The 60,948-nt window shown below is 35.6% G+C and overlaps 2 protein-coding genes across 2 annotated transcripts; one reads left to right on the forward strand and one right to left on the reverse strand.

Moving 5' to 3' along the window:
* Positions 1 to 16,878: 16,878 nt before the first annotated feature.
* Positions 16,879 to 54,473, reverse strand: LOC113113002 (myomesin-2-like). Its single transcript, XM_026279084.1, has 36 exons — positions 54,356 to 54,473; positions 53,256 to 53,364; positions 51,966 to 52,023; positions 51,641 to 51,795; positions 51,394 to 51,480; positions 49,786 to 49,874; positions 49,608 to 49,658; positions 49,348 to 49,512; positions 47,995 to 48,156; positions 47,691 to 47,832; positions 45,710 to 45,909; positions 45,572 to 45,625; positions 44,552 to 44,679; positions 43,485 to 43,668; positions 43,071 to 43,245; positions 39,473 to 39,594; positions 37,781 to 37,968; positions 37,549 to 37,675; positions 35,550 to 35,728; positions 35,307 to 35,421; positions 31,280 to 31,442; positions 31,005 to 31,111; positions 30,639 to 30,683; positions 29,990 to 30,126; positions 28,801 to 28,945; positions 28,623 to 28,685; positions 27,467 to 27,534; positions 27,263 to 27,376; positions 25,719 to 25,806; positions 25,576 to 25,614; positions 24,468 to 24,573; positions 23,574 to 23,737; positions 21,982 to 22,018; positions 21,809 to 21,831; positions 21,657 to 21,712; positions 16,879 to 18,739 (listed from the first exon to the last, which is right to left on the reverse strand). Exons 2-36 carry the CDS (start codon positions 53,339 to 53,341, stop codon positions 18,326 to 18,328), a joined length of 4,236 nt encoding a protein of 1,411 aa, XP_026134869.1. The 5' UTR covers positions 53,342 to 53,364; positions 54,356 to 54,473; the 3' UTR covers positions 16,879 to 18,325.
* Positions 54,474 to 55,466: 993 nt separating this feature from the next.
* Positions 55,467 to 59,911, forward strand: LOC113113003 (ribonuclease T2). The gene is made up of 10 exons (XM_026279086.1): positions 55,467 to 55,685; positions 55,936 to 56,033; positions 56,536 to 56,590; positions 56,702 to 56,751; positions 56,996 to 57,053; positions 57,145 to 57,209; positions 57,306 to 57,419; positions 58,169 to 58,214; positions 58,711 to 58,785; positions 59,004 to 59,911. Exons 2-10 carry the CDS (start codon positions 55,963 to 55,965, stop codon positions 59,187 to 59,189), a joined length of 720 nt encoding a protein of 239 aa, XP_026134871.1. The 5' UTR covers positions 55,467 to 55,685; positions 55,936 to 55,962; the 3' UTR covers positions 59,190 to 59,911.
* The last annotated feature ends 1,037 nt before the right edge of the window (positions 59,912 to 60,948 follow it).

The raw sequence follows: 60,948 nt of genomic DNA on the forward strand, positions 1-60,948 counted from the left end.
GGCCAGTTTTCTTCTCGACAGGTAAGTCAGTGTTACAATCTATATTACAATTTTTTTTTTATATCTAACAATGCACATTATTCAGAAAATATAACGAATAAAGAAGACATAACTACTAATTACAATAATGTTTTCCACAGTCAGTAATTCATACTGTAACATTCGTTTGTTTATGGTCATGTTGCAGTTTGTTTGAAATAACACACCTGTTCACCTGAAGGAAAACTCGACAAAGTGCTATTAGAAGACATCCCGTCAAAGCTTTTTGGTACATATCGCCTACCGTAGATGCAACGCGCATTTGAAAAAGCGAGGCGCTGGAGAGCAAAATTAGTTTGAATGCAAAATACAATTTCACCACTAGATGGGAGTAATTCCTACTTAGTGTCCCTTTAACTACAACCCTAAAATAAAGTGTGGTACTAAAATGCAACTACACATAATTTTAGCAAAATAAATAGATTTATCAGCTCACAAAAGAAGGAGAAAAATCTATGGTATTTTGTAAAATTATAAAAAATCATCTAATGTAAACTATGATATGATATTTACAAAAACAAATTGTCAGCTTTCCTATCCAGTTAGTTTTCCTATTTCTGTGTCACGCAAAAAAATTGGTGTTGTTCGGCCTATGCAGTTTATGTTAATATTTACATATTTAATTCTGAATCGAATTTAAGCATATATTTTTCCTACAATAAACAGTTGTGGCACTGTGTAGGACCACCACTTGATTTTGATGTAAAATCTCGATTCTGAAGCAAAGCCACTTGCTGCTCCAAAGCTCATTCCACAAACATGACAGTTTACCCCAGTGGCTTATGCATAGGTTTCAAACCAAGACAGCACGAACATGCCAAAATAGCTGCAACTACAGCTAACAGAAATTTTACCAAAATCTCAAAGGAGGTGTCCAGCATCATGCTGAATCCGTTATATTTTCAGTTCTATGACAGCTATGTGTTATGCAAAATTAAGGATGGTCCACCTACTCTACATAGAAAATATCATCAGCAGGCTGAGAGAGTCGGCGCATATTACAAATGTCACCCTGAAAAGAAAGCAGTTACATTGAAAGCAGTCACTTTTTACTTCAGCACAAATGTTGTCAGATTATTGACAGCAGACATATCGTGTCCTCAGTACTACAGAGTTCTGAATCTCTAAAAGGAAATTAAGTTTGCATTGATTAGAAGTGACAGTAAAGCCACTTCAGGCTAGGCCACCAGAGACTGCTTGACCTGAAAACAGAATACAGCTGAGTTCTCTCTGAATCTGTCACTGTCCTTGCTTTCACATCTTGATAATGATATGAAGACCTTCGGAGGAAAAAAGAAAGAACGAAAATGTTTCAGTGGGAGAAATAAACAGTCATTCTGGTTTGTGCCTAAGGGAGATCTTCAAACCTTTTAAAAATGCTACTTTTAATCTCTTTGTAATGATCTTTAATAAATAATTAAACGAAGAACTCCAACAGAGCAAAACAGTAGGGTTCCAGAGGTAAAAATCATATTCAAGTTCTCCACAGAGAAATTAATTTTTGACGATAACCTCTTAAAGAAGGTGCTTTGAGAGTAAATTTGGATATACACTTGGGCAGAAGACAAATCAGTGTGATGAGTTAACTTCAATTTAACAACCAAATCACAGGTAAGCAGCTACACTAATCCTATTAGAGATTTGCCAGTCAGAAAACACATTCGGTAGCACTTTAGAATAGGGAAAACACATTCACTATTAACTAAGAGTTTTCCCTGAACAAATGTTGCCGCTTCTTAATAGTTAGTAAGGCAGTTGTTAAGTTTAGGTATGGGGGGATTTAGGGGTCTTAAATACGTTCATGAAGAATACGGCATTGGTATGTGCTTTATAAGTACTTATAAGTACAGCCAAAATGCTAGTTATATGCATGATAATAAGCAACTAATTAAAAGCTGAAATTTGATCCTTAAAATTAAGTGTTACCAAATATTCTTATAATGGAAATGGAAAATATCTTATTTGAGCAAATCTCCCTAGTGTCTTTGCTCTCAAACAACTTAAATATTTGAATATATGTAAATATTTTGCAATAAACATGTTATTGTTATGCTGTAAAATACTACACAGTCTTGCACAACATTCCACAGTTCATTCCACTGTAGTAATATCATATTATAATACTATATAATGTAATTAAATATTAATAATGTATTATGTAACATACATTGGCTTAATCAAAAATGTTTATAGAATATTATTTCAAGGTGATTTCTTTCATTTAGAAAAATAACAAATACTGTATTTAACAACATTAGAACCATTGCAATTTACTGCGAATTGGGATTTGAAGTGAAAATGGGATACAATTACATTGTAAAGCTTCTGTGTGAAAACAAACCTGAAGGAAGGTAAATACGGTAGTTCATTCTGTCAAACTGCACTATTTGTAATGCAACCTTATGATGTGAAATAATTAGTTTCAGTCTTTTTGAGTGGAACTTCCTCCAACCAGAAACGTCTTTCATAATTTAATGTGCAGCAGACTTATAGGTACATATGATTTACATTTTAGATGCTGTCTGTATGCCCATATTGTACATTGCAGCAACTACTCAGACATAAAGTATAAGAGTATGTACTTTGTTAATGTTACTTATACCAGGCTGAAATGCAATGGTCTCTGGTCTTGCCAGGTCTTAAATATGCTCAGTCAGGTTTTATTTAGCCATGTTTCCTGTTTCATCACTGCAGAATCATTTGCAAACGGTTAGCTTGTGCTCTGGAGTCTGTGCTGGGAGTTGGGAGCACATGGCATATTATAACTCACAGAAGGTCTGTCTGCTCTCTGATAAAGCCATTGTCTGTTTATCTTTTGGAATTTGTTCCAAAACAGGGCTGGCTGAGGTGACCAGCATATATTCACAACACAAACTTCACAGTGAGCCTGCAAGCTTTCAGTCAGAAATCCTACAGAGACTGCAAAGATAGTTTCAGCACACAATGTAACATGAATAACATGAATTGTGATGCTGCCTCTGCTCAAAGCCATTGGACAGAACAGCTAATAAGTGAAAGCGTGAGAGAGAAGCCTCTCAGATGAAGATTGAAGTACAGTACAAAGTAGACGTTTCCTGCATCAAGATGCTTCAAAATATTTCCGGAGAATATGTAAAGATTGTACAATTATCATGTGTTCAGATGAACATACAGTATGCTGTATGCTGATGTGATTAGCAAACGAACAAAAAAAAAAAGACAGAAAAAGTATACTATAATTTAAATTTCTATATGAAATGTAATTATTTAATTAGCTGAGTGCATTTTTGACACACTTAAGTAGGACTTTAGTGCATGTAAATTATTGATTGCTATATATATATATATATATATATATATATATATATATATATAAGCGGTGTAACGATACGCGTATTCGTATTGAACCGTTCGGTACGAGGCTTTCGGTTCGGTACGCGGTACACATTATTATGAACCGAACGGTTCGTTGGACTAATTAATTATATTTGGAAAAAAAAAATTGTGAAATATAATGATATGCGTTCAACAAGGTTGCTCAATAACCCAAATGACGTAACAGGCAACCCCCCGACACCCACGAAGAAGAAAAAAAAACACCAACTTATATGCTTATGTTAGGCTACTCAGTCAGGCGCTCGCTCACTCAGTACACGCTGAAGGCTCATTGCAAAATGGCCAATGCGTTTAACAGACCAGAAATAGAAGATCCTCCAATAACCAACAGGTCTAGTGTTTGGGTGCACTTTACCAATCGATCGGGCATCCAAACAAGCACGGAAATCAAAATGGACTAGTACTGTACTGTGTCTGAATTTCCTGAGCAGTACGATACAATTAACAGGCCTGCACGTTATTAGATAGAAGAACTGTTATAAATAGAACGTATGCACGGGCAGTTTTGAAAACTCCACCTACTTTGCTCTTGGCATAGTGCAGCGCAAATCGCATTGTATCTGAAGGGCAATGCTAAGCCCAGGGTCCAGCGCCGCGCGTACCACGTCCTGTGTGAAAGATCCTTTAGCCATTTTGCAACTAGCCTTCAGCGCGTACTGAGTGAGTAGTTATTTGTTCATAACTACTACAACAATATAACATTTTCATTTTTTTTATAAGGAGCTGTTTTTGTTTTATACAGTATGCTGCTAAGGAAACACCATAGAAGTTGGGTAAAGAATAGCCCCATCATAGTTCAATGTAAAAAAAAAAAGTAAGTTTAATAAATGAAAAATTTTTTAAAAATCAAGGAAATTTATCTGCCAATTTTTTTCTTTTTGCTCTATCTAAAACGTACCGAACCGTACCGAACCGAACCGTGACATCAGTGAATCAAGGATGACACATAAAACTAATCATAACCTTAATTAATGTGAATGCATGAAAATCATAAAACATACATAGAAAATAGTGTTATAAATATGATTTAAATGAAAACTCTAAGTATGTATATATATATATGTATATATATATATATATATATATATATATATATATATATATATATATATATATATATATATATATATATATGTGTATATATATATATATATATATATATATATATGTATATATATATATATATATATATATATATATATATATATACATATATATATATACATACTTAGAGTTTTCATTTAAATCATATTTATAACACTATTTTCTATGTATGTTTTATGATTTTCATGCATTCACATTAATTAAGGTTATGATTAGTTTTATGTGTCATCCTTGAACTTAAAGCACATTCTAATTGCATTACACATAACGTTTACTTATGTTTTATGTTTTATCTTTTTATCACCCTGTAGCCCAAGTTACCCACTGAAGCTAAGCAGGGTTGATACTGGTCAGTACTGTACCTGGATGGGTGACCTCCTGGGAAAACTAGGTTGCTGCTGGAAGAGGTATTAGTGAGGCCAGCAGGGAGTGCTCACCCTGTGGCCTGTGTGGGTCCTAACGTCCCAGTATAGTGGTAAGCACACTATACTGTAAAAACCACCATGCATGAGATGTTAAACCCAGTTCTTAACTCTCTGTGGTCATTAGAAATGCCCATGGCACTTCTCGTAAAGAATAGGGGTGTATATTTTAAAGCACATGGGGTGTATAGTAATACACAAATAATTAATTCATTCAGTGTTTTTTTTTTCTTATGTCATTTGTGTTATTAATCTTTATTTTATTTTATTTTTTTTATTTTTTATTTTTTTCTGCTCTAATGCTCTCTCTTTCCCTTTTCTCCACTGTGTTCATTATTTTGAAAATATGTACATACATGTGTTAAGAAATAGTCATGAATGTGTACTCTAAGTACACATATGTATCCTATATTAAAAAAACTCTATGGTATCTCCTACATATATGTTTCTGTGTATAACATGGATTATAAATGAGACTGGACTGATTTAAGGTACTGTGTTCCTTTTCTCTTATTCTCCTGATTCAAAGGAACAAGAAGAGCAAGGTTACCCTGGTGAGATTTCAATACTGTAGCATTTTTTCCTTCATCGATAATACAGGAAAGGCCTGCATATCGAAATAGTGCTGACTTTGAACCCAAAGAAATCTTCTTTAGTATCTGAGAACAATGGCTAGCCTGTGACTGAATTTCCACAGTGAACCTGAACAACCTGAACTGGTTCACTGCCGATTTATTCCTGAACAATTCTGTCTGCATCTTCCCAAAACACATAATTTGTGTGTGATGTATTTTTATGGCAGCCCACTCCATGAGCTCAGGAACAATGTGCACACTGATCGGTGTTATATAACGCAACCTTTGTATCCTTTTTTAGTTCGGGCTTTGTTTTGGATTTCTAACTGCAGATTTCACTGTCTATACCACTTTCCCACTCTCTGTGTCTCTGGAGCTGTCTCTCTCTCACTCTCTGAGGGCTCCGCAGTGCAGTCTAACTGATGGAGACGACCCACATTCCCTAATCCTCTGTATTGTTCCACTGTGCTGCAGAATTATGGCAGGCACCGGGATAAAACAATGGAGAACCAAATGTCTCATATCCACGGGCCCAAACAACTCCGCATTTTATCTCCGTGCTGACAGAAAACCTGCCCCAGATGACGTGACATAGCTCACAGGAGAACTCATTATGCATTACTACATACAGCTCAAAAATTCCCTGTCAAAAACTTCCCTTGCAGTAGTGCAAACATAACCCCATGTTTCAATTTCAGTTAGATTTAATTGTTTTAACCGTCTGGTATTCATATTCTACGTCTTTTACCTTTCTGGGCGGCTGATCTGAACATTATTTCTGATAAGTGTATGAGATGCACTAATCAAAAGCAGATGTGTTCACAATACAAAACATTTCTTTATACATCACGAGGGAAATGAGCTTAATGAAAGTTATAAAGCGCTCAGAGTAATAATGCAATTATTGTCTCGGGGAGGAAAATCGGTGTATGGTGTTGCCATCATATAATGTTGATGTCAATTTTTCAGGCCATGAACATGCGTCCCCTAATTAATTTTGGAAGCATGCAAGCTTGCACAAAACAAATGATCAGAATATCCATTCATTATTATGCTGCTGCATATAGTACATAGTATTATAAGCATGTAGTATTATATAGTATTGTTTTCTATAACAGTTAGATAAATAAATATCTTCCTTATTATAAGGGGTTAGAATAATCAATAAACATCATCTTCAATAAAAAAAGATAATGGACAATTAATTGGATTTACATCAAAATAATGACACTTTTCCTCTGCCATTATTGTTTGACCAAGCTTTGATATATATATATATTGAAATTAGTTATTCTTTAATTTAAGTAATTGGGGTTAGATAAGTATAATATTCTTAAAATATAATTCCAAGTCCAAAGACACTTAAGCTGCAGTTAAAATGTATAAATGTCACTGCATAATGTATCCAATATGCTGCCATATGTGCTTTGCATTGCATTTTGGCCTTCAGTTACTGAGTCACAATCATTTTTGATAAATCAGTCATCCATACTATCATTTATAATTAGAAGCCTAAGAGTAATGCACAGTTTAAGAACTCCATTTCAAAACAAGACCTTTAATGTATTGTCATAATTGGCACTAGTGGGGGTAGAACTAATCTACAATGTAGCACATTTCCCGGTAACTCCATTTATCACTGACAAAATAAGAGCTTTAATGTTAGGGAGTAGAGAGACTGGTGATGCAATATTACTACAAATTATATTAAAAAGTAACCAGATTCAATATAAGCAAGGCTAAAAGAACAATTCATTCCAAAATGGACACCTACGCTTATATAACAATCTGCTGTTTAGAAAGTTTTCAAAGTTGTCTTGCAGACAGCAGTGTCATTAGCATTTGTAAAGTTAGAAAGTTAATGAAAAGCTCAAAAACAGCAGTCCCTGATGCATCTTAATGCATCCAAAGCAACCCAAGGTCTCAAAAAGACAGATGGGGAGAGAAATAGAAAGTTTGAGAGTTCAGGGATTTTTATAGAGATACCTTATTCCATAGCAGCAGGGTAAAAACATTATGTTTAGATCAAACTAGGGGAATGTAACTTCTTTTTATGCTGTGATTTCAAGACAATATATAGAGAAAGCACCTGACACTGTACCTTTGGGTGACCTAAGGCAATTACAGAAGATGATATATAGCCTGTACTTCTTTGTAGCTTTAGAAATCATGTTTAAAATATATCTATTTAGACATCTACACTTCAGCAACCACTTATAACCACACAATGCCTTAGAAATAGCCTAGCAGACACTCAGAATAACTTAGCAACTGCGTAGCAAGTGCCTAGCAACCACTCAAAACACCTTAGCCTTAACTGCTTACAGCATTAATAGCAACCACCTTAAAAACTGCTTACCGACCAGTCTTTGAATATAGCCTGAATATGTGAAACATAATAGCAAGTAGCTGTTTAGCAAACAGATGCCTAGAAACCACTTACAATAAATTAGCAACCACATAGCAAATCATACAGCTGCTTTTAAACTTTGCAAAGGCTTAAACTTTGCAAAGGCTTATACAACTTTTGGGCAAGGCTTTGTCAAGCCAACATCAAGTTTTTTTTTGTTTGTTTTTTTTTTTCTAGTTCTACACTTCCATTTCAACTGAGCTATTGACGTCTTCTCAAACCAAATATCCAGAATAATCAAATAATACTTATTCATTTTTGCAGGGATCATGCAAATTCTTGAAAAAGCACTAGCTGGTTTGCAAACAACTGGCTTAAAATAATTAAGCTGTCTGCTTAATATCATTGATGTTGCTGCATCATTGTAAGCCAGTAAAGTAAACGGCAACTCATAAGGGAAAAGCTTCAGTAAGTTATCTGAGCATTGTCTATGATCAATTTCAGACAAGCACTGCATGCGCTAGTGAAGTCCAACTAAACTGTCACATTCACATGAAGCACAAAAATTCTTTGCTAGTTGATCGAAGCCTGACATAACAGTCTGACTGACACCATCAGCCAAACAAACCTGTCAAAAATCACTGAGAAAGACATTTTTGATATGCCCATCTTTTATAAATTGACAAGCTAACATTTTAGCATTGTGAAGAAAAATAAAAAATAAAATAAAAGAAGAAGAAGAAGAAGAAGAAGAAGAAGAAGAAGAAGAAGAAGAAGAAGAAGAAATCTGGCAATGCCTATCGGTTATAATCGATCTCAAAAATCCATAGTTTAATCCATTTAGTATATTTTTAGTGTCTAGTACAGCTAGATTATGTTTTTTTTTTTTTTTCGTAAAAGTGTTTTTTATTTATTTATTTTTTATTATAGGCTATTCAAGTTAATATGACAACTGTAAAGCTGGATACACAATTATTGAGATTGTGGACAAAAGCCCAAAATCTGAGTTGCATTTGAATGGTCCAACATGTCAACTTCCGCTTTCATAACTTCTTATGAAATGTAAATAGAGACTGTTATATTATGCTTAAAGTCCAAAATGTAATTTATATGAAAATGAGTTTGTGAGGGATAGATTACAGTCTACTATGGCTTCCACTGTTTAAAGATCCTCGAATATGTCATTTTAACAACACTATCTTTCTTCCTGTTTGATGAGGTTTTGGTTTTCTGAAAGTCTTTAGAAAGATTTTGTCAGCTGAACATGCTGTTAAACAGCAGTACAATCCATTGAACACACTGTACTTCTACCCTTCAAAGCCTCATTTTCTTTCCTGTCCAAAATTAAATATGGCACTAACTTAAAGCCATGAACATTTTTTAATAAAGTAAATAGAGTCATTTTTGGTTTATTTTTCACTGTAACACTTTAAAACTAAGATAGGACTGTGTGATTTTCTGTCACCTTCAATTCGTATTTCATGGGCAGACCAAACACCAGTGATCAACTCAAGAAAGGCGGTCATTAGGTGTAGCTCTGCAGATGGTGAGCTCTGAGCACCTGGTGTGGAGGACCTTTGTTCCTGGAGCTGGAGTGCTGTCAGATCGGAGAGGCCTTAACCATGGGAGACTGGTCATAATGGGCACCTAGCCAGGCCAGACATGAAGACGGCTTTTCAACAGGCAGGTGCTGTTAGAGCTCACCCAATGTGGCCTCTCTGAGTGTGGCTGGGCTGATTGGCACACCACGGAAGGCACTGCTGTTATTTCGCTCCACTGGGTGTGGTGGGCTCTCTCTGGCAATGAGACCCGCTATGAGCAGTAGCAGCCTACTTTCAAGCATCCTCTGAGAATAACTTTGGTGCATTTCTCAAATCAGAAATTAAATTCTCAAAACTACTTGTACATCATGTTTTTTTTTTTTTTATTCTTTTGAACAAGTTGCGATTGCTTTTGTACATGCATGCAATTGATTACACACATTTATCGGCGTTTTCCTACATGATCATTTGCTAATTTCATGTCGCTCAAAATGTATAATATACTTTTCTGTGCAAATAGTCTTACAGCTCAAAACATCTAGTCTTTAGTTCATCGCATAAGTAATTAAATGCACTTTTTATTTATTTTTATAACACATTATAATTAGACTTTTTGTCAATTTGGCATGAATTGTGCAAGTGAATCTTGACTAATGAGGAGAATGTAGATGATAAACCAATGATAAACCATTTCTCTGAAAAAGCTCAAAGGTTCATCTCATGAGTCTTCAGTTGGAAAGCTTATACTGTGTAGACAGAGGACAACACAAGAGTTACAAATTCTGACAATGGACTTATTTTCATCTTTGTGCCCGTATTTATTTTTCCTTTTCTATATCACAATGCCATTGTAAAGGTTTAAATATATATATATATATATATATATATATATATATATATATATATATATTTTTTTTTTTTTTTTTTTTGGTCAGACCACTAGTAAAAGTGTAACTGTGAATTCTATCTAGTCTCTTTCAATCAATATCCCACATAATGTGTAAATGTGTACTTTTCAAATGGATATATGGCATACATAAGCATATGGCTTACTGTTCAATACAGTAACTATCATCCAAAATGCTGCCATAGTTTACATCAGAACATCCCTCCAGAGTACACTGTTATATTGACAACATGACTAAGCAATTTGACTGTCTCATCCGTAAACTATAACACAAGGACTTGTCATTCTGATGGCACTGACATGTTCATTGACACAGATATTTAGTTTTGAGAGATTAACTAAGGATATTGAGCTAGCAAGAGATTGGCTTTTGCAGGTGATCCATGGTGTTTTGCTATTTGTATGAGTTGTTTTGAGAAATGCACTTACTGTTTTGCAAATCTCTAGAATGATTCAAGAAATGTTCCAAAGCGACTGAGAAAAACTGTAATAAAGCATCAGCTCAGCAACTCAAAGCAGCTACTTTTAGATTGCTTTTTGGAATAACTTATTGTACACATAGTTTTGGGAAATGTATGCTTTAAATAATTATTATTATCTTCACCATCACCAACACACATACTCCAAAAAATGCACTCTCTCATGTGAAAAATTTGATCATATTCCTTTTAGTTTGATCTGAATAAAACATGTCAAACGATTCACTATTTATTCTAAATTAATTTTGCAATGTCATGGGATAAATTTTTACCATGCACTATTGCTTACTAGCATGCATATAACTAGCATATTGGGTGTTTATTAATACTTATAAAGCAAATATTAATGCCTTATTCTGCATGACCATATTTTATATCCCATAATCCTACTCCATACTGAAACTTAACAACTACCTAACTTTCACAAGCAGCAAATTGGAAGTTTATAAAGACAAAAGTTGTAAATAGTTAGTTAATAATAGTGTGAATTGGTCCTTAAACTCAAGTGTGACCAATATGATATCCTGATATCTATAATATCTATAATAAAATGCAATATTTAGTCACATGCTGAACACGTCTTTGTTCTTTATTAGTTATATACTGTAAATGATCGTCTTTTATAGTCTTACTGGTGGCATTTATGTAAAAATATATAAATTATATGCATAATACCCAAGCGTATATGAATAGAGATGTAGAAAAGGGAGAACAACATTAAGGAGTTTTCATACCAGGGGAAATTATACCTGTGTTATATTTGGCAACCATATGGGCAATCAATTAGGAAATGCAAATTATCTGTACAAGATGCAACGTGAACATTTCCTTGGCATCTTACACAGCGAGTACAACATCTAAACACGGTATAGCTTATTGAAACCATCTTGTATGATAAGCTTTTAAATAAAGACAATTGAAAACAATGGAAAACATGTTTGCATGATTAAGTGCTCATGTAGCTTCTTTAGATTGTTTACCTTTAAATGGTTTTCATCTGATGAATTCGCTTTTTTCTGCAGTAATATGATTACTCATGGGATTTTTTTCTCAGTTTTTATTTTCAGATACAATTACTGAGTGAGTTGCTATATAGATTTTTTTTTTCTCCTTCAGTGTGCCTCATTCCATTGAGGAACCTAAATAATATGTTCATGTCATGTCATGTTACTGTCTCATGGGTGAATCTCCACAAGCCTGTCAAGAAAATTTCATTCAAAAAAGTATATTGTGCATTATGTAAATGAATGAAACATTGTCTCTGTAAATTTTATTTTTTTAACTTCCATTGTCTTTTCAGGCATAACTATATTTACAGTAATAGTTATTTTAATTAAATTTTAAAATGTTTTATTTCAGTAAATATATGGGAGGTTCTAAAAACAGGTTTCATTGACAGTATATATTATTTCTTATTCATTTTTTTTTTCTTTTGAAATTCGAATGACACATTTCCAGCGGTAATAATTCATTATTTTATACACCCTGACATTAATTGAGCATTTGAATTGTCTGAGCAGTGCTGCTGATGTAATGACCTTCCTTTCTGAAATAACATTCATATACATGCAGCTAAAATGCTAAATGGGGTCCTTTTAAAAACCTGTTTAATTCGCTGAGGTGCTGGTCTATTGTCTGTTTATTTGTTGGCTTATCAGTCGGCCATTTATTGGCACAGAAGGCTTTTCTTCCTCTGTCCTGAGTGGATGTTTTATTTTTCAAGTGTTAATTGTGTTGTGGCATTGCTTCTAGGTAAAAACGGAATAAATAGCTAATAAGCAAAAAGCAGTCATGGTGTAGACTTCTGTGTTACAAATGGAAAGGTTCACTGAACCTGAAACTGTTATTTGCATATTACCGTGAGTCCAAACGGAAATAATTATTTTAAATGCTAAATGCCTATTCACTGCTCAGCTTACCCTCCTGGTTATTCTAATCAATGCTTCACAGACATGAACTTTTTTCCCTGCATTTTTTTGCAGAATAAATAATGAATCCATCTGCTGTGTTATGGTATACGTGAATAGCCACTCTATGGAGCTCAACATGTATGCAAATATATTTACTCTGATAAAAAGACAGTACTCAAGCTTGTGAAATTCAGCTTAAATAATTAATACACCTTCCAAGACTATCAGTTGTTCTAAAACAAGGGGACAGAAGGAGAGGAATCTTTACTCTTGTATGTTGTTTTAGTATCCCCCGATGTTATTAACGCTGAAAGCATTCTCTGAAGCGCTGAGCAGGAGTTTCGCTTTGGGGGAACCAGAAACCAGAGGCGTGTAAGTGGAACTCAGTTTCTGGCATATTTCCAATAGCATTCTGGGATCAAATCCTCTGGATGGCATCAGTAGTGTGCACCATTGAACTACTGTTGATTCATTTCAATTGGTTTGAAATGCAGTTTGAAAGCTACTTGCACTGCTCTCAAAATACATTTGTGGACTAGACCAAAACTGTGCAAAGAAAGGTACTGATAATTTATGAATTTAAAAGTCCCGGCCCAGTCAACATTACCATATGAGTATATGGAGGACTGGGGTTGCTTATCTAATGCTGCAACTGCAACAATTCTGTCATCATTTACTCAAAAAAGAACTAAAATAATGATAATCGAAAATAAAGTGTTTAAACCTAGATTGAAAACTAGTTTGCACTTCTGCTCGTGGGATAGAGACACATTTTACCTTTAAGAATTTCTAACATGCCGTAATAATTTTGCAAATCAATTTGTTAAATGTGATTTCGAGCTATATTCTTTTCAATATCCGTTCACAATTCTCATCATTATCTTCTCATTTTCTAAGATTGCTTGATGGCGAGCATTGCTTGGGGCAAGACAGGACCTTTCGAAATCAGTTCTCTTTATGTAGTTAAGAAGGAAAAGTCTGTCATTTGGTGATTTGATGCAATTCATAAAAGTTTAATAGTGTGCCGCGATAGTAGCTGAGATGTAGAGACAGTTGATTGTCATGGAGTCTGGAAAAGGTCTGGGTGATTCACAACCAGTTTTGTGAAAATAAATAAATAAGAAAAATTCCCAGTAAGTAGTAGCCATTCTCATTTGGGAATCTAATGCATTTCATTAATTTGTTCAAGGACAACGAGTTACAAATAAGAAAATGTCATTATATTTCAAATGTGCTGGGGGAGCGTAAAACCTGAATGCTACATAACTCTACGAAGTCAGTCATTTGTCATGCTATGCGGTCGTTATGTGTCATTCTCTTTCACAGTGGGTGAATCTCAACCTAATTTCCTTATTCCTTTAACACAGTTTTGAAAACCACTCAAAATAGAGGACACATTTATATTCAACATGTGTTTAGTGCTGAAAGGCAAATAATCACTATAGTGAGAAGATCTAGTCCTTTCATATACATATGTGCACATAGAGACCTTAAATCAGCATATCAAAAACTCCTTAGAAGACACGCTTGCAGTGTTTATTTTCTTATGATTATTAGTATAATCGCTAAGGTGATTAGTTAAAAGCAAACTTGTATCTATAAGTGAGTTCCCATGAGAAAAGATAAAATAATTTGAGATGAATGGGAATGCTAACAAATGGCTTTTTCCAGGTATAACATACCTCCACGATCAACACTGAAGAAGACGAAGAAACACTTTCCTTTACGAATCAATTCATGGGCTTTTCTGTGCTAATTCTCTTACAGCAAGCTAAAAAAGAAATGAGAAAAACTGTAGTCTTTATCTTCATCTCCATGAACGTGTGAATTTAGGCTGTAAAAGAAAGTGTGAGAGGAACTTTCTTCGAGAACTTTTTTTGTTAATGAAACGTGGTGTAGTGTGAATGGCTGACGAGCCTCACAGTGCTTCCACTCTTATTTTAGGCAGCCGTTCGTGTTTATAAGAATCTCAACATGTTTTGTTAGCATGGCTTTCTTTTTTGCTCAGTGCAGTGGAAGCTAGCACATCTTCAAAGCACGCTCACCCACACTCAGATTATCTGCCAGTGAAAATGCTGTGTGCACTCAGCAGTGATAACAATAGCAAAGTTTCTTTACTTCAAAGTAGTCTCAGATTCTATTATGTTTTATGTATATTTGTGTTGTGGGATACCCAAGGGGCTCTTCAATGAAATGCTAGAGTCATAACTTTCTCAATTTACTTGCTGGGTATTCAGAATCCATTAAGAAGGAAGTAGAATTGTTTAAAACATCCTCTTGTGTGTATAAATACATACGAGTGACCAACTGATAAATAATAAAATAAAATAAAATAATGAAATAAAATGAAAAGATCAAAAGATGTAATTTACTCTGCACTATCATTTACTCTGCTCGTATTATTATTGATAAATTCAAAATACGTTTTAGTAGCTTTGATTTAGTGCACCTACACAGTAAAGAAAAAAGGAAAGATCACTTTGAAAAAAAGTGGAAATACAATTAATCGAATTTCCGAAAGCATAACAGAACTGCAATAAAATATTAATTTTGATGGGTTTTAGTTCTTACAAAATACATTTTAAATTTACATTAATAGCTGTTTGATTAAAATTAAAGTTCCTTGATGCTGCATTTGCTTACACACACATACACACACACCTTGACACATTACATACTTTTTTTCATTTGCTTCTTCACTGGAAATCAAAGTATAAAACCAGGCCCAGTAATCTGGTATTGTGTCTTTTTTTCTTCCGTTGGGTGAAAGCAGGTTGCAGAGAATTCGTACTGGGACACCAGTGCCACCATGTGGTGTTCAGTCTTACGGATTTGTGTTTGGTGGTCAGTCTGCCGTGCAAGCACTGGTCAGCAACAGAGCTACAACAATGACTCCATTAGAATTCACTGCGGATCATCTGTAATGCAGGAGTGGCATTTTCAGCCTGCGTGTGATATTGCCAATGCTCTGTGTTGCATAAAATTTGGAAATGATACTCCTCATGTCTTGAAAGTGATTTGTTGAGATTGTCAGTTGCCTTAGAAATCTGTAAGTTCAAAGCAAAAAATAAATAAAAAATAAAAATCCACTGATTAAATTACATATTATAATTAAATTCATTTCAAAATCAAAACAATTTCCTACTTTTTAATTATTCCAATCAAATTTCTATTGAAGTGAACTGATTACTAAAGTCATTTAATCAGAAAAAAAAAAAAAAAAAAAACATTAAACAGTGCCACTGCTTGTTAGCATTAAAAATACGAACTCATTACTTAAACATTTAAATTATGAAAAGCATTATCGGGAGCATAGATACAGCGGCCCCTGGTTTGCATGGTTATACCATAGTTTAAATAGTTTTTTAAAATTATATGTATATATATATATTTTTTAAAGTTACATAATAAAACTAGCCGGAGTAGTAGTATTACTATTAGTAGTAATATTTCCCATTTTAATGTGTTACTGCCTTTTCTTTGTAATTATTTGTGAAATTTACTTGCAATTTTCTAGCACAAGCACACTCTTCATGCAAACATTTAACAAAAAAGGTTTGTTGGGCTTTTAGATAATAAAACAGTAGATGGATTGTTCAAAATGATGACAAAAGTACCACTTTGTAGTTTTGAAACTGATGGATCATGTTCTTATTTACTGTAATAAATTAACAGTACACTTCTGTGCACTTGAGGAGTACTGACTTTCACTAAAATCATCAGCTTGCCAGTTAATTAAAAGTCAATGAAGAAAAGTGAAGAGAAATGATCTAGCAGCATTTGTGTCACCTTGGTTCATTTGTGTATTATCTAATGCAACAAAGAGTGGTTTTCAGAGTAGTCTAAGTTCCACTTTGTGGCCACTGTAAACCAAAGGCATTTATTTCAAAATAGGTAAAAGTAATTCTGATAAATATCTGGAGATATGCCAGGCAATCCAAATTGCCAAGTCATCCATCGTGAATTAGGAAGTAGTAGTGCATTCTTGGCAGCAAAGCACCTCAAGCTAGGTGTTTCATATACATGAAATGATTTGTGAAGTACAACTGGCCCAAGAGCCGAAGAGAAGTGCTGATGCGTTTCAGATTGGTCGGTAGCTTCTGTAATCACATTCATATTTTAATATCATTGTGTGTGTGTTTGTGTACGATGTAAAGGCAGGGATGACACAGGTAGTGACTTCCAACTCTTTTATTAACACAAAGCCAGGAGAAAATTGTGAGGAAGTGAGACGAGGTTGAGAGAGGTACTGATGGTCTCGTGGCTGCAGCTGGGAGCTAAGTGGAGGTCCTGCACTCTCAGGACATCCATCCACTGGAGAAAGCAAATGCCTCTGGATTCCAGTGGCAAACTGAAAGAGCAGCTTTTAAACAGAGATTTAATAAACTAACATCAAAGCTTTCCCTCCAAGCACCTCAGGGGAGAGGGAGCCAAATTCATTAGAGGCCCGCTCAGCTTAGGAAGCCCAGATGACAAACTGTTTCACACATTTTTTTTTCTTTTCGCGGCACTAAATATAACTTGCCCCACCCTCCCTCACACATACTTCCTACTCTCTCTTCATACTTCATGGTTGCTCATTTTATGATACGATGATGCATTTTGGGTGAAAAATACTACCTACAATTCTAGTTTCTTTATTCACTGATTTACGCACTACAGTTCAATCACAGTGTTTGCAAGACAGCATAATATTGATTTTCCTCATTTATTCTGGTTAGAGTTTGAATGAATTTGTGCACAATTACCTCTTACTCTTACTATCTTTAGATTAAATGTGCCATCTTCTAATGCTCACTTAACGTTAAACTCAGAACATTGGTTGTGCAAAAGATGTGTCGAGCTGGTCTGAATGCTTAAACAACAATGAATTTAAATATATGCCTACTTCCATGTTAGTGGAATACTACTACTTCCATAGTATGCTAAAACCAGTACAGCAAAAGAGTAGTATGCCAAATTCACAGTATTTGGAAAAAGGACTCAGATTACCTACTTTATCTACCAAGAATCTAGAACCCCCTTCCTCAAATCTTGCCTTTGAGGTCCAATGCACTGCAGAGTTTTAGCTTCAACCCTGATCAAAGTCACCTGCCTGTGATTTTCTAATGATCCCAAAGACATTGATTGGTATTGATTAGCATGCACAGGTGTGTTTGATTAGAGTTGGAGCTAAACTCTGCAGGAAAGTGGATCTTTGAGGATCCCTGATCTAGAATCTCCCATGAAGCCAAAGAAGATAAGTTGTGAATGGAAGTGAAGCAATTATAGTAATGCTGGTAGATCAGATGACAAGCTACAAAGAACATATGTTTAATGGTTGTGACGTTTCAAATAAATGTAGTATGCACAGACATACTAAACAGTATGTGATTCAACACAACTCATCAGAAAAATAATCTTTACCCTTTTATAGCCATTTAATGAACTATGGAGATTCCTGTTTACAGGCGGGGGAAAACAAGATGTGCTGTGTCACAATGGTGGCAAAATGGCATTATGTTTACAGCAAATCAAAATCCAAAACTAAACCTAAACCTCCTTTGCTGCCTTGCAAACACTGATATTTCCTACCAGAAATGTTAATCTAATTTGTGCTGTACGGGTGAATAAGAAGTTACTGTTACTTCTTCCTGGTGGGAGTGGGGGACTTCATGCCACGGGGTGGTACAGAGGATTTGGCATTTTGGGGAGGAGCGGGAGACTTGGCCGCAGCAGGGGCAGTGGGAATCACGATGGGAACTGTGGGCGGCATGATCCTCTTGGGTGAGGATGTGGGTTTGATGTCTGGAATCTTGTCGCCGTGTTTGTACACGCTGACGATGATGTCCACCGACTCGCCGCCGTACTTGTTCAGGACCGTCATGGTGTACTTGCCGGAATCCTCCAGGGACACGCCTTTGATGGTGAGGCTGGCGAACTTGCCCGAGTCCAAGGCAGCGACGTACTGATCACTAAGTTCTAATTCCTGCTCGTTCTTAGACCAGCTGACCAGAGGTTTGGGGTCACCGCAGACTGTGCAGGTCAGACTCAGAGTCTGAAGAAAATAAAAAACAAGTGCATAAACACATATTTCTTCTAAGAGCATCCTCAGAGGAAGTAGGTTGCCATTATCATGCTAAAGACATAAATATGAGAAACAGCATGACTACATTAAGCAGATGCGCATAATTCTGAATGATAATATGGAATTCTGAAGGTGGGATGGCTATGCATCTGTCTTCAACATATAGAATACATTTATTTATATATTTCTTTATTTATATACTTGATATTTTACATATATAAAATGTTTTACATCTATCTATCTATCTATATATATATATATATATATATATATATATATATATATATATATATACCTATGTACCTTCTATATCTATATATATATATATATATACCTATGTACCTTCTTGCTGCATTCCTTAAACTTAAAAATGTTATAGTGAGAAACCAATTTCTGAAGAATATTTCTAGTCTGTACGTGACAACATAAATCTAATGCTGTTTCTAAATTTTGTGTTGCTTCTATTTTGCCACAGTTGTATTTTTTTCCAGTTTACATGACATATTTCACCGTAATGGATTTCAACAAAGTGACTCATTTGGTTTTTTTAGGGAGAAGAGCAGCTCAATGAAAACTAAAATATAGTACGAAGCCCTGCGGTGGGGAGCTCTCACTGGAAAAACAGTGTGTATGTGACCTATGCAGGTCACCATGTGTTCACCTCATGTTTGCTTTAATGCTGTGGTTTTCAATCCTGGTCCTAGGGATCCATCTCTCTACACACATTTATATGTCTCTCTTATCTGACACCCAGTTCAGTTCATGGAGGTGATCTACATCAGGTATGTTAAATAAGGGAGACACACAAAATGTGCTGAGGGGTGGGTCCCCAGGAGGACCAGGACTGAAAACCACTGCTTTAATGGATCTGAGAGCCACTGACCTGCTGTTTATTTGATCTGAAAGAGAAAAGGGTGCTGGGTGTTTCCAGCATCAACTATTCAGGCGAATCCTAATCCCACCAATATCCTTTCACAGGCAGAATACACCATATTCCCCAAGCTGGCTTCATGCTGCTTGCAAGCAATGGATTATGAAGCCAAAGACAATGGACATGGATCTTAGGGAGCGGAGAAGTATGACGCCCTCCAGCTTACACTCCCAGGGCTGAAGGGAAAAGCCACAGAACGGCACTCACCGACACGACTGCCTGCGGCAATACAGGTCACTAATGCATTGGCTACAGTTCTCCATGGATGACTGAAAGGAATGCTCTGGGTATAATACAAATTTGGGTCTACTGACAACATTTGAGGCATAATGTTGATTACCACAAAAAATAAGGCTGACTCATTGCTCAGTTTCTAAAAGCAAATGAACATCATGGGTAAAGTAAAGCAGATTCAATGGATGTCTATGGGGACAGTGTTCTTGGGGGTCTCTAAGCAGAAACATGAAGCGCATAGTTTGGTCACTTTAGTTTTGGGACTAATTATCACGAATAACTAACTATTAACTACAACTTTTGCCTCAATATACTCAATACTTTGCTGTTTATTAACACTTAGTAAGACAGTTGTTAAGTTTAGGCATGGGGTAGGACAGACTGAGTAGGATTAAGGGATCTAAATTATGGTCATGCAGAATAAGGCATATGACCTTCTAAATACTAATAAACAGCCAATATGCTAGTAATATGCTTGCCAATAAGCACCTAGTTCATAGTGAGAATTGATCCTTAAAATAAAGTGTAACCTATCATTTTAATATGGCACTTACAATAATTATTCAGTAAAAAACTTTTAATTATATATATATATATATATATATATATATATATATATATATATATATATATATATATATATATATATATATATATATATAAATGGTTAAGTTGCCTAAATCATCATTTTGATGGTGACTACTTTTCTACGTAGAACTTTTGTTTGATTGTTTTACAGTAAGGCTTCATAAGTCACCAGAAATATGTGGGTCTTTGGTTAAATAGCTTGAATTATTCTGTGAAAACTAGTTCATTATTTGAGCTGTAAAGTTGCTTTTGTTGGACTATCTGTCTAGGTGGATGAACATGTGTTTGTGTTGGTTACTGTTATAATTAGTTGGTAGTTTATTAGTAGATTGCTTTAAGTAAAAGGTCCATTTCAAGATATTAATGTGCATATAATGCAAAACCGAGTTTAGCAGCTTTACTGGTGTGGTCAAATATTGTAGTTGAAAGATTGGATGCAACCTCATGCCAACACTTTCCAAGTTCGGACACAGTTTGGCAAAGTAAAAGTTTGGACACACTAAGCTGAATTAGTTTATTATGATCTTAAAAACCTTTTGATCTAAAGGCTTATGCTTAAATTCCTGAAATTAGGTTTGAAGACAAATATAAATCGTGCCAACATCACAAACCCATTTTTTATTGGATGAGTTGGAGCAGATAGTGAGGGAAAAGCAGCCAAAAAATGTCCAGCATACATGTGAACACCTGCACAATTTGTTTAAAAAGCATCTCAGAATGCACTTCATGAAATTAGTCGAGAGAAAGTCCAGAATAAGCAGAGCTGGAATCCGGACAAAGTGTGATGACTCTGAAGAAGCTCAAATATAAGATTTGGGAATATTGTACAACGTAATACAATATAATGCCTATTCTCAGTTGCATTTTCTCATAGTTTTATAAAACTATATATATATATATATATATATATATATATATATATATATAATTTTGCATCTGCAGTCCCTGGGCAGGATGTTCTTACAAAATTGCAATATTCCATTACAAGCAATACAATACATACAATACATACAATATCACATCACACTCCATATAATTATATGTATGTATGTATGTATAGGCATATGTTGTGGTCTTGACATGATTTTCTTCAAAGGGAAGTCAGATCAGAATCCAATTTCAGTTTAAACAAACCTTATTTTCCATGATAGTTACAACATCAGGTAGACCACCAATCACTTTGCCACGGTCTGCCAGTGAAAAAAAACACAAAGTTAATTTTAGGAGTATAATTACATATCAAAACAGGACCCCTGAGAGGGTTGGGAGTGATTGAGTATACTTACTCTTTTCAGCATATGCTTCTGCTCTGAAGGGCAAAAGAAACATAGCATTGTTGAGTTCATTAGCAGACCTTAATGTTTTACCCAAACACTGATCTACAGCTCACATGCTTTGCAACTCTAAACATTTAGGATGTGGAAAGCCATGTGGTGGTCTGATGCACTGGTTTTCTTACTTGAGTCTCTGGAATTCTGCGTAGGCGTTGTTGTAGACTACAGAGGGGAAAACAGAAAGAAAAGAATAAAAGTAAGAACATATAAAACATGAATACAAATTTTTAAAAAAGGAAAACAGCACTGTCTCTTGATTCGCAGCGTCTTGTCCCAGAGGCATTGCATAAAAAGAAAATCAGCTCTCATTATTTTAATAGCATTGTTTTCCTGCTTCGCTGGAAATAGCTCTTCTTCCCCTACTCATTACTGTCACCATTCGGCAAATCGCATGACCTGTCAGAAACCAGCCCTTGATTATGTTTGTCATCAAACAGTCTGTTGACTAACTGAACCCCCTGCCAGTATCTGCACCTTTGATACTATGACAGCACTTTTTCATCCCTGGATTTCCCTAAATACATCTCCTGTGTGTGCAGCTGCTACAGCGGCCTTTATAGTTATAATTATGAACACATCTACACGGGATCAATTTTAGAACACATGTTTATGTTGACCATCTTTGTTGTAACTCTTTTTTTTTCTTAAATGGAAAAAAAAATCTTTAAAAATAGACAAAACCTTTTCAAAAACATGACAGTCTTGCCATCACCTTCAACACGGATGTGTTTTTCTCATTAATGCTGATTCTGGTAGTGTGGTTAAAAATATCTGAGCTGTTGTTTAAGTATTTCACTTGATACTCAATTAAGTTCAAATGTAATTGGGTTCTTTTTCACACATTTTGAATATATTTCCCGCCCCCCTGAGGTCCAATTATAATGTTTAGTAAAGGTTGTTTTATGCCAACAGTTAATAGTTTGCTGTGATTACTCACAACCCTCTCTCTGACCATTAAAATTAAATGAGGTGGAAGTTATTTATATATATATATATATATATATATATATATATATATATATATATATATATATATATATTTTTTTTTTTTTTTTTTGCTGGTTGTTAAATTGATTTAACAAAATGGGGTACATGAAGTGACACAATTGCTAAACATTTTGTTTTTTCTTAATTTAATTGTGTTCAATCTACTTAAATATGTAAAACTGAAGTTTACTTAATTTGGTTGGTACTACCAAAATAATTTTAGCATCATAAACTGAAACAAGGCAGTGGCTTTTTAGTTCTCAGCATGCTTCATCATTCAGGGTTGGATCAGACGAGTAAATGTTGATATGAAGTGTTTTTGAGTCTAGGGAAAGATCTGGTAGTGCTCAATGATCAGTTAAGTTTTTGGGGTTACCATTGTGCTGAAGAGTGGAGCTTGTAGTTAAGGTTGTGGGTGGCTACATTTATTAAGTTTATAGTAAATGTTGCTCCACTCAGTGAGTGATAATTGCATTAACATCAATACAGTGATGAGTAACTTCCTACTGCAAACGTGACAGTCAAGAGTTTGTACTACTCACATTTAATAAGCAATAAAGTGTGTAATTTATTGACAAATATCAACCTAAATTATTTTAGTGTGTCATAGCTGGTAAATTTAGGTGGTCTTCAGTCAACACATGGGAAGAAATCTACCCAAACAAACTGAGTGCAAATCACTACCTCAGTTTTGTTGAGTACAGTCTATACGTTTTTTTTTACAACTCACGTTCTCCAGAGAGGTCCATGATACGAGAATGCGTCTTCTCGGGATCCACAATCTCAAAAGTGTACATTCCTTTATCCTTATCAGTAGGTTCGACGATCTCCAAAGTTGCCATTGCTGGGTTGCCACCAATTCTCATCCTTTCTGATGCACTGATTTTAGAATCCCTTGAAGTACAAAGAGTACATGAATGCATTAATATCTGTTTGTCACTGAGAGAATGATAAAACCAATATGAACACAAGCAAGCTTTTAACATGTTACACCGAAGGCCTCTTTAATCCCAATCCCTTTTTAAGATCAATTGTTTGCTAATTTTCCATAGAGTAAATGCTCTCAAATCGTTTGACATGCCTTTTTTTAAAGTGGGGCATCAAATTAGCATGTCCCTAGTGTAAAATTATACACGGCGGGTGTTTTTTTGTGTCACGACTGAATGTGAAATTTCCCCTGCATTAATACCTGCTCTGCATGTGATTCAAAACGTGCAACAGGGGGAGGAAAAACCCAGAATAGCCACTTCAAAATGCTAATACAGGGATTTGAGAAGCCATGCGAGCAGACGAGGCTTTTCTCACTGCGTTAGAATTTCACATGCTACTGAACCACCTCTAGGGCAGAGCATTAGGCAACTGCCATCAGAATGATTTGTTTTGCTTCGACAACAGAGCGAGGAACAAGACAGACTCTTTATTCTTGTAATTTCCTGTAGTTCAACAATCATTTATTTTGTACACCTCACTCTAAAGCAACACAAAACTAAAGACCAAAATCTGAAAACCATGTTTACATGTAGAGTCGCTGTCACACCTGGGGACATGAAGCGTATTTGTGTATTTGTGTATCTTTTTTTTATTCTAGGAAATCATTTCAAGTGAGAGTGGAAAATGTGCATACTTTTGCTTCCAATGGATCTTCATCTCCTCGGTGTAATATTTCATATGGCACTGAAGCATAATGCCCTCCGCAGTGCACTGAATCGACAACTCAGAGGCGCTGGATCCTATCCAGGTCCGAAAAAAGAAAGAGAGATCTTAAAATTCACCAACAATGCTGTGATTCACCACGTGTTAAAGCTGAGATTCTGTGCTATTTATGCAAAGATTTCCAAGTAGGCACCCAGCAACAAGGAACAACAGTTTTTCTCTTCAAAATGATCCTTCTGCTGTTTTCCTTTTATTGTTTTCTTTTTTGGAATAAAGAGTAGTAATTATTTTAGTACACTGGAAACTGAAGTGGGTAGAAGTGCAATGAATTGGTCAACCAGTGTAGTTTACATTAATTGTGTGTAAAAAAAATTGTGAATCTGACAAAACCTTTTTTACCTCAAAATCATAAGTAATTGTAATTGGAAAAATAATATTAATCAATTCCTATATAGGGATTCTATGGCCTTTCCAAGCATCTCAAGGCGAAGACAGGGAAACACCCCGCATGGATGACCAGTCCACAAAAAAGTATATATATTATTAAAATTATAGTTATGTATTTCACCAGTATAAAGTTTGGACATGCTTGACTGAACTTATGCTTCTAACACTCTTTGTGAATTTAAATCTTGGGCTTATAAAAGCTTAAAATGGGTTTTATGTAACTGTAATAGTATTTTTATCTACTTTGTATATGATGTTTTATTTGATGGATTTACTATTATGCTTATTTATGCTCTTTTTTTTAATCTGAATACTCACTTAAACACCAACAAGGCATGCTTTTTAGCAAAGGAGTATCAGAGTCTCCCTTGGTTTACAGTCATACAATTCATCACTAAGATCGTGACTGCTCCAGCACAGCACTAAAAATGAACTATGGGAAACCATAAAAAGTTCATAATTGAAGTTCTGGATCATTTTACGTTAGATGACCAGATTTAGACTCCATGGATAGAGAAGATGAGAGAGGGGTGGAAGACGGTTGATTTAAAATCAGTTGATGTTAACACAAGGAAAGACAGGCTGGCTTTGGAGAGCCAAATGACAAGCATGATGATACATGTCATACACACCAGCGATGCGACTCAGCTCATTAATGATGTCATCAAAAGCTGTGGGAGAGAATAAGAGATCTTTAATACATGTTTTATGGAACATTTTCCAGCACACATTTACATTTCTCTATATTTGATAAGACAATCCTGAGAGATGGTACCTTTGCCAGAAACATCAAGCTGTGACACATCTTGGCCTCTGTCATCAGTGATGGTTGCTTTATATAGTCCCACATCCTTCTTGGAGAACTACAATTTCAGGATAAAAAAATAAAGAAATACAGCATCTCACAAAAACAGGCCACTTGAGTGATGCTTTTTTTAGAGCATTACTGGCAGAATAGCTTTTGTGCTACATTGTCTTGGGAGTAAATTATAGCTATTTCATATAGTTTTTGTAGAAATAATTCTAACAAAAAATGTCAAAGAATAACCAGCATTTCAAAAAAATTACTATGGCACTGAATTGATTGAGACCCTTGGTTTCAATCCCTGGGAGTCAAAAACTCAGAAAGGTTATTTCTCATGTTAAATATTCTTATAGTAGTTCTCACAAGATGTCAGGAGCGATTATAACAAATACACCATAATTGTGTCATGCTTCTTTGTATTTATGGAAGTTGCACAAGCTGTTTTACTTTGTACCTGGGAAAAATATCGACTGAAACAAAACAGAGCTATTACCCGTAACAGTCCAGCAGGGATTATTTGTCTTTCTACTTAAATAACTGTAGCTATGGGACATGCTTCATACTAATTTTAAACTTTGATTATGAAAAACACAAACACAAACATCTGTTATTGACTAAACTAGTGATCATGAACCCATAAATGGCTCACAGGTCTGTTCTGCTCTCTGGACATAATGAATAATAAATAAAAAAAATGCTACTAATAAATTGCAATTAGCCACATAAACGTGTAAAGAAACACAATATTAAGAGACCATGAAGAGTAAACAATTCAATTCAATCATATTCAGTTGTTGACATCATAAGTAATTTTATTTAAGTAAACTCACTAATGCTAATGACTCATAGTAATACGATCTAGCCCAGCATTTGTTTCATGTGTTAGGCTTTTAGATCACTGTTAAACAAAGCTCTGTCATGAAACTCTAGATGGTGCAGGCCGATATGTTCTAACTCAATCTGATATAATCTCATCATTATCCACATGATACAGCTGATTGGTTTCTTTTCAAGTCAGCAGCCAATATTGCTGCTCAACATTCAAATACTTGACTAGTGCTTGCTGTAGCTGTTGCCGCATGCTTAGGAAACCCTCCACCTTCCCCAGCTCCACCTGTATAGATCTGCTATGGGGTCATTTCATGTATGTTATACATTGATGCTGTACTGTATGTTAAATGTGCAGCAGCAGTATTTCCTTTATGCTTACAGCAGTATGTCTGTGGATGTATTAGCAGTAGCAAGTCTGTTCCGCCAAGACAAAGCACATAAACATTGTTCTTTTGCTCCAAGAGTTGTCATGACAAAACTATTGTTTATGTATTCACTGGAAATATTTAATAACCTGGAAATAATATTTTAGGTGAACTAGTCTTTTTAATACATTTCATTGTGTGATTTTAAGGCTTTTTGGTTGACTTTTGTATGTTAAGCAATTTTGGCACAGTTAAGAACCACTTTGCTATTTTTTTTTTTTTTTTTTAGCTCCCGTGTTTATGCAATGAATTGCTCACATTAGTTAGGGGGAACTTGCAGACTCCTGAGCTCAAATCGGCGGGCACCTCAGGAATCACCTCTACATCGTCCTTATACCACTGGAACACAGATTCTTTCTTCAGATTAGCCACCTGAAGGGACATGCAAGAAAATGGCATTATATCATCAGTCAGTCAAAGACATTTAGTTTGCTTTGGCTTAATCGTTCCCATTCAACTTGCCTTGCAAACAAGAGTCACAGAGGCATTATCCCCAGTTTGAATGGAGAGGAACTCCGTAAAATGAGGGCCTGAAAGAATAAATGAGAAAACTCAAAGAATCAGTGAGAAACCCTACTGAAAAATAAATAAAGAAATAAACCAGCCTAAGTGGTTTGCTTGTCTCCCAGTCTGGCAAAGAAGGTTTTTATCTGTTTTAGCTGAGTGACAAAATTTGCAATGTGCAAAGCTTAACCTTTTCTAAATCTACGGTAACACTTTCGAATAGGGAACACTTATTCACTATTAACTTAAACTTTTTCCTCAATAAATTCCTAATTTGCTGCTTATTATTAGTTAGTAAGCTAGTAATAAAAAACATAATCAAAGCTCACAACAGACACGGAAGAGAAGACAATGCATTTTGGTTTTTTTTGGACCAAAATGTATTTTTGATGCTTCAACAAATTCTTACTGATGCTCTGATGTCACATGGACTACTTTGATGATGTTTTTCTTCCCTTTCTGGACATGGACAGTATACCGTACACACAGCTTCAATGGAGGGACTGAGAGCTCTCGGACTAAATCTAAAATATCTTTAAATGTGTTCAGAAGATAAATGGAGGTCTTACGGGTTTGGAACGACATGAGGGTGAGTCAATAATGACATCATTTTAATTTTGGGTGAACTAACCCTTTAAGCTTAGGTGTTGGGTAAGATTAGGGATGTAGAGTAAGGTCATGTAGAATAAGGCATTAATGTGTACTTAATTAGCAATAATAGTAATAAATGGCTAATATTCTAGTAATATGCATACTAATAAGTAACTAGATAAGAGACCCTAAAATAAAGTGTTATCAAATCTACTAGTCTGAGAAGAACCTACAGTGTAAAAGAGAGACATATTACAAAAAATCACTTCATGTATGTTCTATGTAAGCAAGTCATACAGGTTTAAAAAAATAAAATAAAATTCATGAGGGCAGTGACAGAATTTCCTTTTAGGCTGAGCTATTCAATGCATATTTCAGCAGGAAACCAATACGAGATGTTGTATATAATGCAAAGCTTGTTTGTAAAAAAGTAATACCAAGAATGGATTACAAAACCACAGGGTCTAATTCACTCTATCTGAAGTGTATTTCAACAGCTACATCAACAGGATGAGTGCAGTACCCTCTTTCACACGAATGTATTCCCTCCTTTGGTATTCCGCCTCAGCCAGCGCTGCCTTGAAGGCTGGAAAAGGAAAATAAAGCAGGAACTATAAGAGGTCAGTGAGTAGAGTTCAACAGAAGAGCACAGTCTCTCAAGATGAGAGGCGCAGAAGCCCTAGAGCGCTGCTGGCTCTCACCGTCTCCGATCAGCACCAGAGAGGACTGGGCCTTGGCTCTGCCTTCTTGGATCTGCACGGTGAAAGTGCCCTCGCTGTCGTCAGTAAAATGATCCATCACCATCTCGATAATGCCCGTAGCTGCATCGTGACTCATTTTAGTTTGCTGTGAAAAAGCCAGAGAGGTAAACATTTCTCTCCTGGGCTTTTCTTAGGAGGCTCACACAAATGGAACAGAAAAACATAACAGACGGTAGTATTGCAATGGAGCTGAATCTGTTTATTTGGAATGGTTATGTTTTCTTGCACAGCAAAGATTGGAGCTAAGCTTAAAGTGATAGTACACTGGGAATGACCATTCTGTAATCCAGTACAAAACCAGTCCATGCTGGTCTTTTCATTTCAATGAGAGGGATTTTATTCAATTATTCAGCACCAATATTCAATTGCTGGCTGATATCGAAAAGCAAATAACTGTTATGGCTAATAACCAGTTAAAATAATTAAATTCAAAATAAAAAATAAAAGGTAACAATTTAGTATAGGGTCCAATTCACACTAATAAGTAGTTGCTTATTAGCATGTGTATTATTAACATATTTGCTGTTTATTAGTGCTTATAAAGTACATATAATGCATGACATCCATAATCCTACCAAATACCTTATAAACTATTAATAAGCAGCAAATAAGGAGTTAATTGAGGCAAAAGTCATAGTTAATGGTTAGTTAATAGTGAGAATTGGACCCTAAAATAAAGTGTGACCAAATAAAAAAATATAAACACAAACTAAAAGCTGAAATCACACAATTATAATGTACAGTACACACATTTTATTTTAGATCTGTTATTGGTTACATTTAACAAGCAGTTATTAAATTATTGGTGTTTGTGAAGATTTGTGGCAAAGGATATTATAATATATAATTAAACATACTATATTGGTCAATATAAATATCTAAAATAATCTGTCAGTACTTAATGACTCAAGAAATAGTAAAGAAGTCACAAGGACCCTGTTTATGGTGCTTTTATTGTGCTGTTAAACATCTTCTTTTATGTTCCACAGAAGAAAGAAAGTCATATGGGGTTTGGAAGAACTTAAATGTAAATTTTTAATTTTACTTTTAAAATAGAACTCCCTGCTTACTGTTTATGAACTAATGAAGACATGTGGCTGCCTGTACCATTTTATTTGCAGTTGTTTACCTCACAGTTGACAAGCTCCTTGTTATTGGCAAAGAATTTGTAGGTCACAGCAGAGGAGATGCCCTCAGCTTGCAGCCAAAAGCGCATCCGGCCTCTCTCTAGAATCTTATAGGCCAGTTCAGTCTTCAGAGGAATAACTGCGGCACAAGAGTCACACCTGACCATCTGACATGTTGTCTAGTGTGCTGTCACTGTTACATACGCAGAAATAACACATGCCGATCCTAAATAAAAAGTGTATTTTAATCAATAAGTCATGTCCCATGTGAAAACACAGTGAATTTATCAAGCTTAAATGGTATTTTCAGGCACAGTGTAAAGCCAAATCCATTTAACTTTGGTAAAATCACTGTAATTGCCTCAAGTGTATTATAAAACTACAGTAATTAAAAAAAAAAAAAAAAAAAAAACAACAAAAAAACACTAATGTTTAATAAATAGTGTAACACATCATGGCATATAGTTTATTACTGTAGGGGCAATGTGAGCAAACATTTCTATGACCTTTTAGGATTTTCTTGAATTCCATCACTTTTACAATCCTGGAATATTTCCACGACTGTAGGAACACTGATTATACTCTTTTAAAGTGTCGAGTGTGCCTACTGAGCATGTTCATGTTCAATCTCTGCTATGCAGGGTCACTTACTCGGGTTGCGTATGTCATAGCTGAGGGCCAACATCTTCTCCAGCTCTAAAGTGAAGGACAGAGGTAACTATCATTTTTTTTTATCAGCAATCATCATTATCAACAATTTCAAGGTGATCACAACACAAATGTTTATTATTATTATTATTATTATTAAGGATCTTTGACATGTATACTATTATGGCAGCTATTTCCCTGCAAATGATGTGACATCCATAATACAGATCAACATGCAGACAAGTATCTGAATCAAATATGAATCAGATCTGTCTGTGGAATGTTTTGATAGCGTCTGGTACACTATATGATTTTGAGGAACGGCATTAATAATGAAGGCGATAGTCATAATATATTAACAGGCCTCACCTTCTGCTGAGATCTTGTAGCTGGCGGAGGCTCCATCAGTATTTGTAACAGACACAGAGTATGTGCCCAAATCCTCTTTGTCTGGGTTCTTAAAAAGCAAAGTTGAGCTAAACAAACAAATGAGCAAATATTAGTGTCTGTTCGGTGGGACAACAAAAGGAAAACAAGCAGAATTCAATATGCACAGACTGTGGTATTGCCCTAAATATACTTTGAGCTAATATGTGTCTCGTCCAGATCTAGCTGGGACACATCGTACGTGTGTTTTTTCTTACTGGCTGCCTGATGTCTTAACCACGATTCCCTTAGAGAAGTCAGTGATTTCTTGGTAGGACTTCTTCCACACATACTTTGATTTCTCCGTCATTTGGCAGCTCTCAAAAGAGAGATAAATGTCACCTGATTCCTCATCCACGCCGCATTTGATTTCCTGGGCGCCTTCAAAATAACAAAAGAGAGAAGAATTAGCAAACAGGCAGATTAGAAGTGCAGACTACAAAACAAGTACTGCAGGATATAACAGATTTATACGACACAGTGGGATTATTGGTCAGTACTCATTATTTTCAGATTTAAATACTAATGGATATTATACGAATATTATAATTAATATATTTAATTACTAATATGGATTTTTTTTCAGTTGATCTTAATATTAATTAGAAGATATTTCAATGATCTACAATGGACTACAAATGTCAAATATAAAAACATCCCGTTGATGACATTTAACACCACTGACGTCATATGCCATTGGATCCAATGTGTCTTGTAACCAAATGTCATTGAAATCAAACCTGAAGCTGCACTATATTTCATTTTCAGTAAAAATCAGCTTACATTCATTCTGTCACACAAAGCTATGGTTTCAGAAGACTATATATATTATATATTTTATGAAGGATTTTATATATATATTACATTAGTTAGCATGAACTAACAGCATTTATTAATCTTAGTTAATGTTGATTTAAACTTTAAATAGAGCATTATTAAAATCAAAAGTTGTGCTTGTTAACATTAATTCATGCACTGTGAATTAACATGGACTAACAATGAACAACTGTATTTTCATTAACTAACATTAACAAAGATGAATAAATACTGCAATAAATGTATAGTCCATCATTTGTCCATGTTAGTTAATACATGAAATAATATAAAATTAAGTGTTACTATTCGTTTTCATTATTTGGAAAGTGGCCAGAGTATTCTGTAAATTCGCTTCACACAGTAAATAGCACAATTTCAGAATAAGTTAAAGCCAAGAAAATAATTTTCATTTTGAATTGTTATTAGGTGAAATGTTGCTGTAAACTGTAAAAGTGGTGACCTGCGGTTGTGACCTTAAATAACTATTTTTTACCTGAATTAAAGCATAAAGATTAGTTTTATTAATAAGTTATTGGTATAAATTCAGTTATGTTAAATAATATTTTTTGTTTGAATAAAACCAGTTAATTTAGATGCTACCATTTTTGGGTTTCAATTTTTTCAGGGTAGTGATATAAAATAAAATAAAATAAACATGCAAGGTGTGAAGAAGCTTGTGAATGATTGGTGCAGATTCGATTTGGCCTTGATTATGACCAATCAGCCTACACAGGGCTTCCCTTCTCAGCATCTCATAAAACATCACACACACATTATATAGACAGACGAGTCCACAGTGCACTCTACTGGCTGATGGCATTTTATCAGCTTCAAAACCTTTCAGGCTGCTCAGGATGAATCATCTTGGATCATCCCGTTTTCCTTATCTGCGAATGAGCAGGAAGCTGTTCCCCAAGTCACTTCAGAACGCCTCCCATGTTGTCATCCACACTGCCCCACACGGCTCTGAACTCCTCCCATTTCATCCAAAATAAAGATCCCTTCTTTTAAATGCACTGATATTCAGCCATTCTGGATCCTCTGTGGTATTGTAAGTGCTTAAAGACTATAGGATTTTACAACTGACACAACTGAATGCACCTGGTTTCACTGTGCACAATCCCAAAATCCCATCTTCATACTCTAGTAATAACCACCTCTGAAATGCAACTATTCTCCCAACCGATAGGGTCACGGAGATGCTGGAGACGATCACATCATCTCTAGGCAAAGGCAGGGAAAACCCCTGGATGCATGACAACATCACCAAGCCAATGTGGTCTATATAATATCTGAAGAAAGCTATCCGTTAATTCTTCGGCGTGCACAAGACCCTCAGAAGTATGTGAACTGAAATCTGCCATCTTTGCTCACAGCCACTCGGTTCAAGGCACGGATGTTTTTGAACCATAAATGTCATGTGACTAATTCTTAATCCCCCTTGTGCTGCAGGAAAACTACCCTTACGAAAGGAAATATATATTTACCAATATATTTCTTAAAATATATTGTAATATATTATTTTCCCTTTTTATTTTCTAATATTTTATATATTTGAATACATTTAATAATATTTTGATGATACATATATTATATAATATATTGCAAAAAAAATATACAAATGATTGCCGCTTTCAATATATTGCAATAAATTGGAAAAAAATTATATATATAAGAATATATGCCTAATATATTACATGATATTTTCCAATATACTACAATATATTTTTGTTTCATAAGGGTACGTCCTGACAAATTTGATTGGCTGACTACTAGTCACTATCCTGAGATGAGATATCAAAAACAACAGACATTGTCCATTTCCAGAACATTTCATGCTTTTATGTAGAAATAACATATTAAAAATAAAATAAAATAAAATGCAAATAACAAATCAATTTACTGCATCTACCATGAAGGGCTAGTTGGATCATGCTAATAAGCAAAAATCTTGACCCCTTCCAAACACCTAGCTCTATTCTGATGTGCAATGATTTCCCCAGTATTTTTCTTGTCAAAAATCCAGTTTTGTGTGTAAATTATTGTGTGTAAATTAATCACATTACAGAAGTAAAAAGGGGAATGAAAACAGCAACTCATATCGACTTGGAACAAAATTCCCCTTGAGGCAGTGGTTCTCCACAAGTTTATCAGCTAAATTATCATTATCATTAGTTTCCCAGTGAGCAAAAAAAGCCATGTGAATAGATATTTTTTTTTTCTTATGGTTCAATAAATGCAAAGCAATTCGACATTCAAACATAAATTTGATTATCATCACAAACAGCAGCCAATCAGTAAACAAGCATTCCTCTTCTTATGATCATTTTATATATGTTATAGCGTGTTTCTGGAAGCTAGACACTAAGTTGCTTTCACAAAGCTGACAGAATAACTGTAGTAAAGAGTAGTTGCTATGGAAACAATGCCCTGTCTTGTCAAGTCACATTGGTATAAACTGGCATGTGCTAGAATGATACTTTTGCAAGTAGTTGCAAGTTTCAGCTGGTCTCGAAGTGAATCTTTGCTGTAAACTTGTCTTAAACAAAACCCCTTTAATAATACATCTTCCAGGATCCCCAAAGTCCTCTCACTGAGGATTGCTGCCTTAAAGGAAGAGTCACCCAAAAGTGATACGGTTGCTTTGCTTGATGAATAGATTTAGCTTTTATGCAAATATAAACACACATACATAGAGCTCATCACATTGTAAACATAAGCTTTTTTATGCGTCACTAAAACAAACCTTACTGGTTCTCACGCATCACACGCACACATTTAAACTTTCGTGTTTACCTTGTAATGTGCTCTAGTCTATGTATGATGCAAATAAAAGCCATAATTAAATATGTTCATCAAACAAAGTGACCTAATCTCTTCACAAGACTAGGATAACATCACTTCATTCATATTGATTTGGTTTAACGATGCGTGATCTTTTTAGTTACCTGGACTTCTGATGGATAGACAGAAACCTCTTATTATTATTAAAAATATCTTAATTTGTGTTTCGAAGGTGAACCACAGCCTTATGGGTTTGACTGACATGAGGGAGAGAAGTTTTCTTGAAAACTACTTCCTATCTGCTGTCAGCAAACAATCGACAGCATGTAATTGTTTTTCAAACATTTCAATAACAAATTACAAATCAGCCAAAAATCCAACGTTAATCGTCTCTTTAGCTGTGATACCTAAACTCAAATTGCACAAAAAGTACCCATTCAGTGTGACACATAAAGTTAATTGATAAATAAATAAATAAATAAATAAATAAATAAATATATATATATATATATATATATATATATATATATATATATATATATATATATATATATATATATATATATATATATATATTGTTTTTGTTTTTTTCATTCTTATATGTACAAGAATTCATATATATACAAGTATGCAGTAATGGTTTACCTGGCAATGCCTTGATGCACGCAGGGTCAGATGGGGTTGAAGCCACACCAATGCCCTGGGCATTCTCTGCCTGCACACGGAACAAATAAAACTCGCCTGTCTCTAGACCCTTGACCTGCAAAAATTCAAACAATACGTTTGATAAAGCCATAGAGAAACACACCAGTATTCATACTTCCATGTCTAGCTGAAGTAAAAGTACAAAACATCTGAGAATGTGAGTTTGACAGCACAAATCGATACCTTAAGATAGCAGTGGTTGACTGAACTTTCGTTGACTTTGCTCCAGGTATTAGAGCCTTTCTTGGATTTCTCAACAAAGTATCCAGTGATGGCACAGGTGCCGCTGTAGACCGGAGCCTTCCACTCCACCACCACTGAATCATCCCTTACTTCAGTGAAGGTCACATCATAGGCTGGACCTGCCAAAGCCAAGCACGAGGAAATAAATGCTCCAGGTTGTCATGCTTTTAATCCATTTGGGTGAATTTCATAGAAACATGTTCAGATGACATATCATCTAAAATGGGAAAAAAAGCGACTTTAGTTTCATGTAAATTAATCACCCATATTCTCATCACTGAAATTCATCTGTATGTTTTACATCTGATTTTCAGCTGAGATATGATTTCTTTGATTTTAGGGTAAAACATAACTGGTACATATTCTACACAGCTTCCATCAGGTGTATTGGTCTTCTGTATTTCTTGTCTGGTCTTGACTGTTCAATACACAAATGTAAAGAGGAAAAGAGTGTGTCTCGAAAATGTGTCTCGAACAACAGCTCTTTGTTTGAAAACAGCTACTGATCATCTTACTCGGTTCACATGAAACCAAGTAAGTACATGTTTTGAAACATGTTTTATTATACTAACAATAGTTTATTTTTTAATGATTGTGATATAGTGCAGTGGTGGCTGGCAGCATGGTGGTCCCAGGTTGGAACCCTGTAGGGTCAGTATATAGCCAAAAGAGAGCTATGGAGAGCTCTTATTCCCTTTGTAGACTTTAAAAAGGTTTTTAACCATGCAAACAAGAAATCTTGCTGCAGAGGATCTGTGCCTCTAAGACTACTATAAATCTGCTAAACATCAACTACCAATGTTTGCCAAGAGTTGTGGGTTGGAAGACTCATGCAAGAGTGTATTTTGCACACATGAGACTTTTACTTCCTCTAAAGTGTTCTTAGGACACCACATAATTACCAACATTCAATGCATGACTTAGTCTCTTCTGTGGAAATAAAGAGGTATAACTTCATGTAGAATCTTCAAAGACCTCTTTTACAATATTAAATAATTGAGTAAAAAAACAAAAAAAACAAACAAAGGTAAAACAAAGGTAAAAATTCAGATTCTATACGGTGACCGTGTGCAACATTGTGCTTTCAAAAGACCATTAAATCTGAAATGAAATGAAAATCTTACATTTATTGATCGAAACTTCAACATTTGGCTTTTTGTGATGTTATCTACAATGTTGATTAAAATTCTGCTGCTTCTCCTGTAAAATGTATAACTGTATGGTTGAGCGATACATTTGTTACAGTATGTATTAATCTCCCTTAACGTTAGTTGATAAAATACACATATTCATTGTTACTTTATGTTAATTCGAGTCGATTAAATTACTGTTGAAATTTACATAAACTAAGAATAATAAAGTATATATTTATTGTATTTATTGTAAATAAACTTTAAAAACAAACCAAACAGGACAGACATGGGGACTATGAACAATCTCTGAATAGAAAACAGCTGATGAAAGATTCCATAAAATTTCTCAGTTTGTGTTACACAGAACAAATGTTACAGTTTATGAACGTTCCGTTCCCTTATTTGGTCACCTTCCTTTTCTTGTGTTGGTTAATTGATTAGTCCCCACCTGTCTCCAGTTCCCTCATCACCTCCTGAGTGTTTAAATACCCAGTCTGTTCAGTTCTCCCTCGTCTGTGATTAAATGTATTGTAACCTAACCGGAATGTCTATGTTAATGCTGAATGTGTATCTTTGAACATAGCTGTAACTTAACCTATTGTATTGTGTAGTATATTGTCTGTATTCTCCTTCGTCTTCCAGTAAACTCCTCATTTTGAACACTATCCTCCTCGAGCACTTAATCCTTACGTTAGCACATGTGCCAGTTTGTAACAACAAATAGCAGCACACGTTTTAAACGACATGAAAATTAGTAAATAATGATCAAATTTTAGAATTAAAACTATGTGCATATGTCGCATTACCTGGCTCAGGCATGGTCCAAGCCTCACATTTAAAGGGAGCACTAGGGGTCGAAGCATCACCCAGTCCAATCAAATTAGCTCCATAGACCCTAAACTGGTACACTGACCCAGCTGTCAGACCTCCAATCTTAAAAAGCAACAGTTTATCTTAGTTATTATATGCATATTATAACTCAATCAATATAAGCTGATGTAACAATAACATGCACAGGATACTGCGATACATGGCCACCTTGTGCAGTCTTTCCTTAATGGGTGGGATGTTGACCTCCTTCCATGTCTTCTTGGCCACATTGCATTTGTCGATGTAATAATCAGTGACCTCTGCTCCTCCAGAATGGATGGGCTTCTTCCAGTTGAGCACCATGGATTCCCCATCACAGTAGAGAAGAGAGACATCATAAGGGGAAGAGGGCAGCTCTGTGGAGAAGACAGATCGTTTTAGCTGGTCCTGCACATCACTCAATGTCTTGGACTGAGATGAACATGCCTCAGCTCTGGCTTATACTATGCACAGTGTTGTGTCTGCGGGTGTGATATAGGAGGCTGGAATGCATCTTTAATGTAATACATTGTTTATATATAAATGGCTATATACGCAGCTCACTGAGCTTTTGAAAAAAAATATTTTGAAAAAAAGAGAGAATTTCAGTGCAGTTTCTAGGGTGTAAGGAGTTGTTGCTAGGTGCCTACTGCTGCAGATCAAAAGAGTCGTCATTCAGGTCCCTATACTGTATATTCTGGTCCCTGATACTCCTCGGGTCAGTGGTCAGTGTAAGTCTTCATGTATTTTTTATTTATTTTTTATTTTGTATATATTTATTTTTATTATTATAATTTATTTTTATTTTTTTTATTTATGTTTTTTTTACTGTTTTTGACTGGCAAATGCTGTAAATGAAACACTGTCCTCAAGCCACACAAGGTACCAATAATGTCCATAGCAAAAATTGGTAATTCCATCTAATAAACTAAATTCATTTCCCAAACAATGTTTTTACTGTCTCTTTACTATAGACAGGCGTGCACTCTAAGGACAAAACGTTTCATCTTCAGTTTCATCTTTTGAAGACTCTGAGTATGGAATTGTCCCCCTGAGTCCAAACAGAGGATTGCTGTTAGCTAAAGCTAAAGAGTTACAAAGCAAACAGCTCTACAAATCATCCAGATCTGTAAAAATGTAATGGTCTGCTGGCTGAAATCATTTATACTTGTTGACTAAGTGTCCCACAGAGATAAGGAAAAACAAACAAAAATTCTGACTCATTTTGGTATAAATTATTAAACCAATTTAGCAAATGGTATGAGGTTTAAGGGAAATAAAAACATTTTTAAAACCTCTTCCATGCATCTGTCTACTAGGGGTGGGTGGTATGACCATATCTTATATATTTTTAGTGTGATGGTTATATTACATTATGAATAATTTTATATCATGATTCATTACATTTTCTTATTATCTGGATCTATTTGGTTGTTTACACCTGATGAGATGTATAAAAATTAAATCACTCCAATTGTCTATAGTGCATTATCCATGGTAAAATTACTGTAACGCTCTCTTTTTGTTTCTTGCTTTAATAAACGGTATAGCACAATCTACTGTATACTAAAGGAACATTTGATATCTAGAATTAATCTTTTCTGCTGTGATTATGTGGCAAACTTTCCTGAGGGCTGCCTATGAATAAAGATCAATAAAGACCTGTTCCAACCTGTTGTAATGACATTAAAAAGAAGTCTTGTGAGCCAGTTCTGATGCCTGCCTTTCTTTTTGTCATTTACTACACCATGGGTTTATCAATAACAAACACATCCTGCTGAAAAACAGCTTTTGAATGTGTTTGGCAAGAGGAAATGGATCAAAATAAATGGTTTCTTGATGGAATATCAAAGGAGACTGGGTTGTGAGAGGCAGACTTACTAAGAGCAGCTTTCACAGAAAGAGGGGCCGATTCCTGGGATTCATCGCTGAGGCCCAGCTCATTGATGGCTTGAACACGGAAGACATACGTCTCACCGGTGGTCAGTCCATGCACAACAAACCTGTGAGAACCCAGTAATGAGGCAGTGAAAGAGGAAGTTTTAGGGAATAGCATCCTCAAAAAAAAAGAAAAAAAAAAGTTGTCAGCAACACAAACTCCTGATGTAAGCATTATGGTTTTCCAGTGGCATTTAATGTTGAAATATGTGATCATATTTTGTTTTTGTCAATTACCTTATCATGCACTTTATGGCACTTTCCACAAATCTGATTTATTTTGCAGACCCTGTAGCTTTCATGGATGCTTTGCATTCAAATATTTCAACTGAACAATATTTTGAGTGTTATTATTGATTTATGAGGCAAGTAGCTGTGTAATAATACTTCACATCGGGATCATGATCACCCTTTTGGCGGTTATTTGGCGATAACAACTGGCTGGATGTACATTATCCCTCGCATAACAAATACAGCTTTTGATTTTTATAATGTATTAGTAAATGTTGAAATTCACATTAACTAAGATCAATAAATGCTCAAGGTTACAAGTCCCTGCGTATTGTGTATGACTTCTGCATAAGTACGGCAAGATGATAGAGGAACCAGGAGCAGTGTGAATATCGAGGTCTTAGAATCTGATGAATGTGCGTGATGTAGACCAACCCACAGCGTTACATACAGTCTTGTTCAAAATAATAGCAGTACAATGTGACTAACCAGAATAATCAAGGTTTTTCGTATATTTTTTTATTGTTACGTGGCAAACAAGTTACCAGTAGGTTCAGTAGATTCTCAGAAAACAAATGAGACCCAGCATTCATGATATGCACGCTCTTAAGGCTGTGCAATTGGGCAATTAGTTGAATTAGTTGAAAGGGGTGTGTTCAAAAAAATAGCAGTGTGGCATTCAATCACTGAGGTCATCAATTTTGTGAAGAAACAGGTGTGAATCAGGTGGCCCCTATTTAAGGATGAAGCCAACACTTGTTGAACATGCATTTAAAAGCTGAGGAAAATGGGTCGTTCAAGACATTGTTCAGAAGAACAGCGTACTTTGATTAAAAAGTTGATTAGAGAGGGGAAAACCTATAAAGAGGTGCAAAAAATGATAGGCTGTTCAGCTAAAATGATATCCAATGCCTTAAAATGGAGAGCAAAACCAGAGAGACGTGGAAGAAAACAGAAGACAACCATCAAAATGGATAGAAGAATAACCAGAATGGCAAAGGCTCAGCCAATGATCACCTCCAGGATGATCAAAGACAGTCTGGAGTTACCTGTAAGTACTGTGACAGTTAGAAGACGTCTGTGTGAAGCTAATCTATTTTCAAGAATCCCCCGCAAAGTCCCTCTGTTAAAAAAAAGGCATGTGCAGAAGAGGTTACAATTTGCCAAAGAACACATCAACTGGCCTAAAGAGAAATGGAGGAACATTTTGTGGACTGATGAGAGTAAAATTGTTCTTTTTGGGTCCAAGGGCCACAGGCAGTTTGTGAGACGACCCCCAAACTCTGAATTCAAGCCACAGTACACAGTGAAGACAGTGAAGCATGGAGGTAGCATCATGATATGGGCATGTTTCTCCTACTATGGTGTTGGGCCTATTTATCGCATACCAGGGATCATGGATCAGTTTGCATATGTTAAAATACTTGAAGAGGTCATGTTGCCCTATGCTGAAGAGGACATGCCCTTGAAATGGTTGTTTCAACAAGACAATGACCCAAAACACACTAGTAAACGGGCAAAGTCTTGGTTCCAAACCAACAAAATTAATGTTATGGAGTGGCCAGCCCAATCTCCAGACCTTAATCCAATTGAGAACTTGTGGGGTGATATCAAAAATGCTGTTTCTGAAGCAAAACCAAGAAATGTGAATGAATTGTGGAATGTTGTTAAAGAATCATGGAGTGGAATAACAGCTGAGAGGTGCCACAAGTTGGTTGACTTCATGCCACACAGATGTCAAGCAGTTTTAAAAAACTGTGGTCATACAACTAAATATTAGTTTAGTGATTCACAGGATTGCTAAATCCCAGAAAAAAAAAATGTTTGTACAAAATAGTTTTGAGTTTGTACAGTCAAAGGTAGACACTGCTATTTTTTTGAACACACCCCTTTCAACTAATTGCCCAATTGCACAGCCTTAAGAGCGTGCATATCATGAATGCTGGGTCTTGTTTGTTTTCTGACAATCTACTGAACCTACTGGTAACTTGTTTGCCACGTAGCAATAAAAAATATACTAAAAACCTTGATTATTCTGGTTAGTCACATTGTACTGCTATTATTTTGAACAAGACTGTATATCCTGCATAGCCAGAACCCGACAGGAAGGTCTTAGAGGCCGCCACACTTCAGGTGGAGTGAGCCTTGACCCCTAAGTGTGAGGGAAGGCAGAGGACTCTTATGACATAGAAATGGCATCAACAATCCACCAACCATAACAGTCAAACCATAACAGACAAACAACTGATGTAAACAAACAAATTCCTCCACATGGCAGATCTGTCGACATATGTGTCTAGTGCATGCAATTTAGCTTCTGCTGGTCAGGCTCCCATAAGGGATGAGAACAGAAAGCCTGAAGTATGATGGGCCGTGGTACTGAGGGATGTATCCTGGCCACAAAGGGTACAGAAAAGCTTTGGCCAAGCCGGGGGCAAAGTCTAGAAAGGAGGGAGCCACTGAAAAGGCCTGCAAATCTCAAGACTCTTTTTAGAGAAGTGATGGCTGATGAGAAGATCATCTTAAGTGACAAAACTCGATCTGAAACCTCCTCTATTGGGTCAAACGTAGGTTTACAGAGAGCCTTCAGGACCACGGCCAGGTCCCATGGTGGAACACGAGGTCGTACAGGAGGTCTCAGCGTCAGCGCACCGTGGAGAAAACAAATAATCAGGGGGTGTCTTCCGACAGACGGACCACCGAGAGGGGCGAGGTAAGCAGTTATAGCCACCACGTACACCTTCAGGGTAGAGTTTGTCAACCCTACAGAGAATCTAGCCTGCAAGAACTGTAGCACTGATCCGACTGGGCAGTTGGCGATCTCTTCAACAGAAAGTGAAGAGGTGGCACTGGATCCGGTGGCTGAGGGAGGAGAAACCCCAAGACCACTTGAGAACCCCATGACCGCAATCGCAAATTAGGAGTTTATTGAGGCAAAAGTTAATTAATGTTTTGTTAACAGCGAGAATTGGACCTTATAATAAAATGTGACCAAAAAGCATGAAATTTGTTTCCTATTTTTTTTTTCTTTTTCTTTTTAATTGCGGAAGAGTGTTGGACTTTCTTCTCCTACATTGTATTCTTCATGCAGTCAACAACTGAAAGGTTTGTTTGAGCTGTGCCCTATATTGTACAGACATGAATTCAAATTTCCTTTAGCCTATTCATTTAACTTTTAGTGTGAGGGCTTTTACATTTTCTAAAATTAGAACTTTATTTTATTTTTATTAAATGTTAATCTGTCTGACCTGAGTTTCAGATGCTTTCGTGGAAAGTGCCTCAAATCATTTCACCTAGACTAAGCTTGTACCTGGTCTGCTTATGGGGCTTGTGATTGGCAGAGGTCCAGTCCTTAGATCCTTTCACACAAGAATCAATGTAATATCCAATCAGGTTATTGGGATCCTTTGGAGGTGCCCACTGAATTAGAACAGAAGTGTCTGTCTCTCTTGTTGCAACGACTTGTCCAGGGGCTGAGGGCACACCTGAATGAACACAGAACTTCATTTCAGGGGGATTTCATCAACCAGCCCAATCAATCCATCAATTACCTATCATGCATGAATCTGTTCCACTACAGAAAGGCAGATAAAAAATCACTACTGCCTTAATTACAACATTAAAGTCAGAGCAAAGTCAGAGATCTATATGCCATTTCATATGCATTTGAAATACATCGTAGGCACATTGGCCTTTCTGTGACATGCTTGTTTAGGGCATTTACCCTTCAGTTGCAGGGTTGTTATAGTATTGGTGGGCTCAGAAGGCTCGCTGATGCCGTACATGTTAGCGGATAGCACACGGAACTGATAGTTCTTTCCCTCGAGCAGGTCGAAGACGGCATAGCGAGGAGATCTGATGGGTACTTTAGTGTTCACTCTCTGCCAGGATCCAGCTCCAACTTGAAGCTATAAAAGTCAATAAAAACACACGATTACACAAATATGTATTGTGTGGGAAAATAAGACTGACCGCTTTAACATCTCAGAAAAACAAGTTTTTAAAAGTAAAGTAAAAAAATCACAGTTGTCTATTCTTGACAGTTATTAAATTAAATAAAGATTAAATATGGCAAATGACTGACAATGGATTTGCCACAACCCCCAAAGTCTGCAAACACAACACATTTCATTTTGTTTTTATGTTTAGAAGGAACATCTGAGACAACTGATCATTTAAATAAACTGTTAATTTAATATTGGAACAACAGATTAAATAAAATGAGAGGAAATTAACTTTCTTCATGCTTTGTTTTCATAAATAACCTCTTACAGCTATTCGTATTCAGAAGTCAAAAAACTTTATTAACAATTACACAACCGAAAACAAAGTCAGAAATACATTTGCAGCCCTTTTGGATCATCACATAACTTTGCATGACTATTACTATGATTGCATTAATATAATAACAATAATAATACAAATATGCTTGTAGTGCAATATTAAGTTATTATTGTATCAAAAAATTAAATAAAAATGGGTCTTTGATATCAGTTATTGGAATGAAACAAAAGAAAATGGTTTTAGAATATATAATTAAAACAACAATATCAGTCATATCTATTTCTAAGCTATGAAAGATTAACTTCTGAGAAATAAATTGTTCCTGTGGGCTGTGCTGCATCATTTAATGCGAAACAAAAACTAATTAAAAAATATCCCTCTTAAACTTTCTTACACTGTAGGTGTTTCTCAATGGATAAAAGGTGATATGCAAAGAAAAGTAAACAGCTGAAACAAAGTTTGTGACTATTCGGCTGGGTCATCGTCTGGCAGTGAGCTGAAACTAACCTTCTCAATGTAATACCACATGGGGGCTTTGCTATGGTAGACTGGAGGGACCCAACTGAGCACAACATATGTTCGGTCCGTCTCTGAAGCACAGATTTTAGAGGGAGGTCCTGGAGCTTTTCCCTCGGCTGCAGCCAAAGCACATCAAACAGAATTACTGACACACACCAACACACACACACATTTACACACACTAGAAATTATCCAAGCAATTTCACTAGCTTTAAAAGCAAGTTTAATATCATGGACTGATATGTGAATATCATTGCCACTGCTATATATACACACACACAAATGCATGTACATGGGTGACACTGGTTGATGTGTTCATTTCAACTTGAAAAAGAACCACCGATGTTTGTGTGTTCCCTTCCTGATAGAATTCTCATCAAAAACGAATCAGTACCTCTCAGAAGAGAACCAATTATGGGCTAGATAATTATTGCCAATTCTGAAATCAAAAAGCTTGAAAAGAATAGGGGGGAAAGCTGCTGTCATCTAATACATAATACAAATGCAAAAGACACACAAACCTGACTTGAGTGACAAAAGGAAGAACATTTTAAGGCAGATCCACCCCACAATATTTAAGGATGCAGTAAAGGGGATTTCCAGATGCCATTTTTGAGCTCTAAGGCTAATGATCATGTTATCCTGCATTGATTGTCAATAAATGAATGCATTTTGAATGTATAAATAATTAATAAGGAGTTCTGATTGTGAGTTTGATTAACTTGACAGTACTATTATTTTAGGCAAAAATCATTATTTTACGCGTTTAATATAAGAACCAAATGTAAAGTACACATTTGTTTTGACTAAAGAATTTCATATTCATCAAAAGTAACTTATACTCAATCTATACTTAACTTGCCATTTTTTGTTATTACTATTGAAATGTCCATGAGTTTTTCCATTCTTTGTTAAAGATTATATTCATTTCCATGGTTTTAACATGCACTGAAATCACACTTTCAAATCTGACCAGTTTTTCAGTGAATAAATCAAACTATAAAGTACCTTCAAGGTCATCATAGTAAGTCACGACGTCGAGTCTTCCACCAAGTTTTGTGGCTGTTGAATCAAACAGCAGTACATTATGAACATATCCAGTGTCAGTCACTAAATGTAACTTCATGAGAACTTAGTTTTGCTAACCATGAAGTCTCTCAAACTCTGTAGGGTCCAGAGCAGCAATGGGCTCAGACATCCTGGAGGGTCTGCTACTGCCGCGAGAGTTGACGGCACGTACGCGAAAGTAATAAGAGTGTCCCTCAAACAGACCCTGCACGGGATATTTGCAGTTCTTTGCAGGGGAGTCGTTACACTGCACCCAGTTCTCTGTCCCAACTTCACACCTGCCCAACAAGAGATGAAAAAAAACATGAACAATGAATATGGACAGTAGTCAAGATTATACTATCATTACTTCCACACTGCTGTGAAAGAGGAGATGATACGTCCCACTTTTGCATTCCGAGGAGATGATAAGAGCCAAGGAGCATGCCTACGTAATTGCAGATCCATGCATCACTTAACAGTCTGATTACTGTCTGACTAGAGTAAATTTGAGCTTGACACTAATGCAGCTCAAAGTGACAGGGAACAAACCACTCACAGCATATATTAGCCTATGCAATGTACGTTACAGGCGAAAATATGTGTGTAGCTATTTCCAAAGCAGCTTCATTGGAAAGGACAACAATATTCATTCTGTATTAGAGATCCTACAATTAAGTAACTTGAATATAACTTAAAGCACACTTAAAACTGTAGACTTTAAGCACACTTTGTCTAAGTCAATAAAACCCAAATTTATTTTAAAGAAACATAATAACACAAGCATTTTAAGTAAAACACTGCATAAAATGAAGTTTACGTTTTAAACAACAAAACACAGAAAATCAACGGAGAATTGACAGCATCCTTTTTTGGGCCCACAAATACATATTTGCGACAAGGCAAATATATGTGGGGCCTGTCAAACATATATTTTTGCTTTTAAAATGTGCACAGGCTGATGAAAGGAAGTGATACACAGTTTTAGAATGCACTTTTATAAACTGTACTCGTGCGTGAGACGCAGAAACGCAAGATTGAGGCGTAATGGTCAAAGACTTATGTTTAGTATGGAAGCCCATTTCTGCCACTGAATAAACAATAAAACAAGGTAATTGTGCCTTTTTATCTCACAATACTGACTTTGTCCTCAGAATTGCGAGTTCATACAGTATCTTGAAATTCTGACTTTAAAACGCAACTGCAAGTTATAAAGTCAAAATTGCAAGTTATAATCAGAATTGTGAGATATAAAGTCAGAATTGCGAGTTATAAGGAGAATTGTGAGATATAAACTTGCTATTCAGAGAAAATGAAATTCTGAATTGTGAGTTTATATCACAAAGACCTAGTTTTATGTTCTATTTAGTGGCGGAAACGAACTTCCATAGTTTAGTGCCTTTTGCGTAGTAAAACAATTAAAAACCTCTGATATCTTAAATGGTTTCTAATAAATATTACATATAAAAATCTCTAAAATATCATATTTAAATAGAATATGCAGCTAACAAGGGTACAGAAATAGAGCCCAAATTTTTCAACATCCAACATTGCTTTCAGTGTCATTTACTGACTAGTTTCTGTGGGTAGCAGGTTAATTGCATCGGACACATTACGTTAACATTTGTCAATCAGGTAGATTCCAGAATAATCCTCACTTGCATAGAAAGAAGACCGGTTTGCAATGAAAAGACTGTCAGTAGGTATCAGACTATCAGTAGGTTGTTCTAGTACATTTAACACCTGATTAAATTGCAGGTGGAATGTGGATAAGATGAACCGTTTTGTGAGGAGAAGCTGTATGCTAATCTAGTGCAACCGTTTCAATTTGTGTTGAGTTAACAAAATCAAGATAACAGTATCGTGACTAACCAGTTTGTTATAGGTTACCGAAAACCTGGCTCAAGTTAGCTAAGAAAAAATGTCTAGCAGATATTTGACAATTTTTTTATCGAATGCCATGACATTCAGCTATTTTAAAGTGTGAAGTGTCCAAATATTTATTGAGGCCACGGTATCAAATAACTTCTATTCCACAAAACCACTCCCACTGGGAAGACACCTTAGTCAGCGCAGTCACCTGTCAACAAAGTATCCAGTGATGGGGCCTTCAGTGGTGGTGTTAGGAGGTTTCCAAGACACAATGACATAATCTCTATTTGCATCATGGATCTTAATGTCCATTGGGGCTCCGGGAACTTGAGGAAGTGGAGGTGGACCATCTGCCAAGACAAAGAATGATGACTCCTACACACCACTGATTCGATGAGGGAATCACTCCCAAACAGATGTATGCGCTATATGAGATGAATTATGCTAATCCAGACCTTTAAAGAATCACATAAGATTTTCAACAAGCCTTGGAAAAGTTCACAACTCTTTACCATCAACGAAGACGTAAGCCCTGTGGACCGCATCGCCTCCCTTGGTCACCATGCGGAGGGTGTAAAGACCCTCATCATCCTTAGCAAGTTGAGTGAGCGTGAGCTTGGCAACACCTCCTCCAGACTCCATTTTCACCCACCTGGACTCTTTCAGGAGATACTCTGAAGGGCCCAAAAAAACAACATGGGGTATGAGAGGAGAGAAAATTAAACTATTTCTTTTGTAGAATAGACTGCAGATCTGTAAAGTGTAATCTGATCATTCAAGAAAAGAGATTGGAGTGAAATGAGTCATACAAATGGACATAAAAAGCATAAAATTTTGCTCTGTGCATGACTCGACTGCAAAACACACCTACAGAACAACCTGAAAATTAATATATGACCCGGGGTGAATGCCACAATAAATAAATGCAGCTGTCCTTGGTTATTTAAAATACAGCAAAAAAAAAAAAAAAAGAGTCTTTCAGACTAAATATATGTCACTATTCATGCATTTGAATAAGAACAATATATCACAAATGTCAAATATATATTAAAATAACAATAAATAGCGATAATCACCTAAATACATTGTATTAAAATGTTTTAATACAAGAAAGCATCCACTTTTTGCGAACTTCCATGAACATTTTTGAATGTTTTTGAACACATACTGTACATGTCATTAAATGGGAGATACAGTTCTTGACACTGTCATACATATTTGAAACTACTCTAATGGCTAAATGAGTATATACAAAATTTCATAAAGGCAAAATGCATAATGTCTGCATCAGTAACAGTATAAAATGGAACTGAAATCTGTTTATTTGAGCAGCCATTATAAAACACTAGCTCCTCAAATGATATGCATTTGGGGCGGGACATCTGTTTGCTAATTAATAGATAATAGGGGATTCAGAACAGTCCTTCTGTTTCACATTATTTTCGGTGCACAAATGTGGGATGTGGGAGAGTGGAAACACAAGCGAAGTTAGTTCAGATTTTGCTGCATTCCAAAGTTCAAGTTTGGTGAACTTTGACCTACGAGTTCACATCAGAACAGAAGATTGAAACGTCGCAGCATGGCCTCGTGACTGAATAAAAAGGACGTAAATTTAAAACCGCAGCACTGCAAGAAAGTGGAGTAGATTGTATGTTTTAGCATTTTGGATTTACTTGTTTTGTGTTGAATAACTTTACATTTAAAAAAAAAAAAAACGCTGCAGAACGTGACATAATATCAGCTGCTGAGGGTCAAGAATTTGAAATTTCGCATTCTCAAAGTCTAGCGAGACCATGGCTTTATTAACAATAACCTCACTACAGTCACACACTATTTGTATTGGCCTTTTTTTGGCCAGTTCCTACCGTCTCTGTACCACAGCGCCTCAGGCTGAAGGTTAGCCAGGTTGGGGTTAATGATCATCTTGCAGGTCAACGTGACCTTATCGCCTTCTTTTCCAAAGGTCACGTCAAACGTCTCAGTGTAGGTGATGTTAATCTTTGTATACTTGATTTCGGGTAAAATGGCATCTGAGAAATACCAAAACGGTTATTATCGTTCATGACTTGTTTGTAAAACATTATCATTTATTCACTCTTTAATGAATAAAGCCCTTCACACTTACACTGGTAAGGCATCCAGGAATAAGGAGTGGACTCTTTTTCCTCTTTGCATCCTAAAAGTCAACATAGAGATGATTTTGTAAAGAAAAGATTCATCGTCTGAATTTGGCTAATTTCTCCAGCAACTGTATCTTGCTTAGATATGTTTGAGATTACAGAAAACAGTAGAAAAAGCCTTACTCTTCACAATGACGGAGGCCTGGGAAGAAACCTGTCCATGTGTGTTTGAGGCTACAGCTGTGTACATTGCAGTGTCATCAGTTGAACACCTACAAAAACATACATTACTCATTCAAAGGTGTCTACAACTTCATTCAATACACTTCACCCACAGTCAATAAATAATCACTATGATTGTTATTTCATTGGATATATGCCACAGTCATTTCCTAATTGACATTTGGAAAGCACATAGAGTGCTTTTCCATCATGATGGATAAATTACCAGTTAACTAATGCTCTAATGTCAAGAGGATAATTGCACCAAACTAAATGCTAATGTAGACTAGCGCCTGTTTTCAGAACGTGTTCAACACGGGAGGCTCTGAGGCTTGAATAGCAAACACGAGATGCAAGGGACAGGAAAATGAGACGACTGTAATGTGACCTTCAGAGTGACCGTGCTATATTAGAGCCTTCTCCCCCGGCCCCTGTGGTCTTGAAGAGAATGGCTGTGTGTCAAAAAGTGAAAGGTTTGGCCATTTTAGAAAAAACTGCTGAGAGCCAAGCTTCACCTGTGAGGTTTGGGCTCTGAATGCAAGACGCCGTCAGGAATGTGACATAAGGGCCCGGGTGAGGTTTTGTGGGACTGACAGGGTTGACAGCAGTGAAAGTCATCTCTCTGTAAGGCGCCGGAGTGTCAGATGACACCAAACTCAGCACTCTGACATTAACAGCTGACAGGAGCTCAAGACGTGGGCGGCGCATCCACTGGCCCTGGACTAAATTGGAAAAGTTCACATGCAATCCCATTGACTTGACTTCCTTTTGTGGATATTAACTTGCTGGTAACATTTAATAATGTTTTAGAGGGGGAATCTCACGAAACCGATCAAGAGCTTGTCCTTTTGGGGTCAAACTGCATTGCAAAATGTTTAAGAAAAAGCATTGAGAACATGAAGAATATTTTGGAATCATTAAAATGTATGACAATAGTAGGATGAGTTAAAGAAAAAATTGGCTTATTTTAATTGTCAATCATCTGCACATTATTATGTATTTGGTGTACTTTCTTTGAGTTAATTAGATGATTTAAATAAAATGGTAGATTAATCTGAACTAGTTTATTACAATAATTATTTAAATAAAAATAGGCACAAAATAAAGAGAATAACCTCTGAAAATTGCACAAAAAATAAAATAAAAAATCTGTTTAACATTCAGGTGCATTACAAACGTTGGGGGAATTTACTTTTTTTTATTTATTTTTTTATTTACCTAATGGTCAAGATATGTTTCAATGTAAAATCGTACTGGATCTAAAATAGGTTACATTATCTATAAGCAAATGTGTTTATTTTTTAGGTGAACTGCATCTTTTTTTTTTGAGATTGCTGCTAGACAAAAGTTTTTCAAAAGTTTAACAACTTGCAAGTCTCGTTTTTGAGAGTTTTCTGCTTTCTGTGGCCAATTAATAACTAGGAAGTGAGCATGTAATGAGCACTCAACCCGAGTCTTGTCACTCATTCAAGTTTGTCTCTCATTCCGTTCAATCAGATCATCAGTAAACCATATTCTGTCATTGCATCACGAAAAAGTCTAAATATTACACAGAAAAGTTTAAATTACCGGAGGATGGTGAGTGCATGTAATCCTGCATTGCTCTCCACAAAGTACTTTCCAGAAGAAATGTCCAAGATGACATCATCCTTGAACCTGTAGAATATGGCATGTAACAACAATAAATCATCTCAGAGTTTCTTTATACATGGTTACACGTATTATGAAATGTTTGATGCAATTAACAAGCCTGCAACTTCAATGTCAAAGTGACGTTGTGTGACCGCAGAAGAGATTTGACTTGAATAAACCTCACCATTTGACTTGTGGGGTGGGATATCCCTCCACAGTGCAGAAAAGTTTAATAGCACTGTTTTCATACACTGTGTGGGACCTCAGTCTAACCACAAACTTGGGGCCCCTGATCATGGTCTCCTCACGGATGTGTTTCTCAGGCATCTTCTTCTCCACCTGATGAAACGAGACAAACAATTCATTGTCCTTTTCAGTCCTATTTAACCCTTGATGCCTACTACAGGCAACAGCAAATATCTTTAAACTATATTAAAGTACATGTTGACTAATGTGTGTATTATAACAGCAACATGTCAAGAAAGGAATAATTGTTTAAAGAGCTTTACCACTCCTTGGATTCTCTTCTGTGTTCGGTACTGATATTTCACCTGTTCAGCCGCAGAGCTGAAAACACATTTTCATACACTCTTAAAAAAGGTATAAAACTATCAATGGGGCGGTACCCTATAAGGTACAAAAGTTAAAAGGTATATATTATTATTATACATATTACTACTATATGTGTGTGTGTGTGTGTGTGTTTTAGTAGCTGAAGTGTACATATTAGTAGATTTTAAAAGGGTACCGCCCCTATGACAGTTTTGTACTTTTTTTTTGTTTGTTTTTTTGTTTTTTGTTTTTCTAAGAGTGTATAATAAAATGATACCATTGGGCTCAAAGCATAACTTTAAACAAACAGCGTTAGAGAAACATGACACAGAATTAATCAACGCTTCATGTTATATCAGGTTAATAATCAGTTTATTCATTTTTGACATGCATTCAAACATACATAAGCATATCATAACTCATGCATTTCAAGCAACACCTTTTAGGGCAGTCTTAAGTGGAAAGAAACAAGTAAAACAAACAGGTTTAAAAAAGAACTTTAGTTCACATGAATACCTATTACAGGTTTTAACCTATAATAATAAAAAGAAACATAAAAATGACCTTTTGACCCTTCAGAGGGCAAACAATTACTATCACCATCATGTTGCTTTGGTGTGGAATTCTTTCCACTAACATAAAATGTTTAAAAAAATAAATCAGCTTTTGTTCTGATATATTAAAATATACAAATTTTGATAATTTTAGGGCAAGTTATCAATTTTAATGACCAAATGTACTATTGAAAGCAAAATGTTTCCAGGCAATATCTGAGTATTTGTTGTCCTGTGCATCATATATGATTGGTCAAGTTAAACCTCTGGCCCTGAAACTGACCATTTGAATCCCCTTTTGGCTAACTTTCAATTTATTTTAAATGGTCCTGCAGTGTGATAAATGTAACCTGTGCTCTCTCTCTCTCTCTCACTAATATGATCTCACATAACCCGCATGCATAATTAGAAAAGAGTTTTACATGGAGTATAGTGTGTCGCACTGCAGGCCATGTCAACTTCCTAAAGTATTTCATGTCAACTACCCAGAGGAAGTATAGTGACAAGAAGGGAACATCTACTGTGGGTAAAAGGGTGTATTAGCAGAGCTCCAGCAATGCTATTATATGTTATACATGATGTTACTGTTTTATTACAAGTAGTTTTAGTATTGCCGTGGACATCATGATTAGCTGCAACAATTCATTAAACTTGAACTTGCTTGATTTAAGCTGCTGTAGATCTTCAGCTTACCTGGAGTATTCCCGAACAACATAGTTAGACTCGGTACTGAGGTATTCTCGACCGAAATGCTTGTGTCTGGTAACAACTGCAGCCATATTTGGCAACCTATGAATAAAACCTGGAACGAAAACATGCAGCGTCTTTGCACATAAAAAAACAAGACAAAATGCTTTCATTGATAGATGCTTATTACTGTTCTCGATTTCCTATCTCAGCGCTTGACATTATTTGGGACAGTTTGTAGTAAACTGAGCAGAGTGCGGCCTGCTATACTGATATGATTTAGGTGTTAGGGCCTGTTTGTGGAGATGAAGAGGAGGGGCGCTCTGGAGCTTTGGGACACAGGGAAGCCAAACCTCACGGCAGTTTAAAATTAGAGGTTGGGGGTTGGGATATTGGACAGTCCAAGGAGATGGGTACAGTATTCCAAGGCGATTTCTACTGTATAGTGTACAAGAACAAGGACAAGCTATTATTGTGTAAATGTACTTGACTATGGAAAGATTACCAACTTCTCATGAATGTTTTTCTTCTAATATGGACAAACTACACTACAATTCAAAAGGGGCATGAACATATTCCCCATTTATTTTTGATAAATATTTACACAAACAATCATGCACTCAAATGCAGCATTGCATTATCTCATTCACATATGAAGCCCACATACATCACATACACTTTGTATATCTTATGCACAGTTTTCAATAACAGATTTGACAGACAACATTTAAAAATAAATTAATTGATCACTTTCCATAATGCATCAAGAATTACGGGAGGGAGATACATATTTCAAAGGTCATTTCATCCAACAGGTCACTTTTAAGAGACACATTTTCCACAGACAAAACAATGTCAAAGTCTGCCCAGTTATTCATTCATTCATATTCACAATGCCCCGAAACTGGTTAAAATTGCAACTTTTTGTGAATGCCTTCAAAGTCAAGTGCAGCTCTCACTCAGGCAAACATCATTCGAGATAGATCAACATCCAACCAAGGCAATGTTCTAAAGTTCCCTTTAGCCTGGACGATTTTGTATTTCCACAAGGACAACTCTGCATTATAATTTCAAAAATGTGGAAATAAAGGGCCAGACATACTCACCCCAGGAGAATACAAGAGCGCGACGCGGAGGTAGATGAGCCTCTACCCGCCAGTGAGAGACCAGCTGATGAAAAGCAAAATATTACCCATGCGGAATGTTGCCTCTCCCGCATCCCATTTATGGATAGGCATTAAACTATATATAGCATTTACACTTTCTTCCCACATCATTTTGCACTGATATTAAGATACCAGACAGACGTTTTAAATCGACGCGGGATACTGAAAGAGTTAAAAAATAAAAATAAAAAAGAGAGACAGAGAGTGAGGTGAGTCGAACGGAAATTGTTATATTGAAATAATGTGTTAACGTAAATACATATTAATTGGTTTGAATTAGTGGAAAATTAACGAAATGTAGTATGGCTGTTTTTTATTTTTATTAATTAATATATTTATTTCATTGTTAAACAACAGTTTTGTTTTTATTTTTGAATGTTTTAAGCGATAAAATGTATGATCTTGATACAAGGCTAAGTGATCTTCTAAGAACAAACATCCATTTTTATGCGCGAGTAGTGGCACCAAATGGCATTACACAAATAACAACAGTGCTTTATTCTGTGTTTTTATTTTATTTTAAACCCACAACATTCACATTAATTGGTGTAGATTTTCAAAATGCGCAAACTCGCTGTGTCTCATGAATGGTGTTCTTGCAGATATGAATGGAGACACAGACAAAGAAAGTAAGAGAGGATAGTTTATTAATGGATTTACAGAAATCAAACATTACCACAAAATACATAACAAACAAGATAAAAAAAAATGAGGGGTGAAAGAAAGAAGTCACAATAAAAAATAAAATAAAAATAAGATGCATTAATAATTAATGTAAATACTTTGATGTACAGCAACAAATTATACTAAAGTCTAATGACAAATTTGATTTAGATCTCAAATTTAAGTTTTGAGTAGCCTAAATCAAAGAGTGGCAACAGAAGAATCCCGTTCATATACCATTTACCAAAAGGAACTATAGCATTGACATTAGAAAAGTTCATGGTTGTGTAATTTCCATAGACAGCTTAATCTGCATAATCCACTTTCACGTGACATAAATTGTTTGCTTGTCACATGACTTGACCGCGCACGCGCTGCTTTGACCTCACACTGTAAACATGAATAATGCACAGAGGGCAGCAGTGTGTGAATAAGGAAGTGGCACTGAAGTGACTCGATCTCAAAGTGTTTCGGAAAGATATGACTGGGCTGTCCTGCCGTAAGACATACACCCAAACTGAGTAAAAACTTTAAAACCGACCCTCTCTGTTACTAAGAGGACGTGAAAAGTGCATGTAAATTGAACGGGCATATCAGACTTAAACAGGTAACTGACGTCTTAACTTAGTTTTTTAGTTTTTTTTTCGTTTTTCTTTCTTTCTTTCTTTCTTTCTTTCTTTCTTTCTTTCTTTCTTTCTTTCTTTTCTTTCTCACATTTGATTATGTTTCTTCTGGGCGCAGTTTGTGTGTCATTTTCTGTGTTGTGACTTTGTCTTATAGAGTTTTTGTATATGTATGTTTTTGTATACAATGTACGACTATGAACGTTGATAAATTCTGCTTTTGTTCTCGTTAAGACGAACAGACTTGCACCATCTGCAAGAATGAGATTCATTGCACTTGCCGTCATTCTTTGTGCTGGATATTTCTGTTCAACAGCCTTTGCCCATCCTCGGTATGTCATCAAATGCATTTATACATATTGATGCGTTTTAAATTTGGGGCGCATTAGCAGCCAGACAATCAATATTGTTCATAGCCTCATATGTTTGTGTTTCCCCCTGTTTATTGAACAAGATACAGTTTATGTTAAAGAGTAAACAGTATATATAATACAAGATGTTTAAATGGTAGCAGTGGTGGTGGTGGTGGTGGGGGGAGGGGGGTGATTGGGGTAAGGATTGTTGGTTGTGAAATGTGCTTAAGGCACAACATTATTACAATAATAATAAAAATAAAAATAATTTATCTTATATATATATATATATATATATATATATATATATATATATATATATATATATATATATATATATATATTCTGATACTATGACCATGTTTTCTACATAGACATATAACAGTGAAGCCGTTTTTTGGGTTTTGTGTTTTGTACAAAATATTTGCCAGATTGATTGTCACCCTGAAATCATACATATTGAACTGACTGCTTTTTTTAGGGGAGATTGGACAAAACTCATCATAACTCGACATTGGCCACAGACATTTTGCAGTGTATTGTATTGCCTTTACTTTCCATTATTTTATTGCCATTATTGCAGGTGCACCGCATATTGCTCCTCCACTGGGTATTGATGGATAAATGATGTTGTTTTTCATTTATAGGTGGAACAATGCACAACAAATTTAAGCTATTGGACTCTGCATGGATTATGGTATGTTTATGGAGACAAATGTTCTTCTTAATGCTTGTTAAAGTACAACACCAAATTAATAAGAACTTATTATCCAATATGTACTAATTGTGATCATAATCTGAGTTTATTAAATGCATGATATTAGAGGTTGTCACATGATCTTAAAGATCATCTGATAAGGATGACAGTGCAAGTGAGTGTGAGGATGATTATAATTAATGACAGTAGAAGTATTTGAAGAAAATGTTTGTTGTTGTTGCAGGCCCAACACTGGCATGAGGTGCAATACATCCTGGCATTTTAATGTCAGTTTGATCGAGGTAGTTTGCTTGCCTTGCTCGCCCTGTTGGATCTCATGTATTTTAACTTGATAGACATGTGCTTGACAGGTTGTATGTGCATGTCTTGCAGGACTTAATCCCAGAAATGGAAAAATACTGGCCAGATCTGCTAGCACCTACTTCCCCCAAATTTTGGTATGTCAAAAACCTGCAAATGTATTTTTTTTTTTTTGATCGATTGTTTGAACTAAATAATGGACTTTTTGTTGGGTGCTTTTAAATTTTGCCCAGGCAATATGAATGGACAAAGCATGGAACCTGTGCTGCGAAAGCTGATTCTCTGAACAGTCAACACAAATACTTCAGCAAAGCTCTCGAGCTAAACCTCAAGTATGACCTCAATAGGTAAGGTCTTGTTTTTCAGTGTCATTTAAAACCGGACATTGGGGAGTTGTGTTAAAGTAAAGTTGACTGATGCAAAGCAAAAGATGATTTCATCACATATAGACATTATGTAACACTGCAGTTAAAAAAGAAATCAAAACCAGACAAATTTTATAAAACTGATATTTCGGACTCAAAAATCTGATTGCAGCCTCGATTAAAGCTTCTTCTTTTTTTTCTTTTTTAATAGCACTTATATGCAGAACTGTGATGCACATCGATTTCAATTCTACAGTATATTAAATGGATAGTTCACTCAAAAATGAAAATTGTCATCATTTACTCATCAAACCTGTATGAACATTCTTCAAATTATCTTCATTTGTGTTCAGCAGAAGAAAGAAATTCATACAGGTTTGGAACGACTTGAGGTTGAGTATATGATAACAGAGGTTTCGTTTTTGGTTGAACTATCCCTTTACTGTGCCAAATATAATGTTACACAACAAGCGATTCATATTAATTACAACATGCCTTGATAACAAGTCTAGGACATGTCCCAGTTTGGATTTCCGCATTACTACTTGTTTACTCATGTTATCCTGCGACTAAGTTAAAGCAGTCCAGCCCATAATGGCTGCACAGTTATAGGAACAATGCTATAAATACTACCGGATAACACATGTCTGCTGTCTCATAGAAATGTGTTAGAAATAGCATCATACCACCCAGTCCTAGTTGATTTCCTCATGAGTCTGTTGTGTTTTCAGTGTTTTAAAGAACAACAACATCGTCCCCTCTGAGGAGTACTACACAGTAAGTAGCTGCTTTATCATTTAAGAGACACTGTGGTCCTCTGTAAATTATTCCAGTATTTTACTATGATCTTTGACCTTAGTGCTAGTCTGTGCAGTTACTATTTCTAATTACACAGTTGCATTATATATATATAAACAGCAGCTAGGGTTGTATTGGAATATGTTTACTGTAATGGTCCAGTCTGTTCCTGTCAGTGATTCCACAAATCAACTTGTGATTACATAAGTAATATAATTTAAATAATGATCAGCTCAAAAACTTCCCAAAATGCATCATCCATCTAATAAAATGCCTCTAAGTATTTTCCTAAACCACAGCTTGCATTATTATTGCCCAACAGACATCAGCATTTCAACACACACGACCTGACTTCTTGCAAACTTATGTTGCGTTTATCCAACTTCTCTATTCTTGGGATGAAGAAGTCTAAACCAGAATCTTGTGATTTATAGGCACATGAGAGTAAGTGTGTTATATTTCCTGTTTCTTGTAGCTGGATCAGGTGGAGACAGCCATTACCGGCTTTTTCGGAGTGAAGTCTAAGATTCAGTGCGTCCATTCAGGAAAGGTATGAATGAAGACAGACAGAATATTTTGCCCAACAATTTTTAATAGAAAGTTATATGAAGTTTTAAAAATGCGTTGCTATGAAAACTGACTTTACAGCTCACTTGAGTTGATATACGCTGGGTCTGATCTGCTCAGGGCAACAGTTCGATGCACACTGACCACAGTTTGCCATCAGTTTTGATAAGGTGAAATCTCATTTCTTACTGTATTTCTCAGGTTCAGACTTTGGGCCAAATAGAGCTCTGCGTCGACAGGGATTTCCAGCTGATCGATTGCGAAAAGTCAAGCAAAGAAATCTGGAGCAATGACATCCCCGCAGTGCTCGTCAGTAGCCAGTCAGATCTCAGTGTGTGTGATCACTCCGTGCCGGTCTATTACCCTCCGGTGCCCAGCAGATCATAGAGGTGGGCAACCCCAGACCTCGTGTGGGAGGAGTGTGAAATCACTGAGCAAGAGAGTTCAGACCAGGATTCATCCTGTATTTGAAACACTGGAAACAGTGTGGAAAACTTTCCTGATTACACTATATTTTTAAGCAATTGCACATTATATTCCTTTGTTGTTTTAAATGATGATGCTGGAACAGTCTAGTGAAGATTTAAGGGTGTCACAGCCTGCTGGATTCTACTGGGGTCACTTTTTATTGCAGGTTCTGTAGGTTTTACAGTTTACTGTTGCTGAACCAAACTGCTGTCATTTTTCTCATTTTTTTTTTTCCTGATTACATTTACCACAAAATTGAAAGAATGAAATAATAAATTAAGCATGTTATTTTTTTAAATGTTTTAATATTTTTTTTTAATGTTACTTTTATGACATTTAGAGTCATAAATGGCCACTGTGCATGTAGACATTTTACTCCCCCCCGATTCACATTATTCTAAATTATTCTCTTTTAATAATACAGTATTTTTATTATAGTAAAAACCTTTTTTTTTGTAAGCTAATGGCTCAATTTCCATGAAAGTAACCTACTGATCTTAACAGAAAGTTAAAATGTATCTTTATTATTAAGCAAAATGCAAGTCTTTTCTTTTGATTCTAATATGAGTTATGACCCATCATGTTTTCAACCCATTCTCTGATATTCACTTCTTTTTATATTACAGACCTAGAGCTGTATAATTCTGCCTTTGATATATTTAATCTGATACAATTGATTTTATGTCTGCCATTCATCTCTTAATTCGCAATGTTAATGTGTTAAATTTGTGGTAGGTTTGGAGCTTTGGGCCTAATGGCAGTAGTTGCACATTTAAGCTTCTGCCGCTGGAGGGCAGCACATGCATTCTGCCAAAAACAAAAAAGCACAATGTTTACAAATGTGTTGTTCACATTTGCACAGAATGTTCAGGTAAATCAACAGTGTTTTTCTGGCTTTTTAACAGTTAAACACCATTTTTAGATAATCATTTCATCAGAGGCTGATTTTGCCCATTTGGTGTTTACCTAACAAAAAGCCATTTCAGATGTGGGCATTTGATGCACAACTTTTATACTGGAAAGGCATGTATAATGCTGGTGAAAGTAATTTCCATTATTATTATTATGTTGGTACAGAGGTCTGTTACTTTAACAGTATGTGATAAATGTCTCCTATCATTCACTTCAACATCAACTTTTTTTTTTTTTTTTTTTTTTTTAATGCAGTGTCAATTGAATAAATAAAAATTACATAATTCTGGGTGTGTTTGAATCTCTGTTATGTTGAAAGCTCCATATCTGTCCCTGCTGAACTGTGATGTTCATGCGGCCTTCGATTTGTCTCTGTCTTGATAGAAATAACAGCAACCATAATTTCAAACGGTGTTATAGAATTTTTTTTTTTTTTTTTTTTTAATAAGGCCATTAAGGTGTTTATGACTGCTGGTGGCCTGCATTAGGGAATGTGATGAGCAAGAACCTGTGCAAGGCAAGGCAAGTTTATTTATATAGCACATTTCGTACACAATGGTAATTCAAAGTGCTTTACATAAAAGAAAGTAAAATAATCATGAAGAAAAAAAAAATAAAATAAAACAAGCAATTTTAAAACTTTTTAAATGATTAAAACATTTAAAAACAGAAAATGATTTTACATTAAAAAAAAATAATAATAAAACAGTGAAAATATAGTGCAATCAGTTCGGACATTGCACAGTGCTCATTCAATAAATGCACA

The sequence above is a fragment of the Carassius auratus genome, chromosome 13 (assembly GCF_003368295.1).
Source record: "Carassius auratus strain Wakin chromosome 13, ASM336829v1, whole genome shotgun sequence".
Lineage (NCBI taxonomy): Eukaryota > Metazoa > Chordata > Actinopteri > Cypriniformes > Cyprinidae > Carassius > Carassius auratus.

What these genes read in the sequence shown, in the direction of transcription:
- LOC113113003 (XM_026279086.1), top strand. Translation starts at nt 55,963, where the DNA reads ATGAGATTCATTGCACTTGCCGTCATTCTTTGTGCTGGATATTTCTGT. An exon ending in CCTACTTCCCCCAAATTTTG is followed by an intron (nt 57,210 to 57,305) that starts GTATGTCAAAAA and finishes AATTTTGCCCAG; the next exon opens with GCAATATGAATGGACAAAGC. An exon ending in AGTGCGTCCATTCAGGAAAG is followed by an intron (nt 58,786 to 59,003) that starts GTATGAATGAAG and finishes TGTATTTCTCAG; the next exon opens with GTTCAGACTTTGGGCCAAAT.
- LOC113113002 (XM_026279084.1), bottom strand. Translation starts at nt 53,341, where the DNA reads ATGGCTGCAGTTGTTACCAGACACAAGCATTTCGGTCGAGAATACCTC. An exon ending in AGAAGAGAATCCAAGGAGTG is followed by an intron (nt 51,796 to 51,965) that starts GTAAAGCTCTTT and finishes TCGTTTCATCAG; the next exon opens with GTGGAGAAGAAGATGCCTGA. An exon ending in TTCTGTGAAAGCTGCTCTTA is followed by an intron (nt 37,969 to 39,472) that starts GTAAGTCTGCCT and finishes TCTTCTCCACAG; the next exon opens with AGCTGCCCTCTTCCCCTTAT.